Genomic DNA, 72,089 nt, shown 5'->3' on the forward strand with positions numbered 1-72,089 from the left:
ATTTTGAATGTCGCGCTATAGATCATCTGAGACCGGAGTTTTCGCTTGTAAGTGTTACAGTCACTCCTCACCATCTTGTTCTTTATGTTTACGATTTTTGTTTCGCAATAACAAAATATAACTACTCACGTTCTACACCGTAACTTCGCCGGCTGCGATCTGCCCATCTGACGTGCTTCCCTTGGCTCTATTCGAATAGAGCTGAATTTTGGTTCCAGTGTGTGGGTGCTGGCCCATAACTGTTGGCTAACGCTGACACCAATGTTGGCACGAAGTATATCAAGGCAGAAAAACTCACAACTCGAACCCTGCAGGACCTGTGCTCAAATTTTGGCTGAAGCTCATGACAACTGTACATCGCTTCAAGATAATGTCACACAACACGAGTCCTTTTCCTTGTCCTTTCCTCCCTTCGCACTCAACTTCCTCCCTCACCCACTTTGACTCTCCCCTTCCCACACACACACACACACACACACACACACACACACAGACTTCCGCCAGTCTGAAAACATAGATAATGATTTTCCCAACGTCAGGTTAGTTTCGCTCAAAAATAAGCGAAGGTAGGCATCTCTCACATTGAAACTTACTGGCAGATTAAAACTGTGTGCCGGACCGAGACTCGAACTCTGGACCTTTGCCTTTCGCGAGCAAGTGCTCTACCAACTGAGCTACCCACGCACGACTCACGCCCCGTCCTCGCAGCTTTACTTCTGCTAGTACCTCGTCTCCTACCTTCCAAACTTTACAGAAGCTCTCATGTGAACCTTTCAGGAGTGCTAGTTCTGCAAGGTTCACAGGAGAGCTTCTGTAAAGTTTGGAAGGTAGGAGACGAGGTACTAGCAGAAGTAAAGCTGGGAGGACGGGGCGTGCGTCGTGCTTGGGTAGCTCAGCTGGTAGAGCACTTGCCCGCGAAAGGCAAAGGTCCTGAGTTCGAGTCTCGGTCCAGCACAAAGTTTTAATGTGCCAGTAAATTTCATATCAGCGCACACTTCTACTACACCTACATCTACATTTATACTCCGCAAGGCACCAAACGGTGTGTGGCGGAGGACACTTTACGTGCCACTATCATTACCTCCCTTTCCTGTTCCAGTAGCGTATGGTTCGCGGGAAGAACGATTGTCTGAAAGCCTCCGTGCGCGCTCTAATCTCTCTAATTTTATATTCGTGATCTCCTCGGGAGGTATAAGTAGGGGGAAGCAATATATTCGATACCTCACCCAGAAACGCACCCTCTCGAAACCTGGCGAGCCAGCTACATCGTGATGCAGAGCGCCTCTGTTGCAGAGTCTGCCACTTGAGTTTGTTAAACATCTCCGTAACTCTATCACAGTTACCAAATAACCCTGTGACGAAACACGCCGCTCTTCTTTGGATCTTCTCTATGTCCTCCGTCAACCCGATCTGGTACGGATCCCACACTGATGAGCAATACTCAAGTATAGGTCGAACGAGTGTTCTGTAAGCCACCTCTTTTGTTGATGGACTACATTTTCTAAGGACTCTCCCAATGAATCTCAACCTGGTACCCGCCTTACCAACAATTAATTTTATATGATCATTCCACTTCAAATCGTTTCGCACGCATACTCCCAGATATTTTACAGAAGTAACTGCTACCAGTGTTTGTTCCGCTCTCATATAATCATACAATAAAGAATCCTTCTTTCTATGTATTCGCAATACATTACATTTGTCTGTGTTAAGGGTCAGTTGCCACTCCCTGCACCAATTGCCTATCCGCTGCAGATCTTCCTGCATTTTGCTACAATTTTCTAATGCTGAAACTTCTCTTTATACTACAGCATCATCCGCGAAAAGCCACATGGAGCTTCCGACACTATCTACTAGATCATTTATATATATTGTGCAAAGCAATGGTCCCATAACACTCCACTGTGGCACGCCAGAGGTTACTTTAACGTCTGCAGACGTCTCTCCATTGATAACAACATATTGTGTTCTGTTTGCTAAAAACTCTTCAATCCAGCCACACAGCTGTTCTGATATTCCGTACGCTCTTACTTTGTTTATCAGGCGACAGTGCGGAACTGTATCGAACGCCTTCCGGAAGTGAAGAAGAATAGCATCTACCTGGGAGCCTGTATCTAATATTTTCTGGGTCTCATGAACAAATAAAGCGAGTTGGGTTTCACACGATCGCCGTTTCCGGAATCCATGTTGATTCCTACAGAGTAGATTCTGGGTTTCCAAAAACGACATGATACTCGAGCAAAACACATTTTCTAAAACTCTATAACAGATCGACGCAGTGAAAATCTCATTCTGGAAACATCCCCCAGGCTGTCGCTAAGCCATATCTCCGCAATATCTTTTCTTTCAGGAGAGCTAGTTCTGCAAGGTTCGCAGGAGAGCTTCTGTAAAGTTTGGAAGGTAGGAGGCGAGGTACTGCCAGAAGTAAAGCTGTGAGGACGGGGCTTGAGTCGTGCTTGGGTAGCTCAGTTGGTAGAGCACTTTCCCGCGAAAGGCAAAGGTCCCGAGTTCGAGTCTCGGTCCAGCACACAGTTTTAATATGCCAGTAAGTTTCATATCAGCGCACACTCCGCTGCAGAGCGACAATCTCATTCTGGATCTCTCACATTTCAAGACATATGACGTCTCTGTTTAACTCGAAAGTCGTTCAATATTTAAACTCAGTAGCTGCCTCGTCTTGAGCTTCCTGCTTTACTAGCTTACGAACGAGAAACACTTCATGCGAAACTGATGTGCCATAAGTCATACACATGTTCGTGTGATCATGTAAAGCTTTCGCTTTCGTGTACAGCAGCAATATGCATAAAAATAAATGCAAAGCACATTTTATCCAACATGGTTGTGTATAAGTGACCACCAGAATAACTCTGCTGCCAGTGACAATTTGTTCGAAGCACACTTACGCGTCTACATAGAAGGTTTAAATTTAATGGAAATTGAAATACTAATGATACGTATTTCTTCATTGTACTTCTGCTGCGGTGACTATGATGTAATCCGCTTCAGAACAATTGTACTTTGGAAAAGTTAGGTATAGGCCTTTTATTTAATCCATTCTTTTCCGATAGGATACATTACAGCACAAATTTCTATACTAATCATTTGAAATTTCTCCTGTATCGACGAATAAGGAGCGTGCACCACATTTTGTATAAATGATAGTATACTGAAAAGCGTCCCTTCTCTAAAATAATATACACTCCTGGAAATTGAAATAAGAACACCGTGAATTCATTGTCCCAGGAAGGGGAAACTTTATTGACACATTCCTGGGGTCAGATACATCACATGATCACACTGTCAGAACCACAGGCACATAGACACAAGCAACAGAGCATGTACAATGTCGGCACTACTACAGTGTATATCCACCTCTCGCAGCAATGCAGGCTGCTATTCTCCCATGGGGACGATCGTAGAGATGCTGGATGTAGTCCTGTGGAACGGCTTGCCATGCCATTTCCACCTGGCGCCTCAGTTGGACCAGCGTTCGTGCTGGATGTGCAGACCGCGTGAGACGACGCTTCATCCAGTCCCAAACATGCTCAATGGGGGACAGATCCGGAGATCTTGCTGGCCAGGGTAGTTTACTTACACCTTCTAGAGCACGTTGGGTGGCACGGGATACATGCGGACATGCATTGTCCTGTTGGAACAGCAAGTTCCCTTGCCGGTCTAGGAATGGTAGAACGATGGGTTCGATGACGGTTTGGATGTACCGTGCACTATTCAGTGTCCCCTCGACGATGACCAGAGGTGTAGGGCCAGTGTAGGAGATCGCTCCCCACACCATGATGCCGGGTGTTGGCCCTGTGTGCCTCGGTCGTATGCAGTCCTGATTGTGGCGCTCACCTGCACGGCGCCAAACACGCATACGACCATCATAGGCACCAAGGCAGAAGCGACTCTCATCGCTGAAGACGACACGTCTCCATTCGTCCCTCCATTCACGCCTGTCGCGACACCACTGGAGGCGGGCTGCACGATGTTGGGGCGTGAGCGGAAGGCGGCCTAACGGTGTGCGGGACCGTAGCCCAGCTTCATGGAGACGGTTGCGAATGGTCCTCGCCGATACCCCAGGAGCAACAGTGTCCCTAATTTGCTGGGAAGTGGCGGTGCGGTCCCCTACGGCACTGCGTAGTATCCTACGGTCTTAGCGTGCATCCGTGCGTCGCTGCGGTCCGGTCACAGGTCGACGGGCACGTGCACCTTCCGCCGACCACTGGCGACAACATCGATGTACTGTGGAGACCTTACGCCCCACGTGTTGAGCAATTCGGCGGTATGTCCACCCGGCCTCCCGCATGCCCACTATACGCCCTCGCTCAAAGTCCGTCATCTGCACATACGGTTCACGTCCACGCTGTCGCGGCATGCTACCAGTGTTAAAGACTGCGATGGAGCTCCGTATGCCACGGCAAACTGGCTGACACTGACGGCGGCGGTGCACAAATGCTGCGCAGCTAGCGCCATTCGACGGCCAACACCGCGGTTCCTGGTGTGTCCGCTGTGCCGTGCGTGTGATCATTGCTTGTACAGCCCTCTCGCAGTGTCCGGAGCAAGTATGGTGGGTCTGACACACCGGTGTCAATGTGTTCTTTTTTCCATTTCCAGGAGTGTAAATATAGTACAAGGTTTTAAATTTTCAGTTACACTGGATACGTTATTTTTTATTTATGATTACTACTACGGAAATCGATAAAGATTTTTTATGAAAATGTTTTGTTTTAAACCAAACATTAGGTACAGAAAGAAACCACTTAACATTATTGCGTTTATGCTGATAGCAAATTATAAATAAGAAAAAAGTTAATGAGTGGTTGACAGGTAGCATGGGATAGTAAAGACGATCTTAGGAAGTGTATTCTTAACATCGAATAAGGATTACTGCTTTGGGGCTGGGGGTATTTGAACTTCTCGGGGTTCAGTCCCTTTATATCTGCTGAAGGGCCACTCTCAGCGTATATGAAAGATTAAATAAAGAAACTGTGATGGAGAGCTTAGATATAGTCAGAGCACATCGTCGTGGAGCGTGCTGTGTCTCACAGAGGAAAAACGGTCAAATCCGAGGAACAAAAGTAATCATGGTGTGGTCAGGAACAAAATTTTGTGTGATGTGTTGAACAACTTAAGTCCAAAAGTGCCAGTACAGGAGTTAGAACTGTATCTGGAGATACATGTGTAAATTTAGGACATGGATATCGAAAGATGTCGCTGGAACAACAGCGTACTGTAGCTTTGCAGCTGAGGGTCAAGGAAACGACGAGAAATCACACAACATAATACTAAGACCGGAACAAACTAACAGTCGAAGAATTATGTAGGCACATAAACAAGATCAAAGCGACAGAACAGGTCACTAAATAATTTTGATTAAGATGAATCTGTGGATAAACAGGCAGTGTTTTCTGGTCTGCCACTCCTTACAAGCCCGGAATGTTGCAAATTGTTAACATCCCTTGCAAAGATGTCTTTGGATAGCAACATACTGAAGAAGCAGCTTGTTCGAGATGCGGCATACGGAGTGCCCATGCAGGGTTGCACTAAGTTAATACGTCTCTTTCGCCGATACCGTGACGTGATGCTTGCATATGTAGTAGTAGACAAGACAATTTTGGCCTAAATGACCAGGATACACTTTTACATTTGTAAATAGGATGCAAAAAATAAACAGATCAGAAATTAGACGGTCAATTCCATGACGCCCATTAGATTGTTAGATATTAGATTTTTACTTAATATAGTTTAGGAATTTTTGGGCGTCAGTGGTGATCTGAATGACTGGAACAGTTTGGCTGCGATTGCCTTGGACGTACACATCTGAATCTGCGAATGCCTGTACGCATTACGCATAAGAAATATAATAACTTTTAATTTCACGTAAACAATTTATTATGTACATCTTGAAGTAAAAACAGATACGGTATCCTATAATTATAGTATACACTTCTTTTTTGTACGGTACTTAGTATGCGTTGCCTTAGCAAATAGACAGCAAACTTCATATATTGTGGCAAGTAAAGAACTGTTTCCTTCACTCGTTGCAGGAAGGTGGTATTACTTCGGCGTCGATAGTCGAGAACGTGGTGCACAGGTAAGAAAAAACGACGCATACACACACATGCAAATACACGAGCTTGTTGTAGCACCTGTCATCGTTTCCCCGAATGCTAATTAAGCCTACTAGTCTTTGTTGCTCTGCCTCCTAGTGTATTTTATGGACTTACGCTGATTTTTGTATGCTCAAATCATCCAGTAGTCTGCTAATGTCGGGACAATAATACGGCAATGTCAGATTTTTGTACCTTACCATTTTTAGGTAAAATTGCACTTATTTCTGGACGTGGTTCACTTTTAAGCTAAAGTAGTTGACCCAAATTCTTTCAGTAAGTTGACTCCAGTCCTTGGACGTGATTCTGGAAGGCTTTGCAAAAAAAAACATCTTCAGTTACCATTACCTCTTCATTAAACCCGAACCAAGTTCCTTTAGACGCGACAATAAGAGGGAATGAAAGGATTCCGTATCTCACGAACCGTATAAATGTCCCAGAACATGGTTCTTCAAATCCTTCTGTTTTCCCGTTGCCAAAGAACTATACACTGACCTTGCGGAATATTATACCGTCAGAAATATAATAGTACTAGAGGTCAGTCATAATTTTCCATGCTTTGTTGTTTTGCAGAATGTATTTTACATTTGTTAATTTTTTATTAAGCAATATGATGTCAACGCCACGAGAAGCCAGTGTAAAATTTGGAAAATCGAGCGAAAATAAAAATAAAAGAATTTTGAAATGGGAAAATATGAAGAAAGTAATAGTGAGGCAGAGCAGAAAGTTGCTTGACTTTATATTGGCGTTTAATACTGAGGGCTGTAGTGTACAGTAGTGTACAGTTCACTAAAGATGTGCGTATTTATGCGTAAATAAAAATAATTCACGAACATAATATACTTCAAACAAACCATATGAGGATTTTCTTGTAAGGCTTCAGTGTTAAAACATATTTTTACTTTTCTTTTGTAATTTCACTGTATCATATTACGACATTCTATTGGGACAAGCCTTTAAAATGACTGAAATTGACTAGCAAAATTTAGCAGGTGATTTAGTACATATTCTGAGCTTTTGGTGTTACGGAAATATTTCTGTTCTTTACATCAATTCTAGGTTCTTAATATTAGACTAGATATGTAGAACTGTCTTTTTTGCATCTTGTTGAGAAGATGTATGTTCTTCGCTATCACTGAACGTTTCGGTTATCTGTTATTATAATGTTGACTAATAAGTGACAAAGCCAATATTCGGCCAAGGCCACATTGAGGACTTTCCCTGTAACTAAGTCTATTTTTGATACACGTCTTATCCTTCAGATGCAGCCGAGTCAACTGGTTTGAAACTCACAAGCCTAATTCATAGCTGTATAAAATGGAGAAGATGCCTTACAAACATTCGTCAGCGCTAGATGAATTACCTTTGGCAAGAAACAATTCAAGAAATAAGTTTTTATGATGAAGCTGCATCCCAATTTAAGCATTTGAACAATTTTTATAAGTCACTAATCTGCAGTTGACACTGGTAGTCAATTGTGTGCATGTCTCAGCCTGATAAATTTACGCCTTGATTTCGAATGCTAAAATATTAACTAAAAGCGAGAAGTATATTTCACAAATCAGAAGAAGGCTTCTGATAATGTGGAAAGAAATAAAATGTCTTTGCTCAAAGGCTGTCAACTGCCGGATAGAAGAATAGTCCATTCTATTTATGCGAAGGAGAATGAAGTAGTCAGCGTTGACGGAATGATACAAAATGCCAAAATGATATTTGATTTGTGTGTTGAAATGGCAGTGAGCCAAGTAAAGGGACTGTCTCGACGTCCGAGGTGTTTGTCACGGACAGAAAGTTGGTGTATACTGTTCGCTGTTTGTAGGAGTTGAACATGCCGGACGGCTAAACGGTAAACTTGCTCAAGACATTGTTTAGACGAGTTTTCTTTTTTCTGTCTTGGAAGGGGAATACATGAAGGAAGAAGACATTATTGAGTTGCTCAAACAATCAAGTGTGTCTTGATTTTAAATTAATTCGCTGAATGCGCACTCCTTGACATCAGCCGTAGTAGGTATACATCCACTACCCAAGTTATGCATGAAAATATTTGTAAGTAGGCTGTTTAGGTTTTCTTATTGGTAACGCCACGTAGCGTTCTGTATGAAAAATCACTGGCTGCGCTGTGTGCAGTCTGTGGCTCGTTTGCATTGTTGTCTGCCATTGTAGTGTTGGGCAGATGGATGTGAATAGCGTGTAGCGTTGCGCAGTTGGAGGCGAGTCGCCAGCAGTGGTGGATGTGAGGAGAGAAATGGCGGAGTTTTGAAATTTGTAAGACTGGATGTCATGAACTGCTATATATATGACTTTTGAACACTATTCAGGTAAATACATTGTTTGTTCTCTATCAAAATCTTTCATTTGCTAACTATGTCTGTCAGTATTTAGTGCCTTCAGTAGTTTGAATCTTTTATTTAGCTGGCAGTAGGGGCGCTCGCTGTGTTGCAGTAGTTCGAGTAACGAAGATTTTTGGTGAGGTAAGTGATTTGCGAAAGGTATAGGTTAATGTTAGTCAGGGCCATTCATTTGTAGGTATTTTTGAAAGTCAGATTGCGTTGCGCTGAAAATATTATGTGTCAGTTTAAGCACAGACATGTATAATTTTTCTATGGGGACGTTTCATATTTACCCGACTGCGACCGGGACAGTTGACGTGAAAAAATTCGCTTTCAGAGAATTGATTTAGAATTATTTCGTACATCTGTGTATCGTCAAGAGTGTCTGTTACTTCAGAAATGGAAGTTCGTAAGTTCACCTTGTTTAACTCTTCGCACAGTTGCTAGTCTTGGAAACAAACGAATCCGCCTCCTTTCCTATTTTGTATATTTCCAACCAATACGGGATAATTATCTGGGGTTACTTATTGCTCATAAAGTGATCATTAATAATAATACGTGATGGTCGCCCACAGTCATCTTGTAGGCCTCTTCAGTAATTTTGGGATTTTTACAAGGTTTCTTTCCCAAAACATGGTAGAAAGGCCAGCAAAGTGGCAGGCGGGTTGCGTGCGCAGCAGGCGTCTTCACATCTTCCGCACTAGACGCTCTGTCATTGCCAAATTCGTCACTCAGTGTTAAAGTGTAACCACGAAAACATGGTCATTGATTCTTCCGCCAAGTGCGAACTGCGAAACGTTATTCCTTTCCTACAGGCACAAACGAACAGTGCAGCAGAAACTCATCGAAGAATGAGGAGAGAGCTGTTCAGTGACACTTTCAGTCATCACTCGCAACACAGTCTCGATTTTGTGCCGAGTGACTTCTTTGTTGTATCTAAACCAAAAAGAAATTTTAGGATGGCAGCGCTTCCAGCTTAACGTAAGGATTCATTTCAATGCCTTGGTGGCAGCGTTTTAGAAACAGGGCATTGGAAAGCTTGTCCACGGGCACGACAGGTGCCACAACCATTATGTTAATTATGTCTAAAAGTAATCATGAGTGTGTGTAACTTTTATTAATAAAATAATGTTAACATTTTTTTATTTATAGCCTGTCAGAGCTTCACAATATGAGCGTCATATGGGATGTTTAAAAGGAAGTGTCATATACGCCTGTAGAGTTAGACTTCATCAAAATTAGAAGAAAAATTACTGAAATGATGAGTCCAAAAACCAATATCTGTTGAATTTAGGGATTTCTAGAACCAATACCTGTTGAATTTGTGCCGAGCGGTTCCTACGGTCGCAGGTTCGAATCCTGCCTCGGGCATGGATATGTGTGATGTCGTTAGGTTAGTTCGGTTTAAGTAGTTGTAAGTTCTAGGAGACTGATGACCTCAGATATTAAGTCCCTTGTGCTCAGACACATTTGAACCGTTTTTTGTTGAATTTGTGGATGTCCATCCTATTTCATGGACGTGGGACTTCAGCTAATGATAAGTATAATAAAAAGGACCACTACAGCTGTATCTTGAGAATGCCTTTGTCTCACACGATTAGTTTCGGCGGCTCATCACCACCATCCTCAGGGCCCACCACTGCCAAAAGAGTATTAGATTTCCTTGGCGTGTTTATTGTGGAGTCCTTGTTACCAGCACGCGTGGGCTAGGTTTCATCAGGAGCGTCTACTCTACATGTGTCGACACCTGTGCTAGTAACATGGATTCCACATTATGACCTCTGCCCAACGCGACGTTAGATGGTGTCTGGGGGCGTTGTCGGTGTGTAATAAAAGTACGTAAGCGGAGCAGATACGAACAGTGGATCACCCTAGAAAATATGGGCCAATGATGTGTTGTCATACAATACCACACCATATATAACACTGCACTGGCGTAGTACATCAATCACATTACGATTACTGGCAGCGTGAGGTGCACCCTTGAGCCTCAAGACTTGCGCTAGCTGTGCGCTTCATTTATTTCAAGTTTCAACTTCGCTTCGCAATTTCTCGGCATGTAATTTGACGTTTTGCGATGCAACCAACACCATTATTTTGTGATATTTCACGCTATTGATTGCATAAGAAAAAATACGGGAGGTCCATTTAAAATTACACAATATTGTGTTGAAAATAGTATTTGTTTAAGTTCTAAAATTTCGCATGGTATTTGGTTTCCAAGCCCCTGCAGTACGATCATGGTGGTGAAGACCGTTTTTGAATATCTATTGTTGTTCCAGAGATATTTGAGGTGACAGAGTTAGGTGAGACACCATGTACAGGGTGAGTCGCGTAAGACGTAACACCCCCATTATTACGGGGACGATTGGCACATATCGACAATCGGTGTTCGGCGAATCATAGCCGACTATGGGGCACATACTTTGGTACATACACAATAATCACAACGTTTATATTGAGCGAGATAATGAGGCAAGTACATGTTTTTTAAATGGGATGCTATACTTTTTTTACCATCATTTGAACGCTCTGTAAATGACGCGTATACTGATGTAACGCATGTTGCTATTTTGATTCAAACTTTGCTTAAAAGATGCTGGGAAATATTGTACGATTTATGGTCGAGGCTGTCGTGCCCGCCAGAGTGACCGAGCGGTTCTTAAATCTGGAACCGCGCGACCGCTACGGTAGCAGGTTTCGAATCCTGCTTCGGGCATGGATGTGTGTGATGTTCTTAGGTTGGTTAGGTTTGAGTAGTTCTAAGTTTTAGGGGACTGATGACCTCGGGTGTTTAGTCCCATAGTGCTCAGAGGCATTTGACCCATTTTCGAGGCGGTCGGAAGCGGCTGCAGACTGTAAACATGCCTCGAGCGACCCGCACGCCGAGTTGCCGTGCTCTATGCAGCGTGCACGGCCTACGCTACGCAGGTAAATCCTCATCCGCCCTAATCACGATACACCATAGGTACAACGGTGACAAGTCGCGTTTCGTATTTAACTGTTGCACATGCTAACTAATTGCATATCAAAAGGGGCCTATGATAACTATGGCAAATGCATGGACATTCCCAGGCTGAGATGAATAGTTATTGTGTGAACATAGCAACCGTTTTGTCACGCAGTTTCTCATTTAAGCTTTGCCCCTTCCTGCTTACATGTCACACCTGACGCTCAGTCAGCCGCTGATAATGTTATTGATGGATGCGTCATAGGAAACTCTACACCGGTTTGAGGCCTGAGTGTGTCAGTGGGGTAACAAAGTGTCTGCTGTGAAACTACTACTTCCACAGATAGTATTGGACATTATAATTAGAGAGAACACATATTTGATAAGATAATCTTTTTGTTCACATTCATATGCTGATCACCTCCCACTAAACAATACAACAGAAGGAAAACCTACGTGGTATACACATTGTCCAAGCGCTTTACATTTATACTTCAAGCATGTTACTGGTCACTGACACGCATCGTTTAATAACACATTGGTACCAACTGATAACCTTCATAATTCATAGTGTTCTTAACAAAACATGGCGTTGTACTTTACTTAGGCATGTACTCAAACGGTTTACCCTCGACTGCAAGACAAATCTGTAATCGGCGTTCAAGAGAATGGGTAACAGATGAAAGGTCAGTGGATGATATGGCGGAGCAAGTTGTGACGATACGGAGGCGCATGTCATCTGGCGTTGTTGGGGCTTCGCGGTCGACCGCATGTTTCAGTGTTTCCCACAAAAAGAAATCAAGTGGAGTCAAATCGGAGGACCTGGTAGGCCTCTAACATTCTGGGTGGTGTCTGTTTTTCTATATCGTGCTTCCCTACCACTTTCGCGCAACGACGCTCTGAGCGTGTTTTTTAGGGAATTGACTAGTTTGAACCTGGACCTGTTACTGGTAAGGAGACGCCAGACCGCACATGACATGTAGAATTCAGAGATGACGTATGCCATATCACATCTATAATCTAGGTTTAAATTAAGTTTCACAAAAGAGGAAACTATCAAAATGGTCTTCAGTGACCCTCAATTATCTTTAATTACTTATCTAACTTGTAAATTACCGTGGCTGATGTGGCTTCTCATTAACTATATAACAGAAAAATCATCGCGTTTCAGATTTTTACTTCAAGTGGCAAATGTGAACACCATGAGCTTTAATTGACGATAGACACTAGTATTACGCAAAAAGGGGGTGTAACAGATGAGACTTCTGCAGTTCTGAGTAAAGCTTTATGCGCTGTTATGCGGCATTGCGTGCGATCATTAGCTTGTTGCTGTTCGTCAGGGGCCGGCGGCCGGCGCAGCAGCCATCCAGCTCGCCGTCTCGGAACTAACTTCTCCTAACTCCTCCTTACTACCATTTACGAAGTTGGTTTAAAAAAAAAAACTATCTGGCTGTGTTTTCATCGGACCAATCAGGGTCTCAATGTTAACCTTAACCTCCACCTACAAAAATTCTGTCTATCCAATGAGAAACGTTATACTTTTCGTGGTGGGGCAATGTTTTTAAAGTTTGCAACGTAACAGAGACGCGAAAAAGTCTCACGCTAAAACTTGCAGCTGGTATGGTCCTTTTAGCGTTATCATAAGATCTATACTGTTCTTCAGGAGGGCTCTATTTTTTAACATGGGCTTGGGGGTGGTCTTAACGTAACAGAGACGCAAAAAAGTCTCACGCTAAAACTTACGGGTGGTGTGGCCCTTTTTGTGTTATCGTAAGATGTATACTGTTTTTCTGGAGGGCTCTAGCTTTTAACATGGGCTGGGGGCTGGTTCTTGACGTGACAGAGACGCGAAAAAGTCTCACGCTAAAACTTGCAGCTGGCGTTGTCCTAGTGGTTAGCTGGCGACGTGGGTGTCCAGTACGTCCCTTATCGTAGGGCCTTCTAGCTTAACATGGTTCTGCTCTCGGCTTCTGTTCTCATTTCTCCCCTCGGAACTGCGTCTGTCTCACAGTGGGAAGGTATGACATGCATTTAGGTATTCTTGTGTTAGTCTGTGGTATTCCATTTGCTCACTCGTTACTCGTATTGCTTTGGTTAATTTAATGTCACGATTTATTCGGAGCTATGTGACATACTACTGGATTTGCTTATCATGTTAGGGTTTTCATGGAAGGTGTTGGATTTGCCTGACACCTTACGGGCCATTGTACTGCAGAATTCCGTCCAATCCAGCGGTCAGGGTGTTTCAAATGGCTCTGAGCACTATGGGACTCAACTTCTGAGGTCATCAGTCCCCTAGAACTTAGAACTAATTAAACCTAACTAACCTAAGGACATCCCACACATCCACGCCCTAGGCGGGATTCTAATCTGCGGACGTAGCGGTCGCGCGGTTCCAAACTGTAGCGCCTAGAATCGCTCGGCCACCCCGGCCGGCTCTCGTGCAACAATGAAGATCGATAAACGTCATGGCGAGAACAGTCTCTTCGTGGTCTCTGTTGGTCGCAGTTTTCTTCCTCCTTTGTTTGCTGTTTAAGCTCCATGTTCGCACTAGTGTAGTAATCATTCTTGCAATGGCCTGGCGAGCAGAACACTGACTATCAGGATACATATCTCTGTGTCGATTTACGGTTTCGATAGCATTCTTACTACATTCGCCATACGGAAGTAACTTGTCTAACTTCTCCTGATTTTTGTACATATCTGGACGTAATGTCCCAGCAGCAACTACGTCTGAATAGGAGACGCACGTCCTACTGGTTCAACGTCGCACGACCTACTAGTTGTATGACGCGGCATGCCTTCCGGATCGAAAGAGGCGTGTTTACAGTCTGCTGCTGCTTCCGACAGCCTCGACCTTCAATCGTACAGTATTTCCCACCGCCTTTTAAGCAAAGTTTGAATCGCAATAGCAACATACGTTACATCACTATACACGTCTTTTCCAGAGCGTTCGAATGATGGTAAAAAAAAGTATAGCGTCGCATTTAAAAAACATGTACTTGCCTCATTATCTCGTCCAATGTAAACGTTGTGATAATTGTGCATGTACCAATGTATGTGCCCCATAGTCCGCTATGATTCGCCGGAAACCTCATGCTGATACGTGCAATCGCCGGCGCAGTAAAGGGGTTGTTATGTCTTACGCGACTCACCCTGCATATATTCTTGATTACATCTAGATACGGCTTAAAAATGAGCCATGCGCGAAACCGGTAGCGATAAATAAAAGCTGCAGCTCTGGTGGACGGTCGTAACAATGCATACAATTTGTAGTAGCAGAACAGCATACAAAAGAAGTATTAACGAACAGTGACTAGATTCAAAATTTAAAGGTCGTGGACGACTTTTTGTGAATGACGTGTAAACAAAGAGAGTGCCCAATCTAACTCTCGTCAGCACACACTAGTTTGATGTCCAATCGATGGTGGCGTCACAGGTGAAGCGGCTACAGAACACGGGCAATCTATCCGCGCCAATTCAGTCAAAGCCGTTCCGGCTTGATTGGCTGTCCCCGTTTGCAGGATGATTCATCGGCAGTATCTGCGGACGCGTGCTCCACGGTGTGGACTCAGGACGGCCGCACGCAGCTGTCTCACGTTACACGCTCACTACTCTCTGTGTCGCCAGTTCTCTGTCCGCTGCGCCAGCACTCCCGGAATGGAAACTGCGACGTCATTAGCGGAGTGAGCGACTGGTTCGTTCTCATGACTCAGCTGCAAGCAGCTGCGGCCGGCAGCTTTCTCTGTCTGGCAGCTCTGCTTCGCAGACAGATACTCCGGCGTTTGCAAAGCTTTTCACCAATGACGTTCACAATTGTGGCGTGTATTGCCACACTTCTGTTTCTCTAGATTTGGTAAATATAAAATGTACTAAAACTGATAGACAGCATGGTAGCCTAACTTAAGGGGGCACGCCCCTGAACGGGATGCATTTTTAGCATTATTTTCACCCTCACAGTGCAACTAATCTATAAATGAGATATAGCTCAAAAGTCTTACACAGAATTTGGGTCATTAGTCACAGCATTCCCCAAAAAATCATTGACATTTTTATTACATTTTGGTACTGACAAAAATATTTATAATAGTATAAAAAACGGAACACTATTTCACTACGGTACCATATACTTTGGAACCACTGACTGCACAGTTTGGAAAACGAGCGAAGTACAGACGACATTCACATAAGTGTTTCATGCCTCCAATTTCCTTCCCTGTGAAAAAGACAAGTAATTTATATTACTACAGCAAAAATATTTAAAAATGTAGCTCAAGTATTCATGTTATAAATTTTTCACGAACGAGTAGGCAAGGGAGGAGGAGGAGATCATTCTAAATATCTGTACTAATTTTTGTGACTTCAACTTCAGTCATTTAGGAGAAAAGTGTACCTGAATGATGAAAATTCAAGTTTTCGGTAAATCGCAAAAGAAGATCTACAGAGTTATTAACTTACCACCATGCTCGTTTAGAACATTCCAGCTGCATACTCCACTTGTCATCCTGTTTCCTCATGCTCCATACTCTTTCTCTTCATTTTTTTTCTTTATCCTTGACTCCTTGGTAGCAGCTTCTGCTGCTGTCTCTGCTTCGGCTACCCGTCGCTTGTCAACACCAGTTAGAGCTGAAGCCATATTATTCCTTCCTGTCTTGATGTTCAGTTTCTTCGTAACATTGATCCTTGAAATTGCATCATCATTGAATGTTGTTATTGCGTCCATTATACCAATCTTCAGCACTGTCAACCCAACAAATACAGTTTTGAGTATTCTCTCCCATATACAGCTGCTGAAGCTTTCATTTGCATTCTGAGAGAGACCGTGCATACATTTCCTAAGTAGATTTGTATTTGCCAAATGCCTATGCATACGCCTAATTCCCTCCATTACAATAAGTGGCAGGGAATGCTTGTGGGTATACTGTACGCCTGTAGCATTGCTCAACCAGTATTTGCACCACGAATCTTCCCCTTTTGGACACAAACCCATGCTGTGGGGTTTCATCTGTTGACAATCTATCAAAACATGTTGCCCACAAGCTCTTCGAATGTTCTCCAAATCTACATTTTCCCTTATTGCTAGTCCATAATATTCATTAAAAGAAACAATATCACTCTTTGTAAACGACCTGGACCACCTATGTGTTTTCCATCTGACAGTTTTTGTCCACTGAAGTCTTTACGTAATTTTTTAGAAGAATTTTTTTTTTTTACATGCCCGACACATTCCACCTTTTCTATCACACTGCCCCCATATGGTCTGTCATTACTAACACTTTGTGTGTCCTTTACAGTCTCCATCCCCAAGGTAGCCTACATACCTCACACCACGTCTGACCTCTGATCTTCTAAAAATGTTTAGAACTCCTTTCGTTTCCTTGTTTCCACTTGGGCCATGAAAGTTCTTTACACAAACATGGGTGCCAATAAAGTTACTTGAACAACCCTAACAGTGCTTTGTTGGACATTAATAATCAAGTATCTTATCAGTTTCAATAAATGTGGCAGTTACAACCCCAATCAGAGAAGTATGACCTCTCTTCTGCCAAGATCCACCAAATACTGTTACAACGTCTGTATTCTCAGACAAGGCTACTTCTCCTTCCTCTACTCTTTTCATTGATTGTTCAGTTACACCACATAAAGCATTATGTATTAATTTATTGTATCTGTCAAACCTCAGTGGAAGCAGAGGCAAATCCATCACTGCACAATAAGCCTGGGCAGCTCTCCTTCCCCTTCCAATACATAGCATTGCATAAACAAGTTGAATATTTACACTGTAATGTCAACTGTCAGTTACTGGCGATGTCATAGTACAACTGTGCATCACTAACCGACTTGAAAGACCCTTCCTTGCTGAAATGTTTACAGAAACGTCAATACTATCTTCACAATTGCACTACTTACATTTCACAGCACTCTTCAAAAGCCTTTATAGCATATTTAGGTTCACAATAACATTTTCGTCATTATTGCTGCTCACAATACTCCTAGGTTTGTTCTTATTACATTAAGAAATCGAAAGTTTACGTCTAGAAGCACTGCCTATAGACACAGTTTCTGTGTACGACTTTTGAAGCAACTGATGTATATTATTCGGTTGTGTTCGGAACTGGTTGCCGCAACACTTTTGTTTGGGGCTAAATTTCTTTACTCTCTGCATTTGTAATACAGGAAACACACACACACAGAAATAAAACAACACACAATAACTACAAAACTACATGCATATGAAATTCCGAAATCATATATTCTCAGATCTTTGTTTCCATTCGAACCGTAGCCTTCTACACATGCCTGTACTTTGGTTCCGGGCTTCAGTGCCTTCTAGAATACACCTGTGTTAACGATCCGTAACTAACGACCGAAAAAAAGGGAAGAGCTAAATAATACATCACGTATTCTAACGCACTTCAAAGTGACAGATGGGCCCTGCGCCCTGTGCAACATTACGTTCAACATCAATTTTAGAATGAACGGAAAATGATAATGCCCATAAACTATACATTTTTGAAATCAAGATCAAATGCTCTTTTCTATAGGCCGAGAAATTGTTTTTCAAATTTTGGTTATTATCAGCTTGTCCCTTCCAGCATCATCGTCAAGCATTTGACACCCACAGCCGATCTCGTCCAACTTAGGCACTTAAACCGCATTATTGCTGAACTGTGTCTTCCTCACAGTTCGATTCCTCTCACTCTTAATGTCGCTTGCAGCGTTAATTTCAATTCCTGTCATGCGCCATCTTTTGTTTAATAGCGATTCCAAGGGGGCTCTGTGTGCTCTGCGTGAAGCGGTTCTTCGTTGCACGCGCAGCAGGGGGTGACAGGAAGGCCGGCAGTGGGGACTGGTTGCAGGTAGTGCGATTGTTGTCGACGCTCTATGCCTAGAAGTGGCCTCGATAAGGTTACTTGGGTCGGGACGTAACAGTGGTGTCTGATTCAAGACGTTATGGAAATTCTGTCAGTTCTGTTTCTTCTACGTTGCCGGTGAGGAAGCAGGACTGTGTCCCGGTACTGGTACCTATTCGTGGTTGACATTCACATTCCACTAAAACGGTGATTCGGTAACCCGGCCATATTGCCGAAGTTATTCGTCGTGACTACTGTTAACTGTTCCCATCAGGCTCTTTAGTATTCTCTTCCGTTTTTTCCCTCTGTGTGCTGTTGGGTTTATTTCAGTGTTAATATTCAGCCCAATGTATTAGAAATGAATTCTTGTTGCCGTGTGGTTGAGTCCTGGGTTTGTTTGAACCGATAACCAGGACGTCCAATACCACTCACGATGCACGTCACGCAACCGAGATAAATGTGACTTAAATTTGCATTTGCATAACTTCTTTATCCAGATTTCTGTGAGATATTAGTTAATTAGATAAATAACTATTTTATACTTTAAATTATGTAAAACTTGTTCCGCCCGTGAAATGGGGTTTTGACATGCGATGTTCTCTTTTTTTGCGTTCTGGTCAAGTCCACGTTATGTCATCTTAATGGTCTGTTATGTGCCTCAGCACTCGTAACAGTCATATGGGCGTATATCTAATTTATTACTTAGATTAATAAATAGTAATTTTACTCGGTTCATTCCAGTCCTCTCATTTCTTGAGTGACTACAAGCTCTTGTATTTTCTACCCTTATTGTGGAAGTGTGAATGCCCGTAATCTGCAAAGATTTATTCGCGGGTCTCTTCCTATATGCCGCTACAGTTGCCCAGCTCCTGGTGGCTATTACGATTTCTATCGTGACGTGGTTGTTCTTCAGCCAATCGCTTCAATTAATGAGTTTAGCACCTTGTGGGGAGTCAGTCTTACCCCTTCTTTACCTGCCTCAGCTTTAGGGAGGGGTTTAATTTCTCAGCTACCTTTAGGCTTGCGCTGGCCTATTAGGATTCCTTTCATCTTACGATAGTTTCATATAGCTCAAGAGAGTAACTTATTGTGGTCGACTTAATTAAGTTGATTGTACACAGCCAATGTGATCTCAAAGTGATGGTTTTAAGAATAATGTGTAAACCCTTTCATATGCTGAATTGTTCAGGGTGAAGCAGAGTTTCGTTAGAAGCCTGCTTATATAAATTTATTATATCTTTAAATTTATTGTGCTATTTCAATGATTTAATGTATATGCCCCTTTTTAATGGGTGTTAGATTTATCCTGTCTTATTTAGTGTTTCAGTTAGCCCACTGAAATATCACTCTCAAATTAAACTGGTCCGGTTTCTTGTAACACGAGAATTTGCTTAGTTCTCCGTTTTATACGATTTATCTCGTCGAAAAGTGATTCAGTGCTATATTGTACACCAGTCAAATCTGAACCAAGTTGTTCTCCAGTTTAACTGTTTATTCCCTAATTTTCGTGGAATTTAAAATTTCTAAATTTAGAAGCCATAATCTGTATTGTATCAGTATCGCTGTGACCTACCTAATCAATTGTAAGACGTAATTGTTGGTGTTTTAACTGGTTGTGTTGCAATAAATGCAAACTTAAAGTGAAGCTTGTGGGTGATTCATATTCCCTGGTTCCGGGGATCCTCAGTAATGTTAGAATCAATTTTTTTTTTTTCATTAAAGCTTGTGTTAAGATTTTTCGGTGAGTTAGTGGGAGAAAAGAAAAGAAGGCGCTACAATTGATACATTTAATCGTTTCGACTTTATATCCATAAATAAGTTCAGTATACAAATGAATCCACAAATCTATGAGCGAAACGATCAGTATTTGTATCGGTATCTTTATTGGTTTTGCCTTATTTTACTTTCTTACTAATGTTGTCCCATTACATGTCTATATTAAGGTGGTAAAATAGCAGTTGCGGCGCACATATAAGATTCATGGATCTACAAAACACGGAACCCCTATACAATTTACGGAATACTTTACTTTCTCCTAGTATTTTAATACTGCAAAGTATTTTAATCCTGCAAAGTATTGGTCTCGAAGTATATCATCTTTTTACAAGAGAGTTCGTTTTATGAAATGTGATCGTTAGTTCTCAAACAGCCGTGTTCCACTTTTCTTTCGTATGGTGTTTGAAGCCCAAAAGCTCTGTTCCTGTTCCGGTTCTGCTTCTGTAGCAGATGGTTGAGGACTGAGTATTATCTTAATTTAGTCGCTCGAGAGGGTTTCTCAGGGGCCACCTAAGATAAATTAAGTTTATGTCAGTAAGATAACTTAACATTTCAATGTGAGAATAAAATTTAAAACTTTTCAGAATCCAAATTGATTATTTCTCTCTTTATTATTTATTGATCTCTGCACTTTCGAACGCTGTCTAGGCTGAGGTAACGTTGGGGCTCCTTCTGTGATGTGGCACATGAAATCCCGGATACTATCTAATTTGTCATGTATATTCCGTTCCCTCCCACGATTTGGTGCCGTATCTAGCGATTCCTGATGAACGCAGGTGCTCGCAATATCCACCAGAGGCATTTGTTTTGAACTTTTGAAATCTGACTTAACTAGGAGCTTCCATATAGGATAGTGGATGCAACCGTTACTTTGTAGACGTTAGTAAATATGTCTACTTCTCGATTAATGGTATCAGTGATTTCCCCATACCCACATATTTTGAGGCTTCTAATTGATGACATTTGAGGGTACGGTTCGGGTCAGTGGTTACGCCAAGGTATTGGATTTTCCTCCTCGATTCCGACTGATATCCGTTTATGTATGGACGTTTGACTATCGAACGCAATATTTGGTTAGGTAGATGTAAATGTGTGGAGTAGCCTTTAACGTTACACGGTGAGTTGAATCACGTTTACTCATGCAATGTGTGGCAATTTTCTGAACTTTGCAAGACGAGTTGACACATTTATCCTAAATAATGCGGCGAATCGCGGAAGGGCAAGGCCAAATATGTGCTGACAATGCAACTGTGAAACATGCATTTACGAACAACCTAATAAATATATCAACTGTTAATTTTGCCTGCGAGATTGCTTCTGAATAAATAATGTACGTATATTGGTTTTTGTTATGTACATGTGACCATTTATTTTGTTCGCATTTGCCGTCAATGCATTTTGACGGCCAAAGAAATAAGCAATGAAGTGACATTTGAAGACTCTGAATGATGCTCCAATCTCTGCATCCGCTGCCTTTGCTACGTTGGTGTGGCGCCTTCTTTGATTTCATGGAAATATACTCTCGAATGATTATTGCCGTCCTTGGAAGACAAACTGGCTTGGATCAAACAGATAAGAGCAAATCAACTCGGACATTAGAAATGTCCAGGTTCGAGAAATATTTTCAATGAGTTCAATCACAGTCGACGATTTTCAGTAGTATTTGACATGAACTGTTATAGGCATGCCTTTCAAATACAGGGATACGTAAAAACGCAGAATATAGCGCTACGGTCAGCAACGCCTACGTAAGACAACAAGTGTCTGGCGCAGTTTTTAGATCGGTTACTGCTGCTACAATGGCAGGTTGTCAAGATTTAAGTGAATTTGAACGTGGTGTTATAGTCGGTGCACGAGCGATGGGACACACATCTCCGAGGTAGCGCTGAAGTGGGAATTTTTCTGTATGACCATTTCAGGAGTGTACTGTGAATATCGGGAATCCGATAGCACATCAAATGTCGGAATCGCTCGACTGGAAAAAGATCCTGCTAGAACGGGATCAACGACGACTGAAGAGAATCGTTCAACGTGACAGAACTCCAAGCCTTCTGCAAATTGCTCCAGTTTTCAAAGATGGCTCATCAAGAAGTATCAGAGTGCTAACAATTCAATGAAACATCATCGATATGGGCTTTCAGAGCCGAAGGCGCACTCGAGTTCCCTCGATGACTGTACGACACAAAGGTTTACGCCTCGCCTAGGCCCGTTAACACCGACATTTGACTGTTGGTAACTGGAAACATGTTGCCTCGTCGGACGAGTGTCGTTTCAAATTGCGTCGAGGGGTTGGACTTGTACGGGTATGAAGAAACCTCATGAATCCACGGGCACAACAAGTCAGCAAAAGACTGTTCAAGCTGATAGAGGCTCTGCAATGGTTTATAGCGTGTGCTGTTGGACTGATATAGGACCCCTCGTACGTCTAGATACGACTTTGACAGGTGACATATAAGTAAACATCCTGTCTGATCATATTCATCCATTCATGTTCGTTGTGTATTCCGACGGACTTGGACAATTCCAGCACGACAATGCGAGACGTCGCACATCCCGAATTGCTACAGAACGGCTCCAGGAACCATCTTCTCAGTTTTAACACTTCCGCTGACCAGCAGACTCCCCAGACATGAACATTATCGAGCATATCTGGGATGCCTTGAAACCTGCTGTTCAGAAGAGATCTCCACGGATTTATGGACAGCCCTGCAGGATTCATGGCGCCAGTTCCCTCCAACACTACTTCAGACATTATTCGAGTCCAAGCCACGTCGTGTTTCGGCACTTCTGCGTGCTCGAGGAAGCTCTACACCATATTAAGCAGGTGTACCAGTTTCTTCCGCTCTTCATCATATAAATGTAGATGCATGATTCTTTATTAAACAAAGGAAACACATACAGCAGTTACATGCACTACTCCTTCACAAGAGATCATTAATAATTCCCCAACGACACACAAATTTTCTTGTTTAAGATACTGTAATATGAATAACATTAATTATAGGAAAAGAAAGAAAACGCCATATACATCGCCTCCGACCTGACAAAAAAATGAAACACCCAATAGGAGAGAAGAAAACGAAATGAAATTTCACAGGTTAAGAAAATGTCATGTTATTTCGGTAATTATAAAATATTCAATTTTACAGCATGAGCCCAGTTACCAATACGACCGTGCACTCCCTCGGGCCTGGAGTCATGTACAGATTCTGCTGGGTACTGTGATGTGACCTCTCAACACAGAAAAGTCTTCAAAGGAAACATTCTCTAACCAAGCGACATTTAAGAATGCGAATGATTTAAAAATTTTCGAACCTATATTGCCTCGTCAAGAAGACATATTCCAATGACGATGGGATTGTCGTTTGTGCTTAAAGACAGCACAAACGCCTTTCAAAATAAATCTATACTGATCTGAACAGAACAATACGAGAAGCTGGAGGTACTATACATCCTACGATCCTTTCTCGTGTGTGTTATCTTGCAGGAGCAGTAGGAAATATTTACCTCACAGCAAGCCAGAGTCGGCAAATGGGCGTAAGAGAAGTAGAAATATGTTATGGGCACTGCTTTTGGCCAATAGCTGGTCGAAATGACTTATTTTTCGCTTGATTCCTGCTCTGCTTATGAAAATCATATAGCTTTAGAGCAGTGGTTCTCAAACATTCCGATAACGCGAACCCACTGTTTATTCGGCAAGTGATCTGCGGAGCTCCTTGCTATGCTACGTAAACATTCACATGGTACACTACTGGCCATTGAAATTGCTACACCACGAAGATGACGTGCTACAGACGCGAAATTAAACCGACAGGAAGAAGATGCTGTGATATACAAATGATTAGCTTTTCAGAGCATTCACACAAGGTTGGCGCCGGTGGCGACACCTACAACGTGCTGAAAAGAGGAAAGTTTCCAACCGATTTTTCATACACAAGCAGCAGTTGACCGGCGTTGCCTGGTGAAACGTTGTGATGCCTCGTGTAAGGAGGAGAAATGCGTACCATAACGTTTCCAACTTTGATATAGGTTGCATCGTAGCCTATCGCGATTGCGGTTTATCGTATCGTGACATTGCTGCTCGCGTTCGTCGAGATCCAATGACTGTTAGCAGAATCTGGAATCGGTGGGTTCAGGAGAGTACTACGGAACGCCGTACTGGATCCCAACAGCCTCGTATCACTAGCAGTCGAGATGACAGGCATCTTATCCGCTTGGCTGTAACAGATCGTGCAGCCACGTCTCGATCCCTGAGTCAACACATGGGGACGTTTGCAAGACAACAACCATCTGCACTAACAGTTCGACGACGTTTGCAGCAGCATGGACAATCAGCTCGGAGACCATGGCTGCGGTTACCTTTGACGCTGCATCACAGACTGGAGCGCCTGCGATGGTGTACTCAACGACGAACCTGGGTGCACGCATGGCAAAACGTCATTTTTTCGGATGAATCCAGGTTCTGTTTACAGCATCATGATGGTCGCCTCCGTGTTTGGCGAAATCGCGGTGAACGCACATCTGAAGCTTGTATTCGTCTTCGCCACACTGGCGTATCACCCGGCGTGACGGTATGGGGTGCCATTTGTTACATGTCTCGGTCACCTATTGTTCGCATGACGGCACTTTGAACAGTGGACGTTACATTTCAGATGTGTTACGACCCGTGGCTCTACCCTTCATTCGATCCCTGCGAAACCCTACATTTCAGCAGGATAATGCACGACCGCATGTTTCAGGTCCTGTACGGGCGTTTCTGGATACAGAAAATGTTCGACTGCTTCCCTGGCCAGCACATTCTCCAGATCTCTCACCAATTGAAAACGTCTGGTCAATGGTTGCCGAGCAACTGGCTCGTCACAATACGTCAGTCACTACTCTGGTATCGTGTTGAAGCTGCATGGGCAGCTGTACCTGTACACGCCATCCAAGCTCTGTTTGACTCAATGCCCAGGCTAATCAAGTCCATTATTACGGCCAGAGGTGGTTGTTCTGGGTACTGATTTCTCAGGATCTATGCACCGAAATTGCGTGAAAATTTAATCACATGTCGGTTCAAGTATAATATATTTATCCAATGAATACCCGTTTATCATCTGCATTTCTTCTTGGTGTAGCAATGTTAATGGCCAGTAGTGTATTAAAAATGAACTAATTTAAATTACCGGTGACCAAATTATCGAAACATAATGCGATAAGTAATTTATTGTAAAGATACATGATTTTTGCCCACTGAACGTAAACTGAATTTTAATCTATGTCTTCGACTATTTTTATTATTTAAGCATTGACCTACAGAATTTTCCCTGACAGACAACTCCAACTTATCCTGTTCATTTATTACCCACAATACGTATACAAGGCCAAAACAATCTGACTACTATACAGTGTCAACGTGACTTCCAATAATTAACACAAAAGAATGACCCTGAACTGCAAGAAATTCTAACAACAATAAAAATCGAACAAATATGAAATTAAAGAAATATGAAACTACCTCCAACTCTGTTAATTGCCTAAACTCTTTTCAGTCATGAACCCAATTATTTTTATAAGTCACTTACCTCACAGAAAATCTTCATAACGTTAACTAGAGCCATTACAGAAAGTAGCAACTACAACCAGCTAAATAGAAAGATTCTAATTACTACAGGCTCTAACTACTAGGAGACATATGGTTACCAAAAGAAAGATTTTACTGAAGAGCAAACAATGTATTTAGAAAATTTTACCTGATTCATGTAATATCCAGTTCCAAAAATTAGTTTGTTCTCAATAATTCCGCAACCGAAACATTACCAACGACATCCATTCTCATTTTACATTTCCTTGCATCTACTTCACAATGCATGTCCTACCAACACATAATCTCCGCTAAGAAAAACTTGTCCATACTCTTCTCTACCCACTCGCTAACTGCTCGTCCGTCCAATCACAAGATCTCTTGCCGATGGTGCAGAGCACTGTCAGCGATAATACCACACTCTATAGCGCAGCCAACGTATAAACAGGCTACTTACAAATTGAAAATCAGTAACTTACAGTAATACAGCTACAGTATAGTAATACAGTAATACAGAAAACGCAGTAATACAGTACAGTAACTGGAAATCAACCTTTTTTTCTTTTCTTTTTTAAAGAAATCCAGTTGATAAATAATGTTCTGAAATGTGGGGTCACTATTGTGAGGAATGAAATTCTTTGTGTTTTTCCATAATTGCCTTGAAGTCTGGAATACGTTTTGTCACCATCAATTTTAGGTCTGATATCACATTAGGACGATTTCACTTTAAAGTTTTTATGCTACGAAGAGCAGGAGAGGTCTGTTCAGGTAACAAAGTCGTAGGGAAAGGCATCAAATGTTGCAATGCTCGTTTGCACATCTCTTTATACTCACAACGCACACGCAACCAGAAACTACGAAGTTCATTTTCTTGAAAACATTTTCCCATTAAGCTTTGCGGGATAGTTCCAATAGCAGCTCTTGTTCTGCGTCAAAGACATATCACGGTTAGTGAAAGGTTCTTCAGTCTAACAATTGCCAGGTTATGGGATAGGGAAACATACTCGAAACCTTACAGCTAATGGTATCAAGTGTCTTACAACCGTTCTGCTTTTTAAGCTTCAGCAGAGAGCTTTTCACTCAAAGAATAAGGAAGTCCATGAGCACTGGAAATGATGCATAGTTATTGTTCTGTACTTGTACTCCCCATACCTACAATTTGTTAATCGTAGCTTCAGCTTTACTTTCAACATGTACGATATTATTTCTTCCTTGCAGTCCTAAATCAAATTCTATGAGAAAGGAGAAAATATCCACCAAACAGGCCACTTTAGACAACCAATGAAAATCACACAGTTTCTCGCTTGAAAAACAATGTCGCACGTCTGAAAGAAACAAGCGTACTTCATTACGAAGCTCAAAGAAACTACATAGAACTTTCTGTCTTGACAACCAACGCACTTCCAAGTATGTAAGAAAAGTTGAGTGTGTTCGCTGCTAATTTCTTCACATAAAACTGAGAAGACGGGAACGTGGTTTAATGAAATTAACAAGTGTTGTAACTTCATCCAGAACACATTTTCAATCCTCGCTTCTGAAGCTCCTTTGTGTATTAAGCAACGACTACACTACATCTGGTGCTAAAGGTTTCACTGGAGCCATTAGCCCTTTCTTCCAACCTGTAAAAGTGCCCTAACAAATAATTTCACTGGGTTGAAGTAGTAAAGTAGGGAAGCATTTACATTTACAGACATAGGTTTAATTTCTAACTGCTTTCTTTTTATTAGTTGAAAAAAATGCTTCCTGCATAATAGCTGTGACAATCACTTATACCTGAAGTTCCTTGTTGTCAAGCACACACATATCACATAAGTTTCCATCAGAGTGGTACATTAATGTTGCTAAAGGAAATATTTATTTTCCGCATGAATTTAAGAAAACAGTTTAATATGCTATTTCCATCCTTAAACAAGTAGCAGAAAAAATGCACAGGGGACCGGAAAAGATGGATAGTTTCTTGTCATTGAAGTATAACGTATAGCAAGACGTAAGCCCCGATTCACTACGAAAGAATGTGAAAATGTGACAAACATCAGCACTAGCATGGCTCTCATCTTGAGACAAAAATGTAAGCTACTTTTTTTGTTTTCTTTACTTGTACAACTTGACTTGTTTGATATGCGACTAACACCATCAGGGCAACATGAAAGCAATGTGAGAAACGGTTAAGGTGAACGAGAAAGGTTTATTTAATCGATCTTGCTTTTTCTCTCTGATGACGAGATTACGTTTTCTATTAGCATGCACTGTAACTCAATTATTTTCCAAATTATACGATCCTCATCTCGAACACGCTTTAGCAGAAACCCAGAGTAATTAAAGTAAAGCTATAGAACGAAAATAAACAGAGCAAACTGAATTACATGGAGTGTGAGCAGAACGTACGTAGCATTGGTCATTTTAATTTCGTGTTAAATTCTGCTACCTCAAAGCGTCGGCCCAGCAATACCAGAAAAACTGTGCAACGCTCATAAGTTTTTATTTTTCAGCGACCAGATTCGTTTCCGCAATCGTTCAGTAAATCAACCGCCAGTTCAGCGTGGAAAATGGTTTCATCACCTCAGTACGTAGGAGACATTTCGAAATACAGACGTTGATTGGCAGACGTTGATTGGCATAAAGAGAGTGAAATGTTGACATGTTGTGAAACGTCTCAGTAGAGCCGTTCCATAAGGCCTTTGCCTCCTGTGACCTTGTTTCTCCTACTTTTGCACACCGCATGTTTGCAGTTTAGTTCTGCAACTAACCCGAGAGGACTGGGCAGTACATATCAGACAAATTTTATGCCCGCATTGCGTGAATACAAGCAACTTGCGCCTGTTTGTACCAACAATTCAACTGATCATGCTACACATTTTATGTTCAAATCTGCATGACCTTCCTTTATTTTACTGTACGTTTCTCTGAGTGTGAACGAATGAGTATATTTACATATATTTCGGTGTTTGTTGGGCAGTCATAATTGCGTAGAGTGTCGTCTACTCGTAGCAGAAGCATAGGAAGCATAGGCAGCGCACCGCGCGTGGTAGGCTCGGCGCTCGGGGACCGCAGCACAGTGTAAGTGTCGTGATATCGTTTGTATATGTCCCCTGTCCAGGCAGTCGCCCGTAGTGCTGGCTGGTGCCACTCGTTCGTTGACATAGGTTTCATAGCACCTAGCGCGACAGGCGGTTTCGACATGTATTTCCAAAAGTTTTTAAAACTTTTTGGAAAAAATTGTTTTTGTTATGTGTGTTGCGACGTGTGAAAATTGTCTCCCGTCTGTTGGTATTTCCAGTACGACACCTGAGGATGGTCTTATAACAGTCCGAAACAGGTCGTGTGAAAATAAAGTAATTTACAACTAAAGCGGTATTTTGAACTGTGCTAGTTGTGTAAGTGCCTTTCCCTTTTACAAAACTGTGATTTTATTCTCTGAGCAGGGCTGTAACCAGATAAACTGATGAGATCAGCTAAACAGGAATGAGTAGTAATTCACGCCACTGGCATATCAACTACGTCCACCGGTGGTCTCAAATAATTTAAATGAAATTCATATTTCCCATTGAATTAATTATTCTGTTGACGATCTAGTTCAGTCATTCTTAATACTTACGAATGGACAGGGCTAGTGACGACCCTGTTGTATTATCATAGTTTTGTCTCTCTAATGGTGGATTACCTCGCAAAAGCACGGATGTTTACGTAGCTTACAGCAGTCGTTGTGAATCTTCAGTCCGAAGACTGCTTTAATACAACTCTCCTAGGTAGTCTATCTCGTGCAAACCTCTTCATCTGCGCATAATTACTGCAAACTATGTTCACCTTACTCCGATTACTGTAGTCTCCTTGTATAATTTTTACTCCCACAAATCCATTTTGTACCATATTGGCGATTCCTAGAAGCCTCAGGAATTGCCCTGTCACCTGGGCCTTCCTTTTTGTCGTGCCATAAATGTATTTTCTGCTGCAAGAGATTTAGTACCTCTTTACTACTTATTTCATCTACTGTGTTAGTCTTCGGCTTTCTTCCGTAGCAACATATTCCCAATGATTCTACATTGTTCTTGTGTGAAATGTTTAGCGTTCACATTTCACATCCGTACAAGACTACACTAAACAAGTAGATTTTTAAATAAAAAATTTCCTAACTTTTATATTTGGTGTTAACAATTTCTCTGTTCTATAAAAGATTTTCTTGCCGCTGCCAGTCTGTATTTTATATCCTCTACACTTTGGTCATTATCAGCTTTCGTAGGGTCTCATTCACTAATCGAATTCCCACAGTATCTAACGATATGATTCGACTACGCAATGATACCCTTATTTCATTTTTCTTTATATATATCTGAGAACCACTTTGAAATTGTCTTCTTAGTCTTGTATATTGTCTCTGACAGAATTACGATGTGATGGGAAGCCTCAAGGTCTTTTAGTTCTACTCTCTGAATATTAATTTCCTTTCCAAAGATCTCCTCGCTTACCCTTCCAGCTTGCTCTGTGTCCTGACTGAATAACATCAGTTACAGGCAGCAGCTCTATCTGAGTTCTATCCCAAGTAATCAGTCCATTTCATGTTGTTAGTTTTTTACAACTATAGTCTGCTTTCTGTACAGATAGTAATGAAACTTCCACTCTCTCCTACTTTCAGAATTTCAAAAAGGTTTCCCGTAAGCACTGTCAAAACGTACTTCTAAATCTTCAAATGCTATACGCGTAAACCATTCAACACCATGGCCAAACCCATCTTCCTTTACGGCAATGAAACTTACACACTCCGTAGAGATGACAAACGGAGAGTAATGAGCGTCGAGATATGCACGAGAGAAACAGTTGACTACCCACAGTGAGGCAGGAAAAGATCTGATGGCATATTTAACGATGTCAAAGCAAACCCTTCTCTCAGAAATTACAGAACTACAACATGTCATGTAAAGACAATGTCCTACGGATGAAGGCCCTCCGGATCCCTCGCACACTTCTAAAATACAAACTCTGTGATGTAGGACGACCGGCAAGAAGGGAGACTGAGATCGTTACAGTACACTGCACTTAATATTCGTTACTAAGAAGGAGAAGCTATACGCGTAAATTAGCATTTCTTCAAACTATTTTTCGAGATAAGTCATGGCGTAAGTATTGCTTTGCTTGCTCCTTCCTTTCTGCGGAATCCAAATTGATCTCACTCGAGGTCAGCTTCTACCAGTCTTCCCATTCATCAGTGAATAATTGTTGTTGATATCCGGCAACCATGATTTACACAGTCCTGTCACGTTAATGTGATCACCGCCTATGATCGACGCCATAGCGCAATGACGACTCTCAGACAGCAAGTGGCTGCAATAGCAGTGAAAGGAATATAAAGCGTGTCGGGGAGACGCGGAAAATAGTGCACTCATTATTGTTATATGGAAACGTAACGATTTACTTGACTTCCAAAACTTCATGATCGTTGCCTTTCGCACCAAACATGGAAGCTTTGCCGAAACGTTTATAAACTTAAACCTTTCGCGTACCACCGTGGTTAAAGTACACCGTGAATGGCAAAATGGCGCCATATGAAACTAGCGCCGAGGCAACTGTGGTACACCGCGGGCGAACGAACACGGGTGAACGATGGCTGCGGAGATGTATGCGGCCGAACAGTCGTGAAACTATTGGGCAAATGACTTCCCAGAAGGACCAACTGGCTATCAACAGTGTTTCCTCAACGACCGTTCAGCGAACGTTGTTGTGTATGGGCCTCTGCAGCAGACGCCTGCATCATGCACCTTTGCTGACTGTTGTTCATAGGCGACGAAGTCTGGAATCTATACGCCACTACGGCAGCTGGGAGTCCACTGAACGGCCTTTCAGATGGATCATGTTTTAAGCTTCATCAGACAGATGGCCGTTGGCGTGTACGGCCGCTTTTTTATTTTTTTTATTTTTTTTAAGTGAATAAACACAACTGAGTTCATAAGTGCCCGTGTACGGCGTGAATCGATTGGAAACAAATACCCTGCATACCTTATGGTATGGGGAATGTTCTCATGGCCTTCTCTTGGTGAGCCGGCCGCGGTTGTCTCGCGGTTCTAGGCGCGCAGTCCGGAACCATGCGACTGCTACGGTCGCAGGTTCGAATCCTGCCTCGGGCATGGATGTGTGGGATGTCCTTAGGTTAGTTAGGTTTAAGTAGTTCTAAGTTCTAGGAGACTGATGACCACAGCAGTTGAGTCCCATAATGCTCAGAGCCATTTGAACCATTTTTCTCTTGGTGATCTCGTCACTATGAGAGGCACAGAGGATGAACACAAGTGTGCATCTATCCTTGGGGACTATGTCCGCCCCTACATGCACTATTTCCTCGGTAGGGTGGCATCTACCAGCAGGACAATGCAACATGTGTAAGTAGGCTGTTTAGGTTTTTATATTGATATATCACTTTCGAAGACTATTAAGGTAAATACATTGTTTGTTCTCTATCAAAAACTTTCATTTGCTAACTATGCCTATCGGTAGTTAGTGCATTCAGCAGTTTGAATCTTTTATTTAACTGGCAGTATTGGCGCTCGCTGTATTGCAGTAGTTCGAGTAACGAAGGTTTTTGTGAGGTAAGCGATTTGTGAAAGGTATAGGTTAATGTTAGTCAGGACCATTCTTTTGTAGGGGTTTTTGAAAGTCAGATTGCTTTGCTCTAAAGATATTGTGTGTCAGTTTAGTGTTGATCAGAATAAGTAAAGAGAGTAATGTCTGAGTACGTTCAGTTTTGCTCAGCTGTTTGAAAATCAAATAATGTGAGAGGTTTATCAGCATAGTAATTTATTAATTTTTCTAAGGGGACGTTTCACATGTCTCACAGCTCTTAGCATACGTGCGAGGTTCGAAGGACACCATGATGAGTTTACCGTACTTCCCTGGCTACAGAAGTCTCCGGATGTAAAACCAGTCGAGAATTTGTGGATCACCTCAACTGAGAAGCCTAAAGTAGCTGTGTTCATCAGCAATGAAATCTGGAATCTCTGGAGACGGCATGGTTCCACATCCCTGTCGGTATATTCCAGAACCTCATTTACTCCCTTCCTGCACGTATCGCAGCTATTCGCACTGCAGTAGTGATTATCCAGGCTTTTAGCAGGTGGCCACATTAATGTGATTGGGCAGTGTATTAAGGTCATGGTTGAGTTAATATTCAAATCTCTATTACAGGTGCAGTCTGGATTTTGTATGACTTGAATGCAACCTTCCGCTCCCATTACTAAGAGCGTATTGTGTTCTCCGGAACGGCAGCTGGGCAGACTTATTCACCTCGTCGATACAGATTGACCGTCTTGGTGCGTGTGAATGTTACGACGGCGGATACGGCAGTAACTGGAGAAGTAACGCAGGTGGGTCGTAAAACACTGGCGGCCGCACGAAAGGCGGCTGTGAGGCACGATATGGTATCTGGGCGCTGGCGGCCGTCCGCGTGGGCGAGCGTGCGTCGTGTGTGCGTGCGTGCGTGCAGGCGCCGTGCAGAGGCGAGGCCACGGCGCTCAGCACGCGAACACATGTGGGCGGCAGGTGGCGGCCTCCCAGCAACACCTGCTGGCCAGCCGCGCGTGTCCGTGTGCGTCTGCGCCTTCAGAGGCCGCTGTCCGACGAAGTAAAAGTAGGGCCTCTTGCACAAGCAAGCGGTTTCATTTGGATCGGTCCCTTCTCGGTTCTTTTTCGGTCGCTGCCGACAAGTGTGAAACGAATGTTCGGTTTCTGTTCGGTACTTAATAGAAACAGTTATTGTTGTTGTTGTGGTCTGCAGTCATGAGACTGTTTTGATGTAGCTCTCCATGCTACTCTATCCTGTGCAAACTTCTTCATCTCCCAATACCTACTGCAACCTACATCCTTCTGAATCTGCTTGGAGTACTCATCTCTTGGTCTCCCTCTACGATTTTTACCCTCCACGCTGCCCTCTAATGCTAAATTGCTGACCCCTTGATGCCTCAGAACATGTCCTACCAACCGAGCCCTTCTTCTAGTCAAGTTGTGCCACAAATTTCTCTTCTCCCCAATCCTATTCAATACTTCCTCATTAGTTATGTGATCTACCCATCTAATCTTCAGCATTCTTCTGTAGCATCACATTTCGAAAGCTTCTATTCTCTTCTTGTCCAAACTATTTATCGTCCACGTTTCACTTCCATACATGGGTACACTCCATACAAATACTTTCAGAAACGACTTCCTGACAATTAAATCTATACTCGATGTTAACAAATTTCTATTTTTCAGAAACGCTTTCTTTGCTATTGCCAGTGTACATTTTATATCCTCTCTACTTCGACCATCATCTGTTATTTTGCTCCCCAAATAGCAAAACTCCTTTACTACTTTAAGTGTCTCATTTCCTAATCTAATTCCCTCAGCATCACCCGACTTAATTCGACTGCATTCCATTATCCTCGTTTTGCTTTTGTTGATGTTCATCTTATATCCTCCTTTCAAGACACTATCCATTCCGGTCAACTGCTCTTCCAAGTCCTTTGCTGTCTCTAACAGAATTACGATGTCATCGGCGAACCTCAAAGTTTTTATTTCATCTCCATGGATTTTAATACCTACACCGAATTTTTCTTTCGTTTCCTTCACTGCTTGCTCAATATAGAGATTGAATAACATCGGGGAGAGGCTACAACCCTGTCTCACGCCCTTCCCAAACACTGCTTCTCTCTGATGTCCCTCGACTCTTATAGCTGCCATCTGGTTTCTGTACAAATTGTAAATAGCATAGAAACAGTAGAACACCGAATACACCATCGACACAAACAAGTTTCGTCACATTTCTGTAAGGTGCGAACTCGTGTCCAGGGAACAAAAACTAATCAATGTGTTCATACACGCACGGTTCAGTTTCTGTTTTCACCTGCTAGCGAGTGGATCTCTTTAAAAAAATATCCGTTATTATTATTTTTTGAAAGCAGTTTTAGAGATGTTTGCTTGACCGAAACGCTTGATCGTGAATAAACACACCTTTAGGCGACTTTAGTTCCCTAAAGGAATTAGATTAGGAAATGAGACAACAAAAGTAATTGATGAGTATTGTCATTCTGGGATCAAAATTACTGACAACAGCAGGATTAGAGAGAATATAAAATGCTAATGTCAATAGCAAGGAAATAAATAAAATTGAGCCTGCTGAACTGGCAGTAATAAGGAAATAAATAATATTGAGCGTACTAAAAATAGACGCATTCCGGCACTGTTCCTGCCTCTGTTTTAAGGCTGATCTCAGCAACTACCGTAGGGATTTTGATACGGTTTTCGCAAACAGATAGACTGATTCACAACTGTCTGTATAATTTATTACCAGTAAGAAATTTGTCAGTTCAACATGAGAGTACAGCGTGTTTTGAGGTTCTTTCTTCGGAACATAGTAAAACTTATGTTCTGTATTCCATATGGAGACTTGCTATGCTTGCTACACTTACAACTTGTGAATTTGTATCAGCAATAGATCGTTGAGTCACAAAAAGAAACATTGCAGGAATCCTTGAAATTTTTACCCTGGTGTAGTTGTTATCTAGTCTACATTAAGACATGGAATGAACCGTTGGGCAAGTATGGGCATAACTTGTAGTGACTTGACAGTGCCACCATTGCCTCGGTTGCTTGGTCTCATTATTTTTCGTAATTGTCACAATTCCACTTATGTATTCTCCAACTGACCTTCTGCATTTGAAAATGACGTAGTTCGATGAAACCGGTAATGTAACCACTTTTGTAAAGAAAAATTTTATGTACAGTGACTATGGCCTCTCAGTAATGAGTAGATTCATGAGAAACGACATATGGTTCGGATTCCACTTTAGGTCCCCTTTCCTCTGCTGGATAACTGAGGTAGGATGAAGACATCATCTCGCCAAGTTGAATCCAATTGGAAGATTTGCATCAAGCCTCCGAGCTGCACGAAATTATTATTATCAGAACCCATACACGTTTTCATCTTTAACACACATTAGAAATTAAAATTCTGGCCCATGTCTTTCTGTCTGCATGCTAAGGCTAATCTCAGCAACAACTGTAGATATTTAGATACTGTTTTCACTAATAAATAGAATGATTCACAAATAAGGTTTCTGTTCATATTTTTTTACCGCTGGAGGACGGCAGGTCCTTTCGACCCACCTTTCCCATTTTATTTGCTCTTGTTCTATGGTCATTGATATTGTTAGAGAGAGTCGTTGTAACACCGAATTCAATCATACACTAAGCGACCAAAAGTATCCGGACACTGTCTGAAAATGATTTAAAAGTTCGTGGCGCCCCCCCCCCCCTCTCCACCCCAATCGGTAATACAGGAATTCAATGTGGGTTAGCCCATCCCTAGCCTTGATGACAGCTTCCACTCTCGCGGGCACACGTTCAATCAGGTGTTGGAAGGTTTCTTGTGGAATGGCAGCCCATTCTTCACGGAGTGCTGCACTGAGGAGAGGTATCGATGTCGGTGGGTGAGGCCAGGCACGAAGTCAGAGTCAAAACAACCCAAAGGTGATCTATACTATTTAGGTCAGTCCATTGCAGGGATGTTATTGTCGAGTAACAACTCCGCCACACGCCGTGCATTATGAACATGTGCTCTATCGTGTTGAAAGCTGCAGTCACCATCCCCCAATTGCTCTTCAACAGTGGGAAGCTAGAAGGTGCTTAAAAAATCAATGTAGGACTATGCTGTGATAGTGCCAGGCAAAACAACAAGGGGTACAAGCCCCCTCCATGAAAAACCACGACGACACCACAACACCACCACCTCCGAATTTTACCGTTGGCACTACACACTCTGGCAAATAACGTTCACCGGGCTTTCACAATACCCACACCCCGCCATCGGATCGCCACATTGTGTACAGTGATTCGTCACTCCACACGTTCGTCCACTATTCAGTCGTCCAAAGTTTACGAGCCTTACACCAAGCTGGGCGTCGTTTGGCATTTACCGTTGTAATGTAAGGCATATGGGCAGCTGTTCGACCATATAATTCAAATTTTCTCGCCTCGCACCTAGGTGTCATAGAAGTTGCAGTGGATCCTGATGTAGTCTGGAATTCCTATCTGATGGTCTGGAAGATGCCTGCCTATTAAACATTACGACCCTATTCAACTGTCGGCGGTTTCTGTCAGTCGACAGATGAGGTCAGCCTATACACTTTTGTGCTGTACGTATCCCTTCACGTTTCCACTTCACTATCACATCGGAAACAGTGGACCTAGGGGTGTTTACGAGTGTAGAAATCTCGTGTACAGGCGTATGACACAAGTGACACCCAATCACCTGACCACGTTCGAAGTCCGTGAATTCCGCAGAGAGCCCCATTCTGCTCTCTCTCACGATGTCTAATGACTACTGATGTCGCTGATATTGATTATCTGGCAGCAGGTGGCAGCACAGAGCACCTGATATGAGAAACGTATGTTTTTGGGGGTGTCCGGATACTTTTGATCACATAGTGTTGTGAGTGCTTGCGGTCACTTGAGGTGGAATCGATGAGCGCTTGTTTTCCATCTGGCCACCACCACTGTGGCAGGTGGGGCTGAATAGCGCGAGTTCTGAAAAGGACAGGACGTAGATATGCGAAGGGCAGCCAGGTGGCTCTGTGACAAGGCAGTGGCCGTCACCAGAGGTAGCAACCCGAGCCACTGGGACTCCCTGGACACACAGAAGTGGGAACGTAGCAGCATGGTGTCGGCTATATATATAGTGTTGTGAGTGCTTGCGGTCACTTGAGGTGGAATCGATGAGCGCTTGTTTTCCATCTGGCCACCACGCTGTGGCAGGTGGGGCTGAATAGCGCGAGTTCTGAAAAGGACAGGACGTAGATATGCGAAGGGCAGCCAGGTGGCTCTGTGACAAGGCAGTGGCCGTCACCAGAGGTAGCAACCCGAGCCACTGGGACTCCCTGGACACACAGAAGTGGAAACGTAGCAGCATGGTGTCGGCTATATATATAGTGTTGTGAGTGCTTGCGGTCACTTTAGGTGGAATCGATGAGCGCTTGTTTCCCATCTGGCCACCACCACTGTGGCAGGTGGGGCTGAATAGCGCGAGTTCTGAAAAGGACAGGACGTAGATATGCGAAGGGCAGCCAGGTGGCTCTGTGACAAGGCAGTGGCCGTCACCAGAGGTAGCAACCCGAGCCACTGGGACTCCCTGGCCACACAGAAGTGGGAACGTAGCAGCATGGTGTCGGCTATATATATAGTGTTGTGAGTGCTTGCGGTCACTTGAGGTGGAATCGATGAGCGCTTGTTTTCCATCTGGCCACCACGCTGTGGCAGGTGGGGCTGAATAGCGCGAGTTCTGAAAAGGACAGGACGTAGATATGCGAAGGGCAGCCAGGTGGCTCTGTGACAAGGCAGTGGCCGTCACTAGAGGTAGCAACCCGAGCCACTGGGACTCCCTGGACACACAGAAGTGGGAACGTAGCAGCATGGTGTATGCTATATATATAGTGTTGTGAGTGCTTGCGGTCACTTGAGGTGGAATCGATGAGCGCTTGTTTCCCATCTGGCCACCACCACTGTGGCAGGTGGGGCTGAATAGCGCGAGTTCTGAAAAGGACAGGACATAGATATGCGAAGGGCAGCCAGGTGGCTCTGTGACAAGGCAGTGGCCGTCACCAGAGGTAGCAACCCGAGCCACTGGGACTCCCTGGACACACAGAAGTGGAAACGTAGCAGCATGGTGTCGGCTATATATATAGTGTTGTGAGTGCTTGCGGTCACTTTAGGTGGAATCGATGAGCGCTTGTTTCCCATCTGGCCACCACCACTGTGGCAGGTGGGGCTGAATAGCGCGAGTTCTGAAAAGGACAGGACGTAGATATGCGAAGGGCAGCCAGGTGGCTCTGTGACAAGGCAGTGGCCGTCACCAGAGGTAGCAACCCGAGCCACTGGGACTCCCTGGCCACACAGAAGTGGGAACGTAGCAGCATGGTGTCGGCTATATATATAGTGTTGTGAGTGCTTGCGGTCACTTTAGGTGGAATCGATGAGCGCTTGTTTCCCATCTGGCCACCAACGCTGTGGCAGGTGGGGCTGAATAGCGCGAGTTCTGAAAAGGACTGGACGTAGATATGCGAAGGGCAGCCAGGTGGCTCTGTGACAAGGCAGTGGCCGTCACCAGAGGTAGCAACCCGAACCACTGGGACTCCCTGGACACACAGAAGGTGGAACGTAGCAGCATGGTGTCGGCTATATTGTCTCTGCAGCCAGAAGAGAAAAGCAAAACTTCTCTCGCAGAAGTTGCGTAGGAATGTGACATCGGCAGCCGTTCCCAGGTGAAGCGAGGCGCAGTCCACATTTCAGCAGGGGGTTTCATGTTGTCTTCCGTTTCTGCTAAGATTGGTATATGCTTTTTGGCGAAAACGTTTCTCTGAAGCGCTGCTGGTAACTGGATGCCGGATGGTCGAGAGGCTGTGGCGTTACGTGGGCGCTCTGGTCTGTGCGGTTTCCCGCGTGAGATAATTAGTAGTGTGTTGACTGGACGGCAGTCTGTGACGTACGAAGTCGACACAGCGGACATCTGTCGATGCACGAGGATTGGAGGAACAGTTCTTTCCCTTCTTGTGGAGGGAGGCTGTACAATATCCCAAGTGATGTGCAATTAGCGCACGAGTGTTTTCCGAGTTCTCGAATGGCGGTTTCTAGTTTGTTAGCGGAAACTCCACACGTAGCTTTCCACGCTCTGGGAGATAGTGTGCGGAAGAGTACTTTCGGTCGTGGTCCAGGAAGAGTGTCGATGACAGGATGTTCATTAGAACGCGGGAAAGCGCGGACAAGATTTGGTTTCTCCGAGGAAGAGTGCGGACGAAATGTCCACTAACCGACCCCACTACGAGGTGCACTATACATCGCATCTCGAATTTTCTACATGTATGGAGGGCATTGTGCAGCACCGTTAATAGGAATTTTGAGAGCAGATTCTCTTACTTAATTGTTCACCCACGGAAGCCGCACATATGTTGATGTCACAGGGAATTAAAAATTGGAGAGGGACACCAGTGCGCCGGCCTGTGTGGCCAAGCGGTTCTAGGCGCTGCAGTCTGGAACCGCGCGAGCGCTACGGTCGCAGGTTCGAATCCTGCCTCGGGCATCGATGTGTGTGATGTCCTTAGGTTAGTTAGGTTTAAGTAGTTCTAGGTTCTAGGGGACTGATGACCTCAGAAGTTAAGTCCCATAGTGCTCAGATCCATTTGAACCATTTGACACCAGTGCTTCAAGACATGTCAGGTACGAGGTTTGCAGAAGCGCATTATGGTAGTTTGTTTCCGGGTTCAGTTTCCCAATCACTGTCTATCGTATTGATTGTAGTCAGACAGCTTTATCGCTTTAAACTCGCAAGTGAAGTTGAGACACCACTCTTGGCTCAACTTTGCCCTCCACCAATCATATCAATTTACTTTATGAATATTAGATTGTGTATAATCAAGATGTTACGTTGACTCCCAGCCTTACATGCGTTTTTTTTATGAAAATAACTGTCGTGAAATTTCTTTAATTCAAGTTAACAAGATACTTTGATCAACTTTAATAACTTTATTTACTTATGTGGGAGATAACAGGAGTAGTCTCTTAGGCGTTCATGTCCTCGTGCATAGTTTTATAGTAGTTTACTGAAGTGGTGTCTCTGTGTCTTAAAGTTACTGATGGGCAGATGTTGATCAGAAGCACCCACATTCCTGCCCACCAGAGAGACACTTCGCATCGCTATGCCATACAAGATGTCAGGCCGGAGATACTTAATGCTACTTGTGCAAACCCGTTAGTCTAACATAAATTTAATTGTCAGGAAGTCTTGGCTGAAGGTTTTTGTGTCGAGTTTAGCCTTGTACGGAAGTCAAACGAGGAAGATAAACAATTACGACAAGAGGAGAATAGAAAATAGCAATGTGACGCTACAGAGGAATGCTGAAGATTAGATGCGCAGATCGGATAAGTAATATGCAGATACCGAACCGAAATGGTGACAACTCGATACAGCTTGAGCAAAAGAACGGAATAAACTACTGCACACATTCTGAGGTCCTAAGGAATTAAAAACTGAAGAGGGACACCCGTGGTTGAAGACTTGTTGAAATGGACACAGCTTGCAGAAGTTAGGGAGAGGTGAAGAGTACTACGTACGATATACTACCATGGAGAGCTATATCAAACACGTCTGCGGACTAAAGCCAACAGCACCATAAAAATCAGATAACTGTTTCGTGAAGTACCACGAATAAGATCGCGGGTCGGCACGTAGCTCATAATGACCATGACCGTTTTAGTGCTACCAAACGTTTTGTGAGTAAACGGGTTGGCTCAAATCATTGGAATCAAAACTAAACAGAGGTCCTTAATTCAAGACGCTGAGATAAGTAATCAGTATTCCGATTTGTATTGCTAAAACCAGTGTACACCAAATAGAGGCTACTGTCAGTCCATAGCAGGTGCTTAACTATCGATAGGCTGGGTAGCTACTTGCAGATGACATGCCCATTAACAGAACTGAACTGCGAGTTCAGTATCATTTGTCCCCATTATGTGCATACTCTCCACACTGTTCGACGTGTGTATGCAAGATGGCGGCTTGTTATTGAACAACCACCTTACTCACAGTCCAATAACACGTCCTCAGTCTCTACTAAGCGGACGTAGGTCAGCAGGAGTGACGAATCCTCCTATGACAAGCCGGCGTTGATCTCTGCGGCAGAACGTATGGGCGTGGCATCGATCGCTGCATCCTGAGCCCCGTTTCACTCTCAGAAGGGCAAGGAACAAGCCTTCGACTAACAGAGGCAGCGAAATAGATGTTCCGGACCCTGTTGCTCATAATACCCATTAGCTCTAGAGATACAGGGAGGGCCGCTGAAATAAGTCATCCCTGCATTGTTTGCATTTCTGCGCAGATTCCAGCGTTGTCACGTATCTCTCATCAGCAGATTAACCACCGAGACTGCAGAAGACACAAGGAATTCTGTCACACGGTTTTGATGCGGTATCAGCAAACTAGGTTCTTTCTTCAAAGAATTACCTCTGTCAATGATGCGACATTTATAAATCACGTAAAACTGAATGTGAGAAATATGTCTCAGGGTGAGGTAGGTTGAACATCAGAAGCAGTTCGATCTGAAAGCTTGGTGCAGGGGTACTGGGGATTACGTAATTGAGCCTTACTTCACTGAAGAATCTCTACCGAGTACAAGCATGCTTTTTTACTGATTTGCTACCGACTAATCTACAGAAAGCACCACTTACAATACATGTCAGTACGATGCGTCCGCGGCTTGTGGCTATGAAAGAGCCCTCTTACCTTTCCTGGTCGCTGGATAGCATGTGAAGGTGCTATCAATTGGCCTGCACTTTCACCTTATTTGGCATCACTCGGGACCCGTCTCAAAGACGAAGCCTGTGCATAGCTTCTGAAGCCCCGAGAGGATTTAAAACATCGCATGCTTGCACCGTGTGCAAAGACGTCGAAGGAATCTCTACAGTCTGTCCAGAACCGTCGACTGCAATCGCGTACTGCAATGGGCCGTGGCAATTTGAAACGCTTCATTAGGTATTTGAGATTTTAAGCAAGTATCTGTGACAACAGGCTTCGTAATGTCCTGTTCGTTGCTGTTGCTGAGGTAATTTTGCATTGTAATTGCCTGTCTTGAGCCGGCCGTGATGGCCGAGTGGTTCTAGGCACTTCAGTCCGGAACCGCGCGCTGCTGCTTCGGTCGCAGGTTCGAATCCTGCCTCGGGCATGGATGTGTCTGATGTCCTTAGGTTACTTAAGTTTAAGTAGTTCTAAGTCTAGGGGACTGATGACCTCAGATGTTAAGTCCCATAGTACTCAGAGCCATTTGAATTAAATTTTGCGTCTTGATACTAAGCACATGACGTCAAGTTCTTATTTAACAATCTTTAATTCGAAAATGCTGAGTACCCGGCGTTGCCCAGAAATGTATTGATTACAGTCTTCTATTAGTTCATCTCCTCCTCCCCCTCTCTTCGATCATCTCTTGCCCCCCCCCCCCCCCCCCACTCAGTTCACCTCCTCTTATCCCTTTTTCTCCATTTACTCCTCTTTCTCTTCCAACTTTCTGGCCATCTCCCTTTCTGTTCATTAGCCCCGTCCCATCTCTCCATCAATCGCCTCGCCCCTACCTCTCTCTCCACTTTATCATCCCGTCCGTAACAGGAGGTTGCTGATCCTTATCTTCACATTATTTTTTTCCGGATAATAAGTGACACGTCTACCAAGTTTGACTGACTTAGATCCATTGGTGTAGGGGGCGATATGGTACATACATCCATACATACATACGCTTTTATAATAGTTACTGTTTCCCCATTTTACAAATCCATTGAAGCTAGAGCGACCCGTTTTCTTTCAAAGCCCTAGCAGAAACAAGAGAAGAACTGTTACGTAGATAATGTGGATCATCCGTAACTGCCTTCCAATTGGTATACCAGTCCAATCACATTTAGCCAGGTGTGATTTGTAACGGTTTTAAGTTAAAACTCTGTTCCGCATTTGTAAGCATATTGTCTTAGCTGCATGAAGATGGACAGTACTATCAACCTGACCCGACAATTCCAACGACAACACGAACCTCTGCACAACACAGCAATCGGTTTCACGTTCAAATCAGGTAAATCGTCAATTATAAATATTATAAGTTCTCCGAAGCTACTAATCCGATTTACAAGCGTGAAAAGCCGTTGACGTAGTCTCTTTCAGAACTACCGTAGCGGCAATTATCACAATTCCATTTGAAAAAGGGAAGTTCAAACCAATATCACTATAATTAACGTAGCAATAACAAGAGGCTATTCATCTTTTAGCGAGTACTTTTACGTAAATCATTTGGCTGAAAACAGAATTACGATACTTTACAAGGGCGACGCAGCTGCTAGGTATCACCGATTTCGTACATATTTATGGTATAAGCATTGCTTCTCCAGAAATGATCAATATATATATATATATATATATGTGTGTGTGTGTGTGTGTGTGTGTGTGTGTGTGTGTATGTGTGTGTGTGTGTGTGTGTGTGCGCGCACACGTAGTGGGGGGTTGTTGGTTTGTGTGTAGAGTGAGCATATATATAATGTGTATGTGGGGGGCAGTTGTTGGTTTGTGTTGTTGAGTGTTCAATATGAATGTAACAGCTGTTAGAGGGTGGTTGATCTGTTTTGGTTTAAATGTTCTGTGGAGGGGTTCATGGACAAGTGAATGAAAAGGTGGTTGGTGGCACTATTATTTTAATTATTATGGTAATTATCTTCTTTTTAAGTGTTATTCTATTATTTCATCGTTAGTGTAAGCAATGAATTGCTTGGCATGTGTACTTGATCATTCAACAGGGTTTTTCATTCTGCTTTGGTTTTCTGTATGTGGTACTTTTCTTGGAGGATTAGGAGGTGTTTTTTTATTGCTTTGGTGTTGTGGAAATGTGAATCAGTTTGACCCATACTTCCAGGCTCTCAGGTGTTCTTTGTATCTGACTTCAAATGTTCTACCTGTTTTTCCAATGTATTTGCCATCACAGGTGTTACACTGTAGCTGATATATACGTGATTTCTGGTATATGTCTCTGTTTTTTGTCAGTTTGAAGGTGTATTTTTGTATAGAATTGGCCGTTGTGCGTCCTGTGTTTATTCTCTGTCTTTTGAAAATGTTGGTGATTCTATGTCTGAGTTTCTGTTTGTATGTCATTGTTTCATCTTGTGTTTTCTTTCATACTTTTCTGATTATTCTATTTAGTTGTTATGGTATTGAGTGTTTATGTTTGGTTCTGTTGTGTTGCTGTCAGTGGTTTGGTGCTTTTTGCTTCCATTTTACTTTTAACTTTGTTGTTTAGCTTTGTGACTACGTTACTATTGTAACCATTGTTTCGTGCTTTTTGCTTTATTATGTCATGTTGTTTTTGGTAGTTTTCTTTGGTGAGTGGCATTGTGTTGAGCGTATGGAGCATGTACCGAAGTGCTGCTTGCTTTTGTGTGTGTGGATGGTTCATGAACTGAGGAATGATAATATCTGTTGCTGTGGGTTTAAGGTAAATACCGATCATACGCTTATTGTTTTGTATTTTGATTGTTGTATCCGGAAAGATAATTTTGTTTTTTGATTGTGATATCTGGAAAGATAATTTTGTTATTCTGTTGTCTCTAAGTTATGAATTTTATATTTTTATGTGCATTGTTAATGTCAGTATGTAGTGTTCAAATTTTCGTTTGTGGTTCATCTATTAAGTAAGGGATGTCATCCATTTACCTGAACCAATATAATATGTTGTATACTTTCGATACTATTTTTGTAAAAATAATCCTGTTCAATGTGGTTCACAAAAATATTTGCTAAGGCTCCTGAATCTGGGGACCGCATTGTTAATCCATATCCTTGTAAACAAAATTCATTATTGAATTGGATATAATTTCGTGCTGTTATGAGCTTTATTAATGTGTGTATTTCATTGATCAGTTCATTAAGGAGTTAACTATGAAGTTTCAGGTTCTTATCTATGACTTATATTGTTTCTGGTATTGGCATTAGGAATGCATCAAATGAGAGGAGTGCAGCACAAAAACAACAAAAACACAGAATGTACAAGACTCAGAAAACTTAGGAGAAAGTTTCAAAACGAAAACGTTATCATTTAAGAAAGACGGCAAAACAAATTAAGTTGTAGCAAGAAAAGGCGGTTTTATTTACAAAACAAGTATTTGTGTGCTTGTTGCGAAGTATGGCTATAGAAATAAGCTTGTTAAAAGTAGATTCTGTTATTATTTTTCGCTTGCCGTTTTACGCGTGCCTGATAGGTATTTATCGTAGAAGCAAGGGAAGCACTGATTTTCTTGACGTCTTGCACACGTTATAAAATTATCATTTTTATCTGTACCCATTAATTACAATCCCTTCTTGGAAAGCTATTTGCAGAGTTCTCGTGGACGCTGTAAGTACCATCTTTTCTTGGAAAGTTATTTGAGATCCCAGATTTTCCTTTGCCTTCCTTTCCCACGGCTCTTACCCTAATATTAAAGACATAAATATACTGAGCATATTTCGGTTATTTGGGATGTAATTAACGCAAAATTAAAAATGTTTCTGCTTAGAGACTCGCTCCTACTACCGTCGAATTACCAGTCTGAATTCCTCCCGTTGCATTAACTGCTGTCTGAAAACTAAGTAACATAAATATCATATGACTCTCCCAACCCGCACCAAAAACGCTATTTTTTTTCTAAATGTTTGGCCATCTGGAGGTCCCACTTCTGTCACTTTCATTTCTAGCCAAGACGTATACGCAATGACCCGAACATTATGACCACCTGTTTAATAGCGTGTTTTTCCAGTTTTCAAGCACAGTACAACAGAGATTCTGCTTGGCTTGGATTCTGCAAGTCCTTCATAGGATTCCAGGTGTACGTGCCACCAGATGTGTACGCACAGCTCAAGCAATTCTGGTAAATTACGGGATGGCTGTTTACGGGCACGCAGCTGGCACCCAATATGTGTTTCAGTGGGTACAGATCAGGTACGTTTGCTGGCCAAGACGTCTATGTGAGTTAACTATAACGCCTCTGAAACTACTGAAGCACGATTCCGACCTTGAAACACAAACAGTTATCCCACGAGTAGATGTCATCGTCGTAGGGGGAGACTTCAAACATGAAGCCATGTATGTGATCTGCAGTACTGTTCACATAGTACACTGCTGCCATGATGCCAGTTATTACCACTACAGACCCTACGGAAGAACCACTCACTGTACCCCACAGCACAATTCTGCTCGCTGGCGTGCGTCGGTGGCAGCCATTCGCCTGATGATGGCTGGAGTACCGAGAAATGATTCGCCTGATGATGGCTGGAGTACCGAGAAATGCAATTCATTCGACGGGCTATTGATGTACAGTGAAACCTCGGTTATGCTGTGCCCACTGAAGTCATAACTAATGATGTTGTTCGGTCATCACAGGAACACGTAGAGGTCGTGTGACGTGGAGTTCCATACTGAACAACGGCCTTAGAACTTAGTACTGCGAAACTCTTGTGCGGGCACCACCATTGTATTCTGTCGTCAGAGCTGCCACAAATCGCTGCCCATCCAGGATTACGCAAAGGTGGAACTTCCTACCTCTGCGTTTTGTGATGAGACATGACCATCCAACACCATACGGCTGTGGTACGCCAACAGGCGACCAGCTTCACCGTTGACAGATTCTCGTTTCGAGCCGCAACACCACAACAACGTGCCCTTTGTCAAAACCGCTTATATCAGGGGATTTCCGCAGATGCGGCCCGTATCTTCGATATAATGACTGCCCATTCGTCTCTGTTGCGCTTGCATTCTTTCCTTACTGCGTCATGTGCCTGCAACACCACAAGGAGGCATTCAGTCTCGCGGCGGGCAGTGGTCATAATGTTGCGGCACATCACTGTATATACCATAAATTTGGACGAGATCGATGATTACGATACGCGCGGTCCCCTTGTTAGACGTGCCAGGAAATAACTGAAGTGAGAAGCTTAGCAAAATCACCCAGTATTGGCGGAGCAGAGACAAATAGGGAACAATTTTAAATAAGCGTCTTTGGCAAAGGGCTGTTTGTCGTGGCGTGACACACTCAAAGGAAACGGCCATTTTGGTGCTACTGTCGTGAGCACCTAAAGAAAATCTTTGAAGAATGATGAAAACCCAAGTAGGCGACAAGATGTCGGACGTCGAATCCTTATCACAGTGAATGGACGTCGGTGGTTAGCCCCATTAGTAAAGAATAATAGGCTTCGATTTCTGGTTCATCTGACGACAGAGTGCAGCGCTGGTGCAGGCAAGAATGTTCCATTGGATACAGTTCAGCGCAGATTGTCAAACATGACTCAACAACGCCGTCAATTACGACTGCAGTGGACACGGATCATCGAGATGAGGCCTTGAGTCAGTGGAAACGTGTCGTCTAGTCAGATGAATCCCGTTTCTTTATACACCACATACGCCTCATAGCGGCGAACAGATGTCCGAAACACACACCACGCCGCCGAGGGAGAACATTCACCTGGGCTTCCTTAGGGACCTGTGACAGCATTCGATGACACCATTATGGCTGTGGACAAGGTGACGTTATTGCGAACCGTCTCTCTTCATGCTTGTTACCTTCCCCGATGTAGACGGCATCATACGAATACAGCTGTACGAGTGCTGCCTGTGTCAGAAGGCCAGAAAAGTGCTACATTGGTTTCAGTATTACGATAGTCAACCGACGTTGATGTATTGGCAACCGAATGTGCCTGAACTGAAGCCGACGAAAGTGTACTGGGACGTCGTAGGGCGCCAGCACCACACCCATAAAGCACCAGCCCGTAATGTACGGTATTTGCGTCACCTTTGCGTACACATCTGGTGCCACATACCCCAGGAAAACTATCAACGACTTGCTGAGTCCATGCCACACAGGATCACTACTCTATTGCGTTGCGAAAGTGGACCAGTCCACTATTAAACACGTGGTCATAATGCCTGCGCACATCGGTGTATATTACTACAACCTCTCGCCTTTTATCCTTCCTTAAAAATCCAATATATTTCTCAATTCCCGCCTCCTTAGTACACATTACGGTTGCATTCATTATTGTGAAGTACTCGTAATTTAAACACGGCACGAAGGGCTTCCATTGTTTGTCTGATGAATAAAGAGAAGGTAGCGAAATTATCCATGGTTTAAAACATTAAATCAAAATTCTTCTATACTCAAATACGTTAATTGTCTCCAAGATTTCGTCGTGGTTCAGAGTTAAAAATCCATTCTCTAGGACTACATCCGTATTTGGGCGTTACGTGTACTTCCGGTCTCCATCCAACAGTAAATAAAACAACACACCCCAAAATTCTGCTGAGGGAGCGTGTTTTATAAAGTCACCCATTAGTATATTTTGTTTCGTTTAGTGGTAGGTGAAAAAAATGACGCAAATGTAACTTTCTAACGTGGTAGCTGTATCTGAAGTACAATTTTAGTCGTTAATGGTACCAGTCCATAAACTACACAATGGAGCCGGGAGCATATTCTATAAATTTATTAAACCACAATATAGGTATTAGTGGAATGAGACATTTATTTAGTATTTGTAGAAGAATCTTAGCTACAGATACAATATTCCATGCAAACTGCCAGAATCCACACAGCCACAAACACGTTTGCAGCTTTCCATTGGGTGGTGCACTGTCTCATATCTGTTCCTTTACGTGAATCTGCCTTTCAAATTACAGACCATCACAAATATCGCTTCCAGTAATAATAACAGTTCTGCCGTTATTGGTAATACACAACGAAGAAAGAAAATGCTTTACACTACAATACTGCTCTATGCTGACGAACAGGAACCAGTCAGAAACCTGTTAATTATCTCATATACTGACAAAATTTCAGATAACATCACTAAAAGTTTAAGTTTCGGAGCTAATACCAATACCTATAGCACATCAGAATTTTTATTCAACCGTGAAAACAAACTGCTACCGTCGGCACAGAGTGATGTATATAACATCACATTCAAGCACTAAGGGGAAGTGTATGTTGTTCGTTCAGGCACAGCTATGGCAGTTTGGCTACCTGAACGTGAGAGAAGCTCCAAATTAAGAAAGGAAGATTCAACTTTTCCAGTCATTTTTGAACCACTCATGTCATGTAATTTGTCAAGTTTCACATTCTCTGAAGAAACGTAGAAAGATGACCCTACAGGATATAAACAAACATCTGACACATAATGCCAGCTTTGTGTAAGGTAAATGATCAATCTCAGTTTCCTTTTTGTCCTGTCGTAAGTTTTAGATACAAATAACAGATTAGAATTGTAAATTGTGAAATGTATCTCCACAGAAAGAATTTTCTTTTTTTCTTAGTTAATGCAAGGAAAAAATGGAACACTACCCTGTGTAAATACAGTACATGTGATCAGTTTTGTACCTTTTATATCTTTATGTAAATATCACCTGAGAAAGTAGCGCTCTATTTTATCTGTGTTTGCGATATTTCGTTGTCACCTGTATAAAGGTAACCTAAGAAGCCGATAACCGGTTTGGGGTGAAATCAACATAATTTTGCTGAACTTCAGAAAGTGTTTCCTATTTTAATATTATCATGTTTTGTCAAGCACGGAAGGAAAATTCGGTAATGTTATTTGCTTTGAACTAAAGAATTACTGTGAATAGTAGTAATTACGCCATAGATAAGTCACAAGCTGGGCTGTGATTCACTGTGTAATTTTTTGGCGAGACTGGGCACATTTTGGAGTGCTTTTTCCGCTGCACTGCTACCGCTACCATGACGGCTGCACATTGATTAATTGATTAACATACCTCTGTGACTGACGTCCCAGGGAGTCGAGCGGGAGGTCCTAGCCACTAGCCACTTGCAGTTATTTCTCAAGCGCCACGTACGACCTTTGCTGTTTGTGCTGTACACGACTTTCAAAATTACTTTAGGATTGACACTTAATGCAGGAGCATAAGGGCACAGATCACAGATGTCGTAGCCCGCACAAAGCGCAAAAGTGAACTTACGTTTCGTACAACTCTCTCACACTTACAATCTGTTCTATGTAAAAACATGACCCTTACACCTCCGGAAAAGATGTACTGTCTTTTTATTCAAATTTTGTTTAGGCCAGTAAATTTTTTAACTTGCTATATCGAAACTCTGCAGAAATGTATTTGCTGATGGGGTTACCGAATTTTCGCCAAACGAGAATTTCTTGTTGACGAAGGTATATGAACATTTTATGTGAACATAACCTTACGAATAAGTCTAATTTCATCTTTCCAAACTGGAACTTTGTCAGAGATAATTTGAGTGATGCTGCTCACATATCAAGAACTAATCCGCCACCTGTTTGGTCCCCGAGCAAGAAACGGATTGTTTATGACAAGTTTTGTGGAAAATTCTATAACAGACTATATTGATATATTAATAAATAATATTTTATTTACTCCATAAAAAGGAGGTAGAGCATTGTAGTGTATGTAAGCTGAGATGGTAAAGCCAGGAGCAGAAAAATAAAAACTCGAGCAGGATCAGCCGGTCGCCAGATATCAAAAGCGTCAAATATGCTTTCCATTATCCGGTTAAGGCAGCAATCTAGTTAAAGCGTTACCCATAATCCAGTCAAAATGGTGACGCATCGTCTGTCAACACGCAGCCACTCCATACAAGTAGTGAGATTGGTTTAGCGAATGTGAATGAATGATGAACTAACAGCAACTGCATGTCTTACTGAAGTGTGAAAAAGAAAGCGAACACTGAACGGTCACTTAAACAAGTGCAACATCCGGCGTACTGGAAGAGCTACGTGGTTACGGTGTTGCACTACTAAGCCCCCCCCTGTGGGTTCGGGGGTAAGAATAGGCCCACGGTATTCCTGCCTGTCGTAAGAGGCGACTAAAAGGAGTCTCAAACGTTTCGGCCTTATGTGATGGTCCCCTACCGGGTTTGACCTCCATCTTCTAAATTCTTCCGAAGAGCGAGCTGATTGGGGAAGGGCGCCTTACAAGGTGCAATGTGTCCATCGCTCATTACCATCTCTAGCTTGGTTGGTCGTCGTCGCATAGCTGTCCCGCCCACTCACCATCTCTAGGGCGTGGCTTTGTTCTTGGGTGCGGTTTTTGCAGTCTGCTCTGCTGTGTCGCTTTATGCGCCAATGACGATCATGGGCTGCATTTCACCTGAAATCCAGCACGGTAGCCAGTCCGTTGTGGTGGGGCCGCCATGTACCCTGTCGGTTGTAGCCCCCTGACAACACAGGGATCGCTCTACTGATGCCTGCGCCGTTAACTCCCCGCGTATGCCAAGGAGTAGATGCCTGTCTCCTTGGGGCATCGGGACTCCCGGCAATGGCCATCCCGCCAGGTGGTCGTTGCTGAGGCTGGGTGGCGCCCGTGGGGAGGGCCCTTGGTCGGAGTAGGTGGCATCAGGGCGGATGACCCGCGATGAAGCGTGGTACATCATCTCTTGCTGGCGGCCAGCCGCCAGCAGTCTCTAAGCGTTCTCGGCCTCAATACAACGCTCAGGCATATGATCCACAATCGTTCCCCTCCCTGGCCACACCATGGGAGGAACGAAAGGCTACGGTTGGCAGCGAACCTTATTCACCTCGCTATTTAGTCTGTACACGAGTCGATGGGGAATCGTTTATGGCGACCAAGCCTCAGTTTTTTGTCGAGCACTTGGAGGACAAGTTTGGGGAGGTGGAGGGCTTGTCCAAAATGCGCTCTGGGGCAGTATTGATGAAAACGGCATCCTCTGCACAGTCACGGCGGTTACTCGCTTGTGACAAGTTGGGGGATGTTTCCGTCACGATCACACCCCATAAGAGTCTCAACATGGTCCAGGGCATTATATTCCATAGGGACCTACTCTTGCAGTCAGACGACGAGCTACGCGCCAATTTAGAACGGCCGGGTGTTCACTTCGTCCGGCGCGTCCATCGGGGTCCGAGGGATAATCAGGTAGCCACCGGTGCCTTCATCTTGGCCTTCGAGGGTGACGTCCTACCCGAAAAGGTCAAGGTGATGGTCTACCGGTGTGATGTGAAGCCCTATATCCCTCCCCCGATGAGGTGTTTCAAATGCTGGAAGTTCGGCCACATGTCATCTCGGTGTACTTCCAGCATGACATGCAGAGATTGTGGACGCCCTTCACATCCTAATACTGCATGTGCGCCGCCTCCCATCTGTGTGAACTGCGGCGAACACCATTCCCCTTGCTCGCCAGACTGCAAGGTTCTACTGAAAGAACGAAGGATCATGGAATATAAGGCCCTGGACCGCATGACCTATACTGAGGCTAAGCGGAAATACGAGAGGCTACATCCTGTGGCTCTGACCAGCTCCTATGCCACCGCTGCCAAAACAGTAGTTTTGTCATCTGCTGCACCGATTCCACTGAACACTCTGAGCCGGAATACTACACCTGCCCCCTTGATGGTGGGGGGCACTTCCCCATCTGTTGCTCCTGCACCACCTACCTCAGGAGCAGCGACCCCCCATCCATCGGGGACACAAGTCCCCAACTCTAAGCCGGAGAAGCGTCCGACTTCTTCGGCGACTCTCTCTCGCAAGGGATCCCTCGGGTCCCTCCCTTCCCAGGTTTCCACCTCTGGGAAGGGTGACGTCAGCCAATGGCTGAAAAGCAGGCCAGCGGCTGGTCGCAGGGCTTCCCGCTCCTTCTCCGTCCCGGAGACTGACTCGGTGGAGCCCTCCCAGCCAGTAAAGCCCAAGGAGCAGAGAGAGAAGACGAAGAAGAAGAAGGCCTCTAAGGCCAAGGAACGCGCGGTGGCATCCACCCCACCGCTCCATACAGGCTCTGCGTCTGAGGATGAGGTGGAGATCCTGGCGTCCGCTGAGGACCTGGATCTCGCCATACCCTCAGACGCCAAGGACGCCGATTGTACTGGTCCTCGATCGGTGACAGCAGGTGACCCAGTGACGTGATCTGCCTCCTCGGTCCCTTCACGCCTATTTCGCCCATGGACAAAGTGATTCTCCAGTGGAACTGCAGCGGTTTTTTCCACCACCTTGCTGAGCTCCGCCAACTCGTCAGCAGTCACCCTTTCTTCTGCATTGCCCTCCAGGAAACGTGGTTTCCGGCAATGCGGACCCCTGCCCTACGAGGGTATCGGGGTTATTATAAGAACCGGGCAGCTTATGAGAGGGTGTCTGGTGGAGTCTGCGTCTACGTCCTTAACTCTATCTACAGCGAGTGTGTGCCTCTTCATACACCCTTAGAGGCTGTCGCTGTAAGGATGTGGACGCCTCAGCCTATTACTGTCTGCAGTTTGTACCTTCCGCCGGATGGTGATGTCTCTCGTCATGTGTTGGCTGCATTGATAGGACAACTGCCGCCTCCCTTTGTGTTGCTGGGCGACTTTAACGCCCATAACCCCTTGTGGGGTAGCGCCGCGATTACTGGCCGGGGCAGAGATGTCGAGACTCTTCTGTCACAGCTTGACCTCTGCCTTTTAAACACGGGAGAGGCGACCCACTTTAGTGCGGTCCATGGCTCGTTTTCGGCCATTGACCTTTCTATTTGCAGCCCCGGACTTTCACCATCCATCCACTGGAGGGTCCATGACGACTTATGTGGTAGTGACCATTTCCCCATCTTTCTGTCACTGCCACAGCGTCACTCTTCTGAACGCCCCTCCAGATGGGCTCTGAATAAGGCTGATTGGGACTTATTTACATCTGTCGCAGTGATCGCACCTCCTTCCACTGATCCGATTGATGCGGTGGTTCAGTCGGTCACCACCAGCATCGTTTCTGCGGCGGCATCTGCGATTCCCTGTACATCCGGGTCACCTCGGCGGAGGACTGTGCCGTGGTGGTCGCCCGAGATCGCAGAGGCGATTCGAGATCTCCGGCGGGCTCTTCAGCGCCATAAGCGGCACCCGTCGTTGGAGACCCTCATTGCTTTTAAACAGTTCCGCGCCCGAGCCCGACGCCTTATTCGCCAACGGAAGCAGGAGTGCTGGGAACGTTATGTTTCCACCATTGGCGTCCGTACCTCTGCATTGCAGGTTTGGGCCAAGATTCGGCGACTCCAAGGCTATCGGCCACCTGTCTCTGTCCCTGGGCTTTCGCTGAATGGAGCAGTGTGCACCGACTCCGACACGATTGCGGACCGGTTAGCAGAGCATTTTGCTCAGTGTTGCGCGTCAACGAACTACCCGTTGGCCTTCCGCTCCCGGAAAGAGCGGTTGGAAAGTCGGAGGCTTTCCTTTCACACGCGCCACGCGGAGTCGTACAATGCTCCTTTCAGCGAATGGGAATTCCAGAGCGCACTTTCTGCTTGCCCTGATACGGCTCCTGGACCAGACCGCATTCACAGCCAGATGCTGAAACACCTCTCAGTGCCTTGCCAGCGACGCCTCCTAGATCTTTTCAATCGCGTCTGGGTCGAGGGTGTTTTCCCGTCTCAATGGCGGGAAAGCATAGTCCTCCCCGTATTGAAACCTGGCAAGAACCCGCTGGAGGTGGACAGCTATCGCCCCATAAGCCTCACCAACGTTCCTTGCAAGTTGCTGGAACGTATGTTGAGCCGGAGGTTGAGTTGGCTCCTCGAGTCTCGGGGCCTTCTGGCTCCGTCTCAGGGTGGGTTCCGTAAAGGCCGCTCTGCCGTCGATAATCTGGTCTCCCTGGAGTCTGCCATCCGTACAGCCTTTGCGCGCCGCCAACATCTGGTTGCCGTCTTCTTCGACATGCGGAAGGCATACGATACGACTTGGCGCCATCACATCCTGGCCACACTTCATGGGTGGGGCCTTAGGGGCCCGCTCCCGATTTTTATTCAGAATTTTCTTTCGTATCGTTCCTTCCGCGTGCAAGTAGCTGCGTCGCATAGTTCCTCCCGGGTCCAGGAGAACGGGGTCCCACAGGGGTCTGTCCTCAGTGTGTCCCTGTTTTTAATTGCCATCAATGGGCTCGTTGAGGCGGTGGGGTCGTCCGTCGCGGCTTCTTTATATGCGGACGACTTCTGCCTATATTACAGCTCCAGTGGCATCGCCGCTGCTGAACGGCAGCTGCAAGGTGCCATCCGCAAGGCGCAGTCATGGGCTGTAGCGCACGGCTTCCAGTTTTCGGCCGCGAAGACCTGCGTTATGCATTTCTGCCGGCGTCGCACGGTTCACCCTGAGCCGCGCCTTTACCTTGACGGTGAACCTCTTGCTGTGGTCGCGACGCATCGGTTCTTGGGGCTGGTGTTCGATACCCGGTTGACTTGGCTGCCCCATATTAGGCAGCTGAAGCAAACATGCTGGCGGCTCTTAAACGCTCTCCGTTGCTTAAGCCACACCAGGTGGGGTGCCGACCGGTCCACCCTCCTCCACCTATATCAAGCGCTGATCCAGTCCCGCCTTGATTATGGGTGTGTGGCGTACGGTTCCGCCTCGCCTTCAGCATTGCGATTGCTGGATCCCATACACCACTGCGGGATCCGCCTCGCCACGGGAGCGTTCCGGACAAGCCCCGTCGACAGCATACTTGTGGAGGCTGGTGTCCCTCCATTGCGGTTCCGGCGTGACCGCCTTCTGGCCGCCTATGCCGCGCACGTTTATAGCATGCCAGGGCATCCAAACTACCGTCTCCTGTTCCCGCGCTCGATCGTCCATGTTCTAGACAGGCGGCCCCGGTCAGGGTGTCCCATTGCGGTTCGCCTCCGGGACCTTCTCCGTGGCCTTGACTTTTTTCCTCTGCCGCCTGTTTTCCGGGCCAATCTCCGTCTGCCCCCGTGGAGTGTGCCCCGACCGTGCCTTCGGCTCGACTTGGCACAGGGTCCGAAGGTCTCAGTGCCTCCGGAGGCCCTCCGCCGCCGCTTTCTTTCCATCCTGGCCGAGTTTCCGAACGCGGCGGTGGCCTACACCGACGGTTCGGTGGTCTCTGGTCACACTGGTTACGCTCTCACTCTACGGGATTATTGTGAGCAACGGTCATTGGCAGCTGGCTCCAGTGTATACACTGCCGAGTTGGTTGCCATCTATCGTGCCCTAGAGTTTCTCCGCTCCCGCTCAGGTGAGTCCTTTGTCATCTGTAGTGACTCCCTGAGCGGTTTACGAGCTCTTTACCAGTGTTTCCCTCGTTCCCGTCTGGTGATGGCCATCCAGGAGTCCCTCCATACTCCGTTGCGGCCGCTCTGTCACCTTTGTTTGGTCCCCGGGTCACGTCGGCATCCCGGGTAACGAGCGGGTTGACGAACTGGCGAAACAGGCGGTCAGTTCCCCGGTCATGGAGATCGGTCTTTTAGAGAGTGACGTCCGATCCGTATTGCGGCAGAAGGTCCTTGCTGCTTGGCGTGATGAGTGGCGCACCCTGCCCTCTCCCAACAAACTTCGGGCAGTCAAGGAGACAACCAGTGTGTGGCGCTCCTCCATGCGGGGGTCTCGCAAGGACGCTGTCGTCCTCTGCCGGCTCCGCATAGGACATACCCGGCTCACGCACGCGTATCTCTTGTGCCGTGACGACCCGCCTCTCTGTCGCTGCGGATTGGCCCTGACCGTGGTACACGTCTTACTAGACTGCCCACTTTTAACTGCCCTCAGGCAGACGTTCGCGCTGCCTGATACACTCCCTGCTCTTTTAACTGATGACTCTACTATGGCTGACTTAGTTCTCCGTTTTATTCGAGCAGGGGGTTTTTATCATTCAATATGAGACTCCCTTTTTATTTTTTTTAGTGTCGACTGTGGCTTTTGGCCTGGGGTTTTAGTTTGTGGTGTTTTAATGTGTCCCTTGGTTGTTGGCCTTTCCAGTTTTATTTTCATGGTCGGCCAATGACTGTCGCACTCTGTGTGTCTTTTAATCTCTTCTCTCTGGTCTTCGTCTATGTCTTTCTTGTACTGTGTCGTCCCTTGTCGTCTCCGTTATGTGTTTATTGCTTGTTGGACTTTTCTTCGTGTCTTATTATGGTCGTGGAACAAGGGACCGATGACCTAAGTAGTCTGGTCCCTTTAACCCCCACAAACCAACCAACCAACCACTACTAAGCGGATGTCCTGGGATCAAAACTCATTCATGCCCTTTTCTTATTTTATTTTAGATTTTACACAAAAAAACTGTCCGCCCGGTCATTGAAATGTTTTGTCTCTTTCCTTACTCTTGGTAGTTATCACACTATACACTGTTTACAGAATATCAGTCGTGTCGTAAGAATACATTACCGTCCCAAGTAAATGTGATGAATAGTGAGAGGAGGCGAGATACCACATAGACGTCTCACAGAAATGAAAACAACAAATGAAGAGGAGTTAAATATGTTATAACAAAAGAATTCGAGGGTCAAAGCGTTCAAAACGGAACGCAACTTCAAAAACATTAAAATCGTGTGTTTTGACAGAGCACAGGGAATGCTGTGTGGCTGTGAAACTGCTGCGTTCATTTTTTGCAGCTTACGCGACAAACTGTTATGTTCTCATCATTTCCTTGGGAGTAATCACATTCATGCGAACACCTACATCGAGCAAGGAGACATATCTCACCCTCTCATTCACCATGCGTACACGTTAGGTGCGTCGCCAAGACATTCCTATCACATCACACACGTATTGTCACTTGTATGATACACCAAACGTGATTACCGGTGGAGGATTCGGTCGACTTGCCACCTTGTCATAAACGTTTGCGGTTCCTATTAGGAAATGGCTCAAATGGCTCTGAGCACTATGCGACTTAACTTCTGAGGTCACAGTCGCCTAGAACTGAGAACTGTTTAAACCTAACTAACCTAAGGACATCACACACATCCATGCCCGAGGCAGGATTCGAACCTGCGACCGTAGCGGTCGCTCGGCTCCAGACTGTAGCGCCCAGAACCGCACGGCCACTCCGGCCGGTCACTTCGTTTAGGCTGCTAACAGAGCTTCTGTGAAGAATCAACTGATTACAGATCCCTTCCTTACACTTCACTGTTGCAAACGGACGTTACACCACGACACAGACACAGATTTGAATAGAGCGAATAGAGGAAAAAATGGGTCGAGGGAGCTTCGAACACGGGCCGCCCCCTTTGCAGTCAATACCACAGTCACTTAAACACTACGCCGTGGCTCAGCCGCTATTTTCTATGCTGCAGTGATTATGATTTGACCGTTCACTGTTTCTGGTTTCATTTTTTTTCTCGCTTCAGTACACCTTCTTCCTCTTTTCATGCTTGATCAGTGTTCTGTTTTTGACGGGCAGTCAGCTGGCCCCTCTTCTCACTGAATCTGAGGGGTGTACGATGCGGAGCTCCCATGTAAGAGGACGACCACTCTAGACGCTTCAGTGCAGCAACATGGTAACAACTCGCCAATAACGCAGCATAAATCCTAAGGAAATGCAATCCGACAACAAAGGAAGTAGGTTACAGTACGCTTGTTCGCCCAATGCTTGAATACTGCTCAGCAGTGTGGGATCCGCACCAGGTAGGGTTGATAGAAGAGATAGAGAAGATCAAACGGAGAGCAGCGCGCTTCGTTACAGGATCATTTAGTAATTGCGAAAGCGTTACGGAGATGATAGATAAACTCCAGTGGAAGACTCTGCAGGAGAGACGCTCAGTAGCTCGGTACGGGCTTTTGTTAAAGTTTCGAGAACATACCTTCACCGAAGAGTCAAGCAGTATATTGCTCCCTCCTACGTATATCTCGCGAAGAGACCATGAGGATAAAATCAGAGAGATTAGAGCCCACACAGAAGCATACCGACAATCCTTCTTTCCACGTACAATACGAGACTGTAATAGAAGGGAGAACCGATAGAGGTACTCAGGGTACCCTCCGGCACACACCGTCAGGTGGCTTGAGGAGTATGGATGTAGATGTAGATGTAGATCCCCCGCTCCTTTCATTCAAACCGAAATTTCGCAAGCAAGAGGATCTATTATTCACAAACTATTCCGTTGTAGCCTACATTATTTATCCAGATTCAGCTTCCATTGCCGTTGTCTGTTATCAAAACGGAACGCAACTTCAAAGACATTCAAATCGAGCGACGTCGTGCAGTGGTTAGTGCACTGGCCTCGCATTCGGCAGGACGACCGTTCAAGTCCCTGCCCAGCCATCCACATTTAGGTTTTTCGTGATTTCCTTAAATTGCTTACGGTAAACTACAGTATGGTTTTCCATTGAAAGTGATTTCTTTCCTCTTCCTTACCCAACTTGATCTTACATTCCGTCTGTAATGACCTCACGTCGACGGGATTTTAATCCCTACTCTTCCTTCCTTTGAAACTGTGAACAGTATAACCGCGACAGCTTGTACCCAGGCGCAGCCTTTTCCTGCGGCAGTGCGCCGATGCCACGAGGCAGTTCTCTTGTGGTCGCCTGTTAATAATGTTGAGCCCAGGTCGTGTGGAGCTGCTGGCTGGCGAACATACGATGAGCTTTAAGTGGAATCAAAGGTTTCTAACTGCAAGTGGTGACACTGATTGCGTTTAATTAACTTTTTGTAGACTTGCTGCAAAGCACAACCGTAGAGTAATTAACTTGAAACTCTTCCACCACTGGCTGCAGTAGCTGTTACTCTGCCGAGTAGTACCGATCACTTGAATCGGTGCAAAGCATGTTCTCTAGTTGAGTGTGATTATAAAGTGATGAGATAAAATATTATGATCGCCTGCTTAACAGCTTGTCAGTCCGTCTTTGGAACGAAATGCGTCACTGATTCAGGGATTTATACCAGGGACACGGACAATTATACGGCTGGAAGATGAAATCCCCGTCAGGGAAGATATCAAGCACGAAGGTATACAGATAGTTCGCACTTGTCAACATGTCTTCGATTACTATCTCATATAGTGCAGGAGAATGTCTCCCACATAGTGTGCCGGCCGCTGTGGTCTCGCGGTTCTAGGCGCGCAGTCCGGGACCGCGCGACTGCGACGGTCGCAGGTTCGAATCCTGCCTCGGGCATGGATGTGTGTGATGTCCTTAGGTTGGTTAGGTTTACGTAGTTCTAAGTTCTAGGGGACTGATGACCACAGATGTTAAGTCCCATAGTGCTCAGAGCCATTTGAACCATTTGAACCCACATAGTGTAATACTGCTCCTACCAACCTGCGTCCGCTGCGCGCTGCACGTTCCAAGCTGCCGTTCACCTCGATGACCGCGTTTCTGCAGTCGACCATCGACCTATTGTAGCAAAAATGTGATTCACCCGAGCAGCCGACACTGAGAAATTCATAGACTGTCGATTCCTGGTGGTCCCATGTCTACTGCAACCGTAGTTGACGATATCGTTGGGTCAACATGTGAACACAGAGGTGTGGTCAACTGGGGAACTCCATGTTCAAGAATGTACAACGAATGGTGTGTTCTGAAGGACTTGTGCGTGCACCAAAATTGTGCTCTTTTGGCAGAGACGCCACAGATCACTTTACGGAGTAGACAAGCCTCCGAACCCCATGTTCTGTGAGAAGTCTAGGACCTCCAGCCATTTAGCACTTAGTGGTAGTTTCACAGTCCTGCCTCTTTCTGCAAATGCTAACAACAGTGGTACTTGAGCATTCGACCAGCTTCGCCGTTTTATAGATATTCGTTCACAGGCTCTGCGTAATAATAATCTGTCCTTAGTCAAAGCCGCTTTTCTCAATGGACCTCTCCATTTGCAGCCAGTATCTTCCCCAAAGTGATCTCCAGTCCGAGTCTGCTCCGCTTTCATACTATTGTAACCACGTCACGTGCCCGAAACGCTATCAGGCGCCGCCTGGCGTCACGGTGGACAGTTGTCAGAATGGTTTTGCTTGTCTGTGTTTATGATTCTAGCTGTTGCTAGCTACTGTGCTTGTGTATCAGTAGTTCCATTACGATGAGTGATGGTCAGTAAGTAAGTTATCGTAGGTGCGATAACGTCAGCTGCCCTCAATTGCCCGTTAGGGTAAGCATAGCTCGTAACGTGCTCCCTCCCCTATCGCCGAATTGCCACAATGCGCGACGCACTGCATCACCGCCGAGGAGTGCATGCAGAGGAATGTGGGCAGGAGTGAAAATCTATGCATAATTCTATTGGAGTAACTACACATTATACAACGTGCATTATGCAACATGTAACTAACTAGCTTTGCTAACACTGAAATGGTAGGAGGTTATTTGGAGAGCAGGAAGTCAGTGGGACCACAAATAAAGTACATTTTGTCAACAGTTTATTAAAAATATCTAAATCGTTATAGTCAGGCAATACACATAAAGAGATGAAAGTAAGAAAAAAACTGAAGTTTTAAATACTGGTGCTTGTAGTACAAGCACTTAAAAAGGAGTTACAGATCAAGAAAAATCGAATCAAAACGGCTTAAGGTCATATTATAAATATCTTTCACAGTGAGCCAAACTAACTTAAAATATTAAACAGCTCCAGCAGAAATGACAAACAATGAATTACAAATGCAGGCCAAACAAATCACAAAATTTTAATAATCGAAGTACTAAGAAGTTACTACTAAATAGTTACCCTGTACCATTATTCAAGTCTCAAAATTTAAGTAAATGTACTGACAAAACTTAGCAGCTGCGAAACTGGTTTAAGGCCCATTAAAAGATATGTTTCATCGGCAATCCAAATAATTTAAAGTTACAAGTAAGTTAAGTATAAATAGTTAAAAAAAGATACATCATAGAGCTAATTCAAAACTGTAGTTAGCAACTGTGCTAACGAAATGATAAAAGCCTACCACAGTACGGTAAGCAGTTGAGGTAAGTATACAAAGAACAGTTGCAGATTAGCAACATAATTGTTGAAACCAACAATGATACTTTGAAATTTGACCAAAATGCTAATGAAGATTATGCCAAAACAAGATCTTACGGGCCCTAAGAATTTTGCACAAACAGGACCAGAAATATTCAAACAATTTTTTTTTTTTTTTGTCATCAGTCTTCTGACTGGTTTGATGCGGCCCGCCACGAATTCCTTTCCTGTGCTAACCTCTTCATCTCAGAGTAGCACTTGCAACCTACGTCCTCAATTATTTGCTTGACGTATTCCAATCACTCTCTTCCTCTACAGTTTTTGCCCTCTACAGCTCCCTCTAGTACCATGGAAGTCATTCCCTCATGCCTTAGCAGATGTCCTATCATCTTGTCCCTTCTCCTTATCAGTGTTTTCCACATATTCCTTTCCTCTCCGATTCTGCGTAGAACCTCCTCATTCCTTACCTTATCAGTCCACCTAATTTTCAACATTCGTCTATAGCACCACATCTCAAATGATTCGATTCTCTTCTGTTCCGGTTTTCCCACAGTCCATGTTTCACTACCATACAATGCTGTACTCCAGACGTACATCCTCAGAAATTTCTTCCTCAAATTAAGGCCGGTATTTGATATTAGTAGACTTCTCCTGACCACAAATGCCTTTTTTGCCATAGCGAGTCTGCTTTTGATGTCCTCCTTGCTCCGTCCGTCATTGGTTATTTTACTGCCTAGGTAGTAGAATTCCTTAACTTCATTGACTTCGTGACCATCAATCCTGATGTTAAGTTTCTCGCTGTTCTCATTTCAACTACTTCTCATTACCTTCGTCTTTCTCCGATTTACTCTCAAACCATACTGTGTACTCATTAGATTGTTCATTACGTTCAGCAGATCATTTAATTTATCTTCACTTTCACTCAGGATAGCAATGTCATCATCGAATCGTATCATTGATATCCTTTCACCTTGTATTTTAATTCCACTCCTGAACCTTTCTTTTATTTCCATCATTGCTTCCTCGATGTACAGATTGAAGAGTAGGGGCGAAAGGCTACAGCCTTGTCTTACTCCCTTCTTAATACGAGCACTTCGTTCTTGATCGTCCACTCTTATTATTCCCTTTGGTTGTTGTACATATTGTATATGACCCATCTCTCCCTATAGCTTACCCCTACTATTTTCAGAATCTTGAAGAGCTTGCACCATTTTGTATTGTCGAAAGCTTTTTTCAGGTCGACAAATCCTATGAACGTGTCTTGATTTTTCATTAGCCATAACGTCAGAATTGCCTCTCTCGTGCCTTTACTTTTCCTAAGGCCAAACTGATCGTCACCTAGTGCATTCTCAATTTTCTTTTCCATTCTTCTGTATATTATTCTTGTAAGCAGCTTCGATGCATGAGCTGTTAAGCTGATTGTGCGATAATTCTCGCACTTGTCAGCTCCTTCCGTCTTCGGAATTGTGTGGATGATGCTTTTCCGAAAGTCAGAGGGTATTTCGCCAGACTCATATATTCTACACACCAACGTGAATAGTCGTTTTGTTGCCACTTCCCCTAATGATTTTAGAAATTCTGATGGAATGTTATCTATCCCTTCTGCTTTATTTGACCGTAAGTCCTCCAAAGCTCTTTTAAATTCCGATTCTAATACTGGATCTCCTATCTCTTCTAAATCGACTCCTGTTTCTTCTTCTATCACATCAGACAAATCTTCACCCTCATAGAGGCTTTCAATATATTCTTTCCACCTATCTGCTCTCTCCTCTGCATTTAACACTAGAATTCCTTGTTGCACTCTTAATGTTACCACCATTGCTTTTAATGTCACCAAAGGTTGTTTTGGCTTTCCTGTATGCTGAGACTGTCCTTCCGACAATCATATCTTTTTCGATGTCTTCACATTTTTCCTGCAGCCATTTCGTCTTAGCTTCGCTGCACTTCCTATTTATTTCATTCCTCAGCGACTTGTATTTCTGTATTCCTTATTTTCCCGGAACATGTTTGTACTTCCTCCTTTCATCAATCAACTGAAGTATTTCTTCTGTTACCCATGGTTTCTTCGCAGCTAGCTTCTTTGTACCTATGTTTTCCTTCCCAACTTTTGTGATGGCCCTTTTTAGAGACGTCCATTCCACTTCAACTGTGTTGCCTACTGCGCTATTCCTTATTGCTGTATCTATAGCGTTAGAGAACTTCAAACGTATCTCGTCATTCCTTAGAACTTCCGTATCCCACTTCTTAGCGTATTGATTCTTCCTGACTAATGTCTTGAACTTCAGCCTACTCTTCATCACTACTATATTGTGATCTGAGTCTATATCTGCTCCTGGGTACGCCTTACAATCCAGTATCTGATTTCGGAATCTCTGTCTGACCATGATGTAATCTAATTGAAATCTTCCTGTATCTCCCGCCCTTTTCCAAGTATACCTCCTCCTCTTGTGATTCTTGAACAGGGTATTCGCTATTACTAGCTGAAACTTGTTACAGAACTCAATTAGTCTTTCTCCTCTTTCATTCCTTGTCCCAAGCCCGTATTCTCCTGTAACCTTTTCTTCTACTCCTTCCCCTACAACTGCTTTCCAGTCGCCCATGACTATTAGATTTTCGTCCCCCTTTACATACTGCATTACCCTTTCAATATCCTCATACACTTTCTCTATCTGTTCATCTTCAGCTTGCGACGTCGGCATGTATACCTGAACTATCGTTGTCGGTGTTGGTCTGCTGTCGATTCTGATTAGAACAACCCGGTCACTGAACTGTTCACAGTAACACACCCTCTGCCCTACCTTCCTATTCATAACGAATCCTACACCTGTTACACCATTTTCTGCTGCTATTGATATTACCCGATACTCATCTGACCAGAAATCCTGGTCTTCCTTCCACTTCACTTCACTGACCCCTACTATATCTAGATTGAGCCTTTGCATTTCCCTTTTCAGATTTTCTGGTTTCCCTACCACGTTCAAGCTTCTGACATTCCACGCCCCGACTCGTAGAACATTATCCTTTGGTTGATTATTCAATCTTTTTCTCATGGTAACCTCCCCCTTGGCAGTCCCCTCCCGGAGATCCGAATGGGGACTATTCCGGAATCTTTTGCCAATGGAGAGATCATCATGACGCTTCTTCAACTACAGGCCAAATGTCCTGTGGATACACGTTACGTGTCTTTAATGCAGTGGTTTCCATTGCCTTCTGCATCCTCATGTCGTTGATCATTGCTGATTCTTCCGCCTTTAGGGAAAATTTCCCACCCGTAGGACAAGAGAGTGCCCTGAACCTCTATCCACTCCTCCGCCCTCTTTGACAAGGCCGTTGGCAGAATGTGGCTCACTTCTTATGCCGGAAGTCTTCGGCCGCCAATGCTGATTATTTATCAAAATTTAGGCAGTGGCGGGGATCGAACCCGAGACCGAAGACGTTTTGATTATGAATCAAAGACGCTACCCCTTTTTTTGAAAACTAGTAAGTGCACTCGTTGCGTCGAGTTGGGGACGCACGTAACTAAAACCATGCTAATAGTTGTAGAAAAAGGCATAAAGAAAGAGAGCAAAGTGCGGGGCGAAGGAAACCAAGAAACAAAACTGAAGGGTGGAATCCATACCACCATTAACCAGTGCTACATTTTGCACCGGATGGGAAAACTAAAACTGCGAAGACCTTTTCGCACCGGGGACAAAAAGAGGAAATGGGACAAATACTACTACAGAGTGGGAGGGTTCACAACGAAACTCTCTATATGCTGTATCATCCAGGTATGACTTCTCGTAATGATGAAAGTAGATCCCGCGTTGTACCGTGTAGTGTTCTATTATCACATTGTAATTTAAGCTTCTCTTACCCGTGATGTTCCAGCTACTTGGAGGGTCGTGGAACGCACTCCACAAAAAATTGGAAAAAATATTGTCGATACTTTGGGTTACGGAGGATCTTGCAATGTCGTTCCTGCAAATAGTTCCAAAAGTCTAAAGTGTCCTTAGTGCCGTCTTGAAACAAATAATGCACTGCATGTCCACGAAGCCACGTCATTGCATTAGTTTTAGTGCGTGGGTAATACGTTTCATCCGGGAATATGATAGTCTTGGGGTCGATATGATTCGGCGTGACCCGAAGGAAGTATGCTGACATTTGCCTCACTAAGTGCCACACTGCTGTAGACTCGCCACAGCTAAGACGGTGTTCATCGTTGTCTTGAACGCCACAGCTCGTGCACGTGGGTGAGTCTACCATGTGGATCGCATGTAGCCTTGATCTGGTCACTTGGTTACCGTTGACAGTGATATACCACATCGCTGTGACGTCAGTGTCCAGTGTTACGTGGTGAATTGTCCTCCACACTACCCGCCAGTTGACGTTCGGGTGCTTCCTCTCCACGACGTTATCGGGTCGTCCACATTGCAGGACCCTATAAACCGTCTTTGCTGTCGCCAGTTGAGTCGCTGGTAAGGCAAGTCGAACGTAACTGAGTTCGAGGTAAAAGACACCGATGTAGAAGAGCGAAGAGGGGACGTGGTGTATCGGCACAGGCGGCAACAGGGAGAGCGGTGCTAGTTCTTCTATTAACAAACTGGTCAGACTGTCCGGACGGCGGTGCCGTAGTTTGACTAATGTGCTCACAAATAGGGCGACCGCTCTGTCATAAACGTGATAAAGGCCAAGCCCTCCCAGATCCGGGAGAAGGGTGAGAGTCTCATATTTGATCTTGAAAAGCATTCCAGAACTCACGAAGGGCCCAAAAGCCGCAAGTATACGGCAAGCTAACATCACCGGTATAGGTAATATCTGGGCGATGTGCGGAATGCGTGACGCTAAATGTGTATTGACATACTGGGTCCGTTGGACGATGTCCAGGGCTCGTAGACGGTTATTGGCGATTCCAGTCCGAACATTTCGTAAAAGCCGTCGAAAGTTGTGAGCAGCGGTCCGTCGTATATCGTCTGTAAAATCAATGCCGAGACATTTCAAACTATCACTGAGCTGTAAGGGGGTGACACTGTTCTCAGACAATCCGACCCTGATGTTCATCGCGACCGATTTTGCGACGTTGATACGACTACCAGTGGCCATGCCATATTTCGCTATCGAAGTTAGTGCGCTAGCGGTGTCGTCACCTTTGCGTATGACAATCACCAGGTCGTCAGCGTACGCTTTACATCGGAAAGTGTGGCCTCGTAACGTCATACCCGTTAGTCGTTGGCGCAGGCCGCAGAGGAGAGGTTCCATGGCCACAGCGTAAAGTAAAGTGGACAGAGGGCAGCCTTGGCGTATCGATCAAGAAATGGTGAGGGGCTGCGAAGGTCGGCCGTTGACAATCACCTTGGACGTCTCGCCACGGAGTAGTCGCATGACGACAGTGACGAATAGCTGTGGGTACCGCATATGTTGGAGGACCGCTTCCAAATAGTTGTGGTCCACTCGATCGAAAGCTTGACTAAAATCGATGGCCGCCAGTGCTCTTCAGACGACATGCCCTCGCCAGTGAGATCAAGTCACGATATTCGCTGAGTGCTGTTTGAATATTATTGTCGCCTCCTAATGACGTCTGATCGGGTGGGATAACATTACGTAGGGTCTGGCGTATCCGCGCCGCCAACAGTCGAGAAAAGATCTTAAAGTCGCAGTTCAATAGCGTCAACGGGCGGTAGTCCTGCAGTCGTGAGCCACCGGACGGTTTGTGAATAGGAATAATCATCCTTTCCACAAGGGCCGCAAGGAGCGGCACGTCCGGAGATAGTAGTTCGCGACAGATGTCCGTCCATCGGGAGGCTAATAAATACTGAAAAGTCCGGTAAAATTCCAAGGGGAGGCCATCAGGACGCGGAGACTTGGTTGACAGCTCCTTTTCTAATGGCGTTGATCACTTCTTCTTCCGTAATTTCTTCCATCAAGGCCGCTTCCATTGCCGCGGTGACGGTGCCGTAAATAGTCTGAGAGACGTCCTCCAGTGCTGTCGGATCAGGGGCCTGAGCGGAATAGAGCTTGGAATAATGATTGTAGAACGCTGTGTTTACGTCTTGTTGCGTGGTGAGGCGATGACCGTTCTCCGTGCCGATGAAGCGTATCAGCGCTCGTTGGCGTCATTTACGTTCACGAAGGACGTGGAACATTGACGGGCGTTCGCTAGGTATCCGATCCAGCGTCCTCGAGCGGATGACTACCCTCTCTAGGTGGCGTCGCATATGAGCGAGGATCTGAGCCTTAGCACGGTGGACCGCCGTTTGTCGTTCCGGAGACGGCGCCATAGCATCGCAGTCGCGCAGGACCCGGAAGTAAAAGTCGAGTGTATGTCTTCGCCAAGTAGCGTGGTCGCGACCGTAGGTTATCAACGTTCGCCTCAGTGCCGGTTTGGCGCAGTCCAACCACCAGCGGATCGTTGTGGGATATGCACGGAGGCGATTTTCACACGAATGCCACGTATCCTCAACGGCTTGGCGGCAATCCGGGTACGACAGGTGAGCGATGTTTAATTTCCACGGGCTGCGGCTTCTCCACACTTGTTGCCGCCGCAGGGTGACGGCACAAATGTAAGCTGAGTGGTCCGAGAATGCTGCAGGCCACAGTTCCGCATCCTGTTTTCCAGCGGCGAGAGAGCGTGAGACATAAATCCCATCGATACGACTGGAAGAGTGACTCGTGAAGTGCGTGAATCCCGGTCGGTGGCCGTGGAGATGTTCCCAAGTGTCCACCATCTGCAGGTCTCGAATTAGCGTCTCGAGTTCCGGGCACGGATTATGTCGTGGGAGTTGGTCTCTGGGCGCCAGTACTCAATTGTAGTCACCTCCAAACAACAGATGGTCGTGGGGGCCTTGGAAGAGCGGGGCGACGTCATCCGCAAAGAATCGTGAACGTTCGCGACGTTTGTCCGTTCCGGAAGGTGCGTAGATATTGATAAGGCGGACACCCGGTACTGTGAGTGCCATTCCTCTTGCGCCAGGCAGAAACAGGATATCGTCCGCCACTATCCCTTCCCGAAGAAGTACAGCGACACCGCTGTCTGTTGGGGAAGCTGGAGAGACGCAAGCATCGTAACCGTACATGCCTGGGAAATCGTCGACATACACTTCCTGGAGAAGGGCTATGTCGATGGAAGCAGAGTTCAACATATCCTGAAGCAAGGATAACCTAGCGCGCGTCCGTATGGTGTTGATGTTTATAGTTGCAATGCGATAAGTTTGAGGTCTATCGACAGCATCCGTGTTGGCCATCAGTACCCCTGTAAGGCTGTCTCGTCACTGTAACTGATGGCGGGAAAGGATCAACACTGGTGGTGTAAATTTCCCCCCGTGTCGTCCGACACGATGGGCAAGGAGTGTGCCTCACAGTCGTCCGCCCAGTCGCCATGAAATACCATCGGCTGTTGGTGGCTGTTAGTGGCTGCTGCGGCACTCGGTGCTGACTCCATCGGCTCTGCTGGCTGGGAATCGGCAGCGGCTGTCTGCTTGTGATCCTGCTGTTCTGTGGGGTCGGAGAGGCTGAAGCCGTCACCACGGCGATCTGTTGAGTTTGAAGTTACAGCGGCCTCTGTACCGCCGGTACCGTCGTCGGAATTTCCACAGCCCATGTCAGACGATCGCTGCAAACACTCGTCCGATGGAGCACGCCGCCATCTCTTGTGTTTTCGAGGGGAACGCTGTTTACGGACGTGTGCTTCAGTATCTGAATGTGGGTGGATTTCTTCAGCTGCTCCGGTGTCTGGAAGAAAAGCCGCTGTCGGTACAACCCTTGGGTCAATGTCCATCCTGGCATCCACGCCTTCTTGCAAGGTCGGTCGGTGATTATCTTCAGGTGGGGGTGCCGTTGTAGAGGCCGGATCCTGTACTGCAGAAGCCATTATGGTCTCGCCATCGGGGGCGGCTATCGGACTAATGTCGTCAGCATCGGTAAATGTTACTGCCCGTGTAACTTCGGCGTAATTGAGAGGAAGGGTCGTCACCGTAGAAGGAGTCATAGATTCACCTGTCGGAATTTGAGTAAGCCGTCGTCGGAGACAATCCGAACGGACGTGCTCTACTTGGCCACAACCAGAGCAAGTACGTGGCTGACCGTCATAAATAATGATCGCCCTACATCCGCCGATGACAAGATATGACGGAACATGTTTGGTCAGTTCAATTTTAATCTGTCGAACCCGGTAAGAACGGGGTACGTTGTAAAGGTGGTCCATTTTTCTGCCATATGGCTGATCACTCTGCCGTAGGGCTGGAAAGCCGCGGTGACTACGTCCGGTGGTACTTCAAAAGGGAGTTCGAAGACGCGTATCGTACGAAGGCCAAGCCCCAATATGGCCATCAGAATGTTTGAATTTAAGATCGTTTGCATGTGCGCTCACGATTCTGTTGCACACCTCGTCACTTACTAGCTTGACGTAGACAATACTGCTCGTGATAGAGAGATGGATACCAATTATGTCTCGCGGGTCAATTTTAACGTCGTCACGTAGGAAACGTTCCACTTCAAAAGCTCGCGGTCGTGCATGATCGGGTTGAAAACTGATCTTGATGGTGGTTTGTCTGTATGATTGTGCCATGTTGCGTCGGTAGTGATGGACTCTAAACTAGCGACAACGCAGTAGTAAACAACTACGAGCACTCGCGACCGCGCGGACGGGACGTAAACAAGACGTCCTCGCCGCAGCGCTGCGGAAAGCAGACTGCGCCCCTAGATCACGGGTAGACCGTATTCAAACAAATAAGAACATGCAAAAGTTAACTGAATTAACGGCCGGTGGCGTGAAAACTAGCTTTACAGCTGGTGAAGGTACTTCAAGATTTGCCTGAAATTTGGCTAAAGCCTAAGAAGTCCGTAAATAACTATACAGAAATATTTTCAAAAGAATGGCTAAACAGGCAGCAGCCTGAATTCATACTAAAGGTCGCCTCTAGTTGTATCTGCTTAGAATCATTTAAGTGGGAGTGGTGAATTTAGAAGAAAAATGTACATCAACCTAAATAAAACTTAAATAATTAGAATACCAGAGCGATTCAAATTCTTAATGTTATGGGTAAGCAAACAACGGCAGTAGTCACTAAAGTACGCAAACAGAATAGGCAAGGTCCGGCGGTGCATAAACAAATGACAAATAATTACCAAACAGGTGGCTAATTCGAAAAATAGCAAATCAGAAGCGATATGGATCTGATGTAAACAGCTGCTCAGCTGCTTTACTAAAACAGATCACCGGACCAAATAAGGCAAACAGTGATGTCTCTGATAAATAACCCTTCAGATAAAGACTATGTCTTGTAATACACACATATAGTCGAAGTAAACGCTATTCTTGTTAAATTTGAAATCAGTGCGTAAAGGAAGTTCGACAAGCACTGAAAGCGTAAAACAGTTTCCAAGTAAAGCATGCCAATGAATAACGTCAAAAGAGCAAGCAATTAGCGAAAAAAATGAAATGAAATACCTAAATGAGCAAGGACTAACTTTCATTAAAATGCAAGATAGTGGATAAAAGGTAATAAAGTATAAAACACCTTAAGGAACACCGACAGACATGACGTAAAAGGACCACTGAAAAGAAATTTAGAGAGTTAAGTTAAAGAAAGCCCTGAGCACACTACAAGCAGCCCACGCCATTCAGTAACGTGGCAAGTAGACAAAAAATTTGATGCATCTTAGCTACAATTTTCGAATACGTACCTTGCCTCAAAACACAAACGAGCACCTCTGGCTCTCAACACTAGACCGGAGTAACGACCCAAATTTCAAGAAGGTACGACAGGAACCAGGACGTCGTCACTGAGGACAAAATTACTACCTGTTACCAAAAGACGTTACCACAGTGCATAATAGGGGCAGGCGGCGGTTCCCTCGAACAGATTTGATTTCTTCAACGGTCGAGTAGCTGTCGGTATATGCCCAACAGGGGTGATGGCACCCATAACACTCCACAGGCGAGGTCGCAGCCTTTCAACAATGTTCAGCCAAAACGGAGCGGACACACGTCCCTCGAAAACGAGAACCTCAGACCGCCATCCAGTCAAAATGTTCAAATTTGTGTGAAATTTTATGGGACTTAACTGCTAAGGTCATCAATCTCTAAGCTTACACATTACTTAACCTAAATTATCCTAAGGACAAACACACACACCCATGGTCGAGGAAGGACTCTAACCTCCACCGGGATCAGCCGCACAGTCCATGACTGCCAATCAGTCACTTCCCCATAGCTAGCCGAGAACAGGCAAACGTACCTAGATTCGTAAAGCTACACTAGGCTACCGTAGACTGTCGTAAGTAAGCGTAGGCTACGATATTTTTCCTATTAGCTTTGGTCAGTGAAGATCATAACTGCGCTACCTGTACGTTGGGTGTGTTA

This window comes from Schistocerca gregaria, chromosome 7, assembly GCF_023897955.1.
Source record: "Schistocerca gregaria isolate iqSchGreg1 chromosome 7, iqSchGreg1.2, whole genome shotgun sequence".
Taxonomy (NCBI): Eukaryota; Metazoa; Arthropoda; class Insecta; order Orthoptera; family Acrididae; genus Schistocerca; species Schistocerca gregaria.